General features: G+C 41.4%; 1 protein-coding gene across 4 annotated transcripts; it reads right to left on the bottom strand.

Annotated features, from left to right (window-relative positions):
• Nucleotides 1–321: 321 nt before the first annotated feature.
• Tfpi (tissue factor pathway inhibitor) lies at nucleotides 322–43,993 on the bottom strand. Of its 4 annotated transcripts, none has more exons than XM_057755719.1 (9): nucleotides 43,898–43,993; nucleotides 40,818–40,963; nucleotides 27,031–27,153; nucleotides 23,322–23,519; nucleotides 21,146–21,184; nucleotides 13,174–13,350; nucleotides 11,681–11,773; nucleotides 1,789–1,968; nucleotides 322–913 (listed from the first exon to the last, which is right to left on the bottom strand). In XM_057755719.1, exons 3-9 carry the CDS (start codon nucleotides 27,149–27,151, stop codon nucleotides 822–824), a joined length of 900 nt encoding a protein of 299 aa, XP_057611702.1. In that variant the 5' UTR covers nucleotides 27,152–27,153; nucleotides 40,818–40,963; nucleotides 43,898–43,993; the 3' UTR covers nucleotides 322–821. The 4 variants fall into 4 exon arrangements, with proteins under 4 accessions (XP_057611702.1, XP_057611701.1, XP_057611703.1 ...); XM_057755718.1 differs by having other exon boundaries at nucleotides 43,948–43,969; XM_057755720.1 differs by lacking the exon at nucleotides 40,818–40,963 and having other exon boundaries at nucleotides 43,898–43,918.
• Nucleotides 43,994–60,948: the final 16,955 nt, after the last annotated feature.

The raw sequence follows: 60,948 nt of genomic DNA, 5'->3' as shown, positions 1-60,948 counted from the left end.
GGAGGTGCAGATGTTTGTTAGTTACCCCAGGTAAGGACATCAGAGCATATGGGGCTAGAGGAGAACACTTGGGGCTGGAGGTGCAGGCGGCTGTTAGTCATCCCTCCAACAGAAGTGCTGGGAAGTGAGTTCATGTCTTGTAGGAGAGCGGTACCTACTCCTAGCTACTCATTCATCTTTTCTGCCCTCCCATGGATCCTTGAGGCATTGTGTGCTATCTTCTTTGACAAATAAGAAATCATGATGTGTGCGTGCACTTTAATAACGGAAAGAGATTGTCGAGTTCTAAAGAAGAGAGCACTGCAGAGTGAAGCAGGGACAATGATTTTTATTTGGTTTTACAGCTCTGTATCTCAGAAGTTCTTTAGTAAACACCAGTGTGTAACAGTCAGGTTTACTGCTCAGGGTATAGTGCTTTACTTCTTACATTGCTAAAATTGAAATCATTTGGGAAGGCTTAGACTATCAAGGGTCCATAATGTTCATGATCATAACAAATGAAAGTATCTCTTCCAGTAGATGGTCGCGACGGAAAAGAGAAAACTGGTTCCTGTGCTGAGCAGTAGGAAACCTTGTAATTGAACAGGAAGTGGTTTGAAAGGGAGCAAGATGAAATTCACAGTAGCCGGTTGATAAGTTGCTGCTTTACAAAAGTACAGTGGCTAAGGAAAACACATCCTTAACAGACACAGTGGCCTGGGAAATTAACTTTTATATATTCATCAAAATTATTGTAGTAGAAGAATAGACATCATAGCACAAATACCTTGTGGAAATATTTAGTATAATCAGAGTAACAATAGTGAGTTTATATCTCAGCACTAGTCAATGGCTGCATACACTATCTTCACTGTAGGCTCCTTTCCTTTTTGGGTGTTAATTTTTCCTCCTTTTGATACTCTTTTGATGAAACCTGTAATAAGAACAGTAAATGATAATAACAGTGAAAAGAGAACACATATGAACTTATCTCAAATTTCCTCAAAGTCTTTCATTTGTCTCCGTATTTTTGAGAAATAATCTAATTATAAGAAAGTCATTTTGCATGTGAGAGTCACCAAAACTGGGTAAGTATGCTACAATTCGTTTGAAAATACATGCTTATTTTTATTAAAAGGTAGATATGTGGTAAATATATGGTTATTAGACTAACACGTTATTTTATTTAATTTCTATGTTTTTTTTATAAATTCTTTGTGTTCTTTGTATTGTACCATTATATTCAAGGGAAAAGTTATCAAAGTATTAAAAGAGATCTTGCAAGAATTTTAACATATTTCTTAAAAAATAAATTCTTAGCTCTTAAATATTTACAAAAGAAAATCGGGCTGAGAAGTGGCTCCGACACTAAGAGTGTGCCCTGTTCTTGCATGGGACTGGCTTCAATTCCCAACACTACTTTAAACACCCACACCTTTAGTTCTCAGAATCCGACGTCCTATTTAGACTCTGCAAACACCTGCACACACAGTAGCATTCCCATATCCAGATGCACACACACACACACACACACACATATAAATAAAAATCTTTTAAAAATAAAAACTTAAAATTTTCAATCTATTTGAAATTGATAATTGACCTGTAATACATATGGAGAATAATTATAGCTACCATACCTATTAGGATTATCTAAGTTTAGTTGGTAGGAAAGCAAATATTGGCTAAGAAATTATATTATTCCTTATAAGGAAATATTTGTTATTTTGTAAGACAAAGCATTTCATAATTTCAGCATAATTATCATTCCAAATATTAGCCATTTAATGGGAAGAATGTCTTTCATACCTTTTTTACAGGCCCTCACACAGTCTTTCTTGGTAGTAAAATTATTGTTATTTCCCCCGCATCCGGTGTACTTAAATGGGCGACATTTCCCAAGGACTGAATTGTAGTAGAATCTCTTCTCACTGTCTTTACACAATCCACTGTCTGCTGGACTAAGACACCATGAAGGGCCGTGGTATTCTAGAAATAAACAGATGGATAGGAGGATAGATAAATAAGTGAATGGAGGAATGAATAAACAATTGAAAGTTTAATTTTAAATTTAAATCTTAAAATTGAAATTTTAAGAATCAAGAAAATTTGGTAAGCTCTCTGCATTGTGAATCTGGGCCTTCTTATTAAGTAACCCTTGCAGATCAGTTTTACGGCATGTCTTCTGAATAAAGCAGGATTCGACAAAGATGAATGCAAAGCAAAACCCAAGAGTTTCAATGACAGGAATATGCGTAAACAAATTGAGATGTCCATAATACCATGGTCTTTCTCCAATGAACAAAACAGAGCGCATTTGAAAAAATGAAGGCTTACGGTTAGTGTTTATATGAACAAATTACTTATACCCAATCAAAACAAGTTCTACTCAACGATTTACCTTCTGAAACCTTAGCTATATATTTACAAATGCATCTAAATTAGTATACATCAAATAACTTTTCCATATTTACATAGTAAAGTAAGTCACTGGTTTGGAGTAGATACTTATCATCTGTCAATAGGACCAGCAAACATTCAAAAACCAAGAACAGGCAACTAGAGTAAAAATGACAATAAGAGTGATAATAATAACTCTAATGTGAAAAATAATTGGAGCCTAGTAACATTTTTAAAATTCCTTTGGTGATTTCTTTCAAGCAGGGCAAGCTGGTACTTTTCAACTGTCCAGCCATGTCTGGCGGTCGTAAGCGAAGGCTGCAAGCGAGGTGTTGGACGGTGATGGGCTGTGGAGGAGAACTTGAGTGACTTCGGCAGATGGTGGGTGTCATACAGCACATACAGAGGAAGACTTGATCAATGTTTGTGGGCAGAAGCATCCAGAGGCCGACAGAGGCAAGCGGGTTGTGCGGAAAGCAAGCAGCAATCTTTTGGCACACAAACCCTGGATGGAAAGTTCAGGGAAGAAGACAGCTGAAATGAAGCAACCCATCAGAAACAGCTTCATTCGAGAAACACATTTTTATCATCTCCTGCCTTCTAGACATGAGTGGAAATCAGAATGTCTGGACATCACTGGCATACCGAGTAAGAACCTGGGAAATCAGAGAGGCACTGGGGATGATAGAATAATATATAAGGAAGAATTTACAAAGGTAACGTGCAAAATGTGAGATTTACACTCACATAAAGAATATTTAGTTTCATTTAGGTCTTTGGCTAAACATATAAACGCTGCTTTTGAAAAAACCCTTAGCATCTTTAAAGTAGCGTTCATAGTGTCTAGACTATTATCTTATATGTTATATCTGCATCTTTGAACATGAGTGTGCCCCATGATAAACCTGGGCTAAGATCATGTGCCAAGAATGGGTTGTAAAGTTTCCATCGCACGCTAGCACTTTCTGTTGAAGACGGTAATTCTAAAGGTGGGAGAGACATGTTGCAGGGGGTCCTCCTATCGTCCAGTACCTCCAGTGGGTCTCCTGTGTTGTTTCATCACTCCCAGGTTTAGATGTGAATAGTCAGCAACCTCACCTCCTTTGTCTCCTTGACTTCCAAAGCCACCAACCAGGCTCAGAAACAGTGGCAGACTGGAAGCAATTGAATGAAACTGAGAAACAGGAATTTGCTACTTGTTTTATGGTTTTTCCCAGGAGGCACCACATATTTTTATAACAAATTATATAGAGAGGATATGTAAAGCATAAATTACTTTCACTTTGGTGTGTTCTCTACAAGACATGTCAGTCCACAGTAAGTTGCAATAATGCCTGTTAATGTACCCATATCTATAACTGTACCTTTCTTTACAAATGTTAATTACTGTGTTTTAATAGCAATGCCCACTCTAAGGCTCCTTATGTCAGGACAGAGAGAAATTTTCATTCTCTGAGAGTAACTCCTCTTCCACTTAGTGTATGGTCTAATGAAAGTTTAGCTTCATAATCAAAATCAAACATATTTCAAGGTGAAGAAAAGCTAATTTGACTATTGCCCCTAGACTGGAGGTAAGAAGGAAGAATGTTACCAGAAATCAAAAGCCCTACGTCCCAGGTGAAAACTAGAACCAGAACAGGCATTTCTAGAGTAACACAAATCATAGTGTATTTAACACAGGTATAATGGTATAATGGGCACATGGGCTCTAGCCTCTCTCTGCCTTTGAACATCTAACAATGCAGAAATATTTACTAATGGCCAATGAACTCAGAAACCAGTGGAAACAGGTTTAATACAGCAGAAGGCAAGGGTCGTACGAAAGCAGACAGTTAGGAGCGCGGGTGCATCAGAAAAAGCATCATTGCCGGTTTAACCATGCAAGACTTCACATTTCTGCTGCCTGTGCACAGTGACGTCTGCATCAGTGTCTAGCACAGCTCTGGGAGCAGAGGTCAGCATGCAGACGCACACCACACGCCTCTTCTATCACACACTCGCTCCCCTCGAAGGCATCTGCCCAAGAACGAACAGTGGCCGCTATTTACTTATCTCATTTTATTAGTCCTGATACCAGACCCTGTCTAGACAGATCGAATACAATCGACCTTTGACCACAACAGCAAGCATGTTCCTGATCCTAAAAGCATGCTATTTTCAGGCAGGAGTACAATTTGAAATTCATCTCCGAGTACTTTGTACTATGCATAGTGAAGTATTAAAATAATCAAAACACTTCATTTTGGGAGGCTTTTTTTTTTTAATAAGGTGCTTGTTTTCCCAGAACATAAGTTGCAGACAATACTGAAGTGTTTTTAAGATTATGTTAATGCTGACTACCATTTGCTTTATCATAAATCACAGGTAAAATAAAGCAGACAGTTTCTGCAGAATGTTTAGAGTCCTTGACTGGCATCTCCATTTCCAGAAGTGAGAAAAATGGAATAGTTTTGTACCTCATGAAAAAATAAGTTTGCCTATGCTCAATTAACAAACATATTCTAGACAATAGGTAGACACTCATCTATTTTAATTCCAGACACTGAGATCTACAATAAAAGAAGATACATTTTGAAGTAGTTGCACAATGTGATTTCTTTTGTCTAGACTGTGATTGGAGACAGAAATTTACGATAGGATAAAAAGACACTGACCTGGCTGGTTTCCGCTCGTGTTCCAAAGGGACATTAGTAGCAAGATGCGTTCGTTCTGTCTTGATCCCGCCATCAATAGCAAGTCGAGTGGATTTCATCTCAAGGACTTTCTGAAAGGTTTGACAGTATACCCACCCCCCTTTTCTCTCTCATTATTACCAGTGGGACTGCCAAAGTACAAGGTGGCAGCACAGGGTCCGTTTCTCAAGGAAAATGTTTTATGTAAATTTACTTTGAAATTCATAGAGCGAACTTTGAACTTAATGCATGGAAATGTTATTGAAATGTCTTATTCCCACAATACTTTCCTGTGTAGGTTCTCATTGTATTAATCAAACTAGTATTTATGAACTACTTCATGGCCTATGAACTTGTTTTCTTCTGAGATTTGGGGGGGGGGTTAAATAATAAGTCATTCCTTTGTTCCCTATAAGTCGTAGTAAAGAGAAACAATTTCATTACAATGTTTATTAAAATTTAAATAATACCAAAACATAAAAAATATGAAACAAAGCATCTGCATAATGCCCTCCCCCAATTAAATTACTACCAATGATTTGGTAAATGCTTTTTCTAAAACCAGTTGTATATACATATATTCACATACTACTCTACATATTATTACTATTCTGAGTAACATGTGAATTCACAATTATATTTTATACCATTATATATCCTTTTAAATATATGCATAATAGTTCATCTATTCTACTAAACATCACTTGCATAGGATCTACTGTCTTTGACTTTCACATGCACTATTTTATGTACTACTGATACGGAAAACCTGACTCTATTATTGTTTACTACTGGTGATAGGCTTCCTCATAATTACAATCATGTTAAGATGTTGAAAAAATTGTAACTTAAATTGAGTAAAATATGCTAATTTGTATTACATGACAAGATCCCAAATTCATGCACACATACATACATATAGAACCATGTAAGTAAAAATAAAAATTACATATATTATTTATCAGGCAAAGTACTAAGTTATGTTCTAAACACATAAACTAAAGTTATGCAATAAGTGATTACATAAATAGCTTTATGGGGATGTAAGCTCAGAAGTTTGCTAAGCTAAAGTTCTACAGAGAGAAGTTTGTGTTGAGGTTATTATATATGTCTGGACTCCTCCAGCAGATACTTACAGTCATTTAGTCATTTGCTCCATGATGAATTTTTTTTACAAGTTAAATAATATTTATTGACAAACTGACGTGGATTTTTTTCCTGTATGATATGATTATGGCCAACTTTTGTTGTTGCTCTGTTTTCAGTGTTTAATATTCCTAAATTGTAATGCTCACGTTACACAATAAAAATAGTTGACTAGAGTTCATTCACTTCCCTCAGCAGGTAAATAAAATTCTGCAGACTGGAACATGCTCTGGCTGGTGATGGACAGAACGGCCACCATCTCCTCTGCCTTGGAGAAAGCACACAGCCCTTCACCAGACGGGCAGTCACTGACCCAGCAGAAACTGATACTTCCTTCAGCATTGGAAAACAGGCAAGGGCTGCCGAGAAATTCCCTTGAGGATTATTTTTCTTTCCCTGTGTGCACAGGCCACTTAGTAGAGAGTGAAATGTAGAGGTTGTGCAGCCAGGAAACTTGACACTGAAAGGTCATAGAAACAAACTGTAAGAAATCTTTCCTGGACAGGAAAGCCTATGCAGATTAAAAAAGAAAGAGAGAAACTAAGTAGGTATTTGTTTGCTTTCATCCAGAGGTTGGCTAATCCATACTCAAAATTCATTAAGGTATCTATACTCAAGAACTTTTCTTAGCAATCCAGAAAGCAAAAAGGCTTTAGACAATGGCAATTATGAAATTTTCAGGAACATTTTTTTAATTAAGTATTTTATTAAGGAATGTATGTTTGGAAAAAATGTACTTACAATTAGTACCACCATACAAGGATGAGTATTTTCATCTTCAAATAGTGTGCAGAGAGGCTGCAGAGATGGCTCAACAGTTAAGAGTACCTGCAGCTCTTACAGAGGACTCACTGGGCCATTTATCTGCACTTCCAGTCCAGGAACTGATACTGGCTGCCTCAGGCAATGCACACACGAGATACAAAGACATGCATGCACACATTCAAAACTCCCATACACACACAACAAGAATAAATTTTAAAATATTACATTGAGATCCCTGTATAGGAAAAGATATAGATCATGATTGCTGACCCAAAACGTGTGTCATAGACCTTTGTCTGTGCAGCTGACGGTTTATTAACCTCTATTTTTTTAATATGCTGGCTAGCTTTAATAGAAGAATGGGATTTTAACAATCAGAGAAACAGTAGAATATGGGTGAGAGCACACAAATCAGAATATTTCTAGTCTATCTGGAAGAGTCTGGAATAACTAAAGAACAGAACACAACAAACAGGATGGTAGAGAGTAAAATTGGAAAAGCAGATTTAGGATATGCACAGAGAACTACAGGCAACTGAAGAAGTCTGCAAGGGAGAAAGGCGGTCTTCCCCAGGGAGGTCTCGGCAGCAAGCATGTTTACCCTGTGAAACATGTCACCGTATCCACGTTTTACATTTCAGCCTCTCCTGCCATACCCCGTAAGATCTCATCACTGAAGCCTTCTCCTACCTGCCAGTTACATCTCCAAAGAACAAAACCACCATCATGTTTTCATTCTTCCGTTTCCAGGTTCTATTACAATTCCCATCAGCCAGGCAGTCGAATTTATAAATTTCACTTAAATTAGAAAACGCGTAACTCTGTATCTTGGGTCATAAATGTGGACAGACAGGTAGGTATTTAATGCCTCCAGTGATCGCAAATCAAATCCAGAGACACAAAAGATGAAATTTTGTTTAGTTAAGTATGCTTTGATTTTATAAGTACTGTGTATTAACTATAATGAGTTAAAATTCTTCAGTTCAAGGTTACAAGCTTAGTTGTACTAAAACTATAATAAAAGGTTCACTAGCCGGTATCTTTGAGCTCCTTCTTTTATGTCTATATATCTTAGGTGAATCTGGATCAGCACTGTCATCACCAAGATAGTCTTTAAAAAAAAATCAATATTCTGCCAGGCGATGGTGGCGCACGCCTTTAATACCAGCACTCCTGGGAGGCAGAGGCAGGCGGATCTCTGGGAGTTCAAGGCCAGCCTGGACTACAAGAGCTAGTTCTGGGATGGGTACCAAAGTTACAGAGAAACCCTGTCTCGAAAAACGAAAAAAAAAAAATCAATATTCTTAGCCAGGCAGTGGTGGCGCAGGCCTTTAACCCCAGTACTCGAGAGGCAGAGGCAGGCGGATCTCTGTGAGTTCGAGGCCAGGCACCAAAGCTACAGAGAAATCTTGTCTCAGAAAAAAAACAAAAACAAAGAAAAGACAAAAAAAGTCAACATTATTGTTAATGACAACACAGGATGAAGAGTTTTACAAATACTGCAGGATTTTAAATACTTTATGACTTGCTGCATTCCACACGTAGCTAAGAAAGAACTAGAGGCTTCGAGAAGCTGCCTGCTTTTTTTTTTCTTCCAAGGATACAAAACAAGTCGGGAAATTACAGAACTTAAATTAAGTTCAAATTCCACTCATAAAGTACGTGTCCTTGCCCACCCCGAGACAGCACTCTAAAGCTAAGTAGAAAATACTTCTAGACTAACTGAGCAAATATTTCAGTAATGTGATCAGATAAAGTTGGTGAAGCTTCATTATTTCTAACCCCCAAATCCCTTCTTCCCATCAATTGCCAAAGAGACCCAAATGTGTCCGTGCATCGTCACGTGTGTGAATTGGTGTTCATCAAGTCTGAACAGGGAAAGGTGCCGAACTGAAACAGAAAATCCTAATAAGGCGGCTGGAAACTGGCCCTGGGCAGCAGTGCTGAGCCAAATAGCTCTCCAACACCTGAAGGCAGGAATCATTAGGTTGGCATATTCCACCTGGCCTCTTTCTGGAAATCACAGACCACAGCCAGGCCTTTATGTCTCCGTGATCAGATGCATACCAGTGACTGAAAACTGGGAGCGCAGCCCTGTGGTGTTGCGAAAGGTAGACATGGGGCTCTTTAATGATGCTTCTGGCTTCATCTCTGCAGAGATCATCCAGGCTTGACAGAGAAAGGCGACACTCGGAGAATTAAGACAAAGTAGCGCAGATATTTCTAAACTAATTCTTAATCCTCGTCTATCTTTTTGGCTGTCAATACAAAATTCGTATTCCAATATGGATTTTCCTACTGTTTTAAAGACAAGAAATCTTGACAAATTAGTAGTGCTGGTTAGTAGTCTGGTCGGCATTAATATGCAACTAAGTTTTGGGTGTAACCTTACGATTGTCACAAACTTAAATTTCTATGATTTATTTAGTACAAATGTCATTTAAACTAATTTGGTTGACCCAGTAAAGCTGTCCGTTTCGTCTCTAGTAAGAGTCTCTGTTGGCATTTGAGAAACACCTCTCTGGAGGGCTGTGCTGTCTGGGACAGCGTGGTCTTTGCTTAGACTCAGAATTGTCTGTGAAGAGATCTGCCAGGTAGGCAGGGTGACAGCTGCGACTCTGGCAGAGGAAGCGCCACATTCTTGCTCCGTGCCAGCGCTCCTGCCAGGAAGTAGAAGGCCCGGTGTGAGCTCTGCTAACGCTGTCTATTTCTGGAAAGCCAGCTCGCCGGGGTGTCCGCACAAGCCACCAGATTTTACTATGCAGGAATACGTAGGATGAGATATAGTCTAGGCTTCTCGGTGAGCGTACATTTGAAGGCCACCACACTTGCTTCAAATTGTGTGTGCTTGTTGATGAAATGAAGCTTACAGTACTGTCCACAGAGCTCATGATGTATGCATTCATGGGGTATGCATTTAAATGTGTAATTCTCTAGTTGGTAGGGGGATGTTTTCCCAGAAATTTTAGATGACTGCAATATTCCTCTGCGTGTGATCAGTATCTTCCAAGAGAACATAAAAGTGATTTGCGGATCTCTAACATAAACACGTCAGCAGTGACACTTTGATTATCGAATAGCTTCTCTGTCAACATTATTCCTCCTCCAGAAGGCCAATGACAATGATATATATACATATGTATGTGCATGTATAAATATAATTATATATGTATTTATTTCTTTTCCACCATTTTCTATGTATGTGGAGCTTGACCCCAGGTCATATGCTAAATAGAGTCAGGAGAGAGTTTCAAGTGGCCACAGGGTCTTCTTTCTTACATCTAGTCATTCTCCCTTGACCTGGAGGCTGGCATGAAGCAGTATAGCCCTGGATCAGTACTTAGGTGCTTGCTTTCTCATTCAGAGACCAAGTGCTGGAGATTGATTAGCAGTAGGCTTTTGAAGTCTACCCAAAGATGAGTTTTTTCAAAATATCATAAAGGTGATGGAGTCCCAAGGCCACTGTTAAGAGATGATGTACAGAGGCAAAGTGGGCTGTGAGAATTTGGAAAGTAATTTATTTTTTTCCAAGAACAGCCACGTCTACCCCCAAAGACCCAGAACCAATATGATTAGTCTTTCCTAGTTAGAAGTTTAAAGCTAGACATAGTAAAAAGACTATGTTGTGAATGCTAATATCAAAACTTTATTAATTATGAGTATAAAAACATCAAGTATACTATCTAAATATTAAGCAAACCCAAAGGTGATGCATAATAGGATATACATAAAATGCTATCTAACCCTAAAACTAAGAAATGTGAGTACATGAAGGCAGAAGGTGTTCAGAAAGACCCGGTAAGTACAATCAGCGCTCTTCCAACCACCATTGGTTCCTTCTTTTGTAACTGTGGATCACAAGATTAATAAATAAAACATGTAAGTCGCCTATCATATGCTTACCATTGAGGCAAATGCTGGAACAGAGGCAGGCGATAAATGACCGTACTCAAAACCTTGTGGCACAGTAACTTGAGCAGAGCGAGCGCATCAAGTGATAGACACACTGAATGGATCAGACTGGGTAGCCAGAGTCAAAGCAGAGAAGGGAGGCTTCTATCCAGGAGTGAGTCCATAGACAAGAAGATGAGCAGGCCAATGAATATTGGTTGGGGAAAAAATGCATAGACTATTCCGTGGAATGAATATAGATAACTTGTGATTGTAATTGCAATGGGCAGAAAGTCTTGTATTTAAAAGCCAGTTTGTTAAAAATCTAGGATAGGCAAAAAGTTAACAGAAAACGTTGACAAATTCAAACGAAGCAATGAGGCCAAATTAAAACAAGCAAAGAATGTATCATATACACATTTTTACATGTTAATACACAGAAGCCTAACTTCAAAGCACATTTTAAAAGAGATTAAGGAAATGATTACCTTTACGAAATTAAGTGACTTAAATTCATCAGATATCTGTATTTTAACATACTCTCAAATAATAAAATCATTATTGTTTAAAAGATAATGCTAACATGCATCCACTTCTATTGTTACCATAATATACTTATAAAATAATAATAAAAACAGGGCAGTGGTGGCACACACCTTTAATCCCAGCACTCAGAAGGCAGAGGGAGGTGAATCTTAGTGAGTTCAAGGCCAGCCTGGTCTACAAAGTGAATTCTAGGATAGTCAGGACTGTTACACAGAGAAACCCTGTCTCGAAAAACCAAAAATAATAACAATAGTAATTATAATAATAATAAAGATTCTTACCCCAACCGACGGGCGATTTGGTAGATTGGGTAATCAAAGTCTTATTTACAGTATTTCGCTCGGGTACATAGTTGCCCATCGGTAACTCATTCACTGGGAAAAAAACAACACAAGAAATTACAATCTGAAAATAGAATTTCGTATCTTTATGTACAAGCAAATGCAACTGTTGGCTTAAGAACAGCAGACTTCTATTGCTTAGGGTCTTAGCTGGGATCATCCTTATGGATTTCTGGGAATTTCTCTAGTACCAGGAGAAGGTGCCCAAAATGGCCTTGCCCTGTAGTCAGATTGCTGAATATCTTAAATGTCACCATAGAACCTTCATCCAGCAACTGATGGAAACAGAGGCAGAGACCCGCAGCTGAGCACTGGGCTGAGCTCCCAAAGTCCAGCTGAAGAGTGGGAAGAGTAAGAATATGAGCAAAGAGGACAAGACCATGATGGGGTCACCCACTGAAACAGTCTACCTGAGTTAGTGGGAGCTCACCAACTCCAGCCAGACAGAGAAGGAACTAGAATATGAACAAACTAGATCCTCTGAATGTGGGTGACAGTTGTATGGCTGGGGCAGACTGGGGGGCTACTGGCAGTGGCACCAGGATTTATCCCTACTGCTTGTATTGGCTTTTTGGGAGCCCATTCTCTAGATGGATACCTTGCTCAGCCTGGATATAGTAGGGAGGGCCTTGGACCTTCCCCAAAGCAATGTGCCTTATTCTCTCTGAAGAGTGGATGAGGGGTGAGGAGGGGCAAGTGGAGGGAATGGCAGGAGGGGAGGGAGTGGGAACTGGGATTGGTATGTAAAATGAAAAAAGATGGTTTGTTTTCTTTTTAAAAAAAACAATAAAATAAAAAGAACAGCAGACTTGTTGCAATTTGGTCCCCCTGCGGTTCTAAATTAGCAAACGAGGAATTTTAAACACATACACAAGTTGAGATTTCCTCTAGTATGGTGGCGCACGCCTTTAATCCCAGCACTTGGGAGGCAGAGGCAGGCGGATCTTTGTGAGTTCGAGACCAGCCTGGTCTACAAGAGCTAGTTCCAGGACAGGCTCCAAAACCACAGAGAAACCCTGTCTCAAAAAACCAAAAAAAAAAAAAAAAAAGATTTCCTCTAGTAAATATGTAGCTAGTGACCAAAATCCTGCAACAGTCCATGTACAAGGTTTCCCTTTATTATTGTATGAGTAATTATTAACCTCATATTTCATAAGAATAAGAGATCTCAGTAGTCTTGCCGTTGTGCTGCGTGCAGACCGCAGTCCTCTGCGGAGAGACAGTGAGCCACCATACCTGAGAACGTTATGGGGTTTAGGGGAACTGTAGAGATGCCTTAATTATCTATATTTATTTTTTAACACTGTTGGGAATCTCTTTTAGAGCTAGTTTCTGTTCACGCAGCTTAGCCAGAATTCAGGTACATGCTCACGGAGTCCGCATCTCTGATGAACCCTGTAGGCGGCCCCAACCGAGACGAGAAGCGAGCTCACCTGTGTCCTCACAGGTGCTCCGGCATGCGTCCAAGGTCTCGAAGTTGTTCTGGTTGCCCAGGCACCCACCGTACTTGAATCGTTCGCACTGCTTTGACTGGTTGTTGTAAAAATACCTAGTAATGAGGCCTCGGCAGATTCCAGGATCCTCTTCCAGGAAACAGAAATCCGGCTTCCCTAGAAACGACAAAATACGTCAGGAAGAAATATCCTTCTTTTGTTATTATCATTTAGCTATTTTAAAAAAATTTATAATCAACATATTTAGAAGATAAATTTAAAACCAATTTTAAAAGGTTAAAGGTTAAACCAGAAGGTAATGGTTATCTTATTAAAAATAAGTAAAATGACTTAATTTAAAACTGAACCATTATCTAACCCTTTGGGTACTTGGAATAAGGAAGATGAAACTATTTTTTATATTTTTTGTCTGGTATTTCAGTTCTAAATTTCTTTTATGAGATTACAGGGCATTATTATCAACATTTTCATGAACCAATAAAATAAAGGATGGTGGGTTGATACATGCTGACCTTGCTTTAGAAGTACAAAATATTATGGTAAGTTTTGCTTTAATAATTTCTATTAAGTTTGATGCACTGATATTAAAGAAAAGTCGATGGAAGTATTGGGAATCTCTGAGGATGGAGTACTGTGTTAGTTCTTTAAGACTGCTATAGAGGCTTTAAACATTAGAAAGGATCTTAGGGCTACAGAAGTTGACCTGGCTATTCTTAGAAGTTCCTGAATTCTTATGCTGGAATTAATATCTGTGCTCAGTATGTCAGCCTCCACTGTTGGGTCTCTCCCTCCCTCCCCACCCTCTCTTTTCTTCTTCTTCCAAGCATTGGGCTGGACCAACAATGTAGAGGCAGAAAGGAAATACATGTTCAGGGATTAGAAGGACTTTTGCAAAGTCTGACAGCCTTCCTTTGATCATGCTCCAAAACAGGCTAGACACAGCTGTCACAAAAGCTGCAATATTGTGACCTACATTACAATCTCTGTCTACATGCATACTGTGAAGAGAATCGAGTTCATTTTCAAATGTATTATGCTCAAAAGTCATACTGCACTTGAATATATTGGACAAAGTTCCAGTTCCTCCAATTTCTCCTATAAATATATTTCTGGTAATAAAATGAACTATGATACCCTTCCATGTCTTTTTTTATATCAGGAAGTCGGTGTTCACAAGTGCTCTACTATCTAAAGAGTGTGTATTCCATGTACTTCAGGCACAGAGCCCAGAGTCCCCTAAGCTGGAAGTGGCCTGAAAGTCTCCTCCCTGAGGGCTAGTTCAAGCTTCAAGGGAGAGAGGTGACCAACAGTTCTACCGAGCTATAACAACTATAAACAAAAATGACCGGAATGACACAGTGACCCTAAGAGTACAGTAGAGGCACACATATCTTGACAGTGACCAATAGCTCTATAACTTTAAGATACTCCAGAGCCCACTAAAGAAAGAGAAACCATGCCTGATTCCAGAGACCTAGCCAGCTACCCAGGGATAGTGAAGTCATGGGTTTAGAGAACCTATAACCACCACCACTGTACTAAGTCAGCATAATCCCGAACTACATTCTCAGTATTCCCAGATAAGTGTCATCCTCACCCTGGGTCAAAGAAACTTCTCTTTGCAGCAGGAGATCATTACAGAAAACCACACCTAATCCAAATGCATACTTATGAAGATCAATCTCTACTGACACATCCACAACACAATTCCTACACCTAAGGCTAAGGGATCACTCTGGAAGGGTGGACAGAATGGATGTAAGACCCAAGGAAGTAGAGGGTTTGCTATAAGATTGTGTCTCCTAGGAAAGCCACACCGATAAACTCTCACCAACATGAGCTAAATAGTACAATCACAACAGTCGTGCTAAATATGATCTGGGGGAGGGCCATGAGTGCTCATCCCTACACAAAGAACTGTAGGCAACTGAAAGTGTGAGAAGCAGACTCTAGGAAAGAGCACACCGATTAGTTATCCGGTGCCAAACGGCAGGCCCTGGAAACATATGCGTGTATATATGTATATATGTACATACATATGTGTGTTACATTATACAAATTGATTAGATTGTACTTATGCATTTATGAATATATATTATGTATTTGGAAACATATATTATATATTTAGGAACACAGACACACACACACATACACACACACATACACACAATCATATATATATATCATTGCTAGAGTTTGCTATGAGATTGTGCCTCATAGGAAAGACAGAAGGCTATACTCAAAGTCTCACCAACATGACTGATATATGTATATATCAGCAATTAATGAAAATAACAGCCATGAATTTGAGGCAGACCAAGGAAGGCTATATGGGAAGGTTTGGAAGGAGGTAAAGGTGTGGTTATACTATAATCTCAATAAATAGAAGAAATGAAACAAGAGCATGCACTCATTAATGTCAGCGAGAGCCACAGCAGTGGAGAGCTGAAGAAGAATCCCCAATTTAAAAGTTCTTATTAGGGCTGGAGAGATGGCTCAGTGGTTAAGAGCATTGCCTGCTCTTCCAAAGGTCCTGAGTTCAATTCCCAGCAACCACATGGTGGCTCACAACCATCTAAAAATGAGATCTGATGCCCTCTTCTGGCCTGCAGGCAAACACACAGAATATTGTATACATAATAAATAAATAAAATATAAAAAATAAAAGTTCTTATTAAAATATCATTTTAGTAAAGAATAAAAATCTGTTTTCTATAACTTCTCAACATGTAAATTAGAAGTTAACTTGGTTTCTTGTTGTCTCTTAAAGTAAATGTTGGTGAAATTCTTATGTTGTATGAAACCAACCACACTGAACCTCATAGAAGAGAAAGTGAGAAGTACACTTGAACACACTGGCACAGGAGACCGCTTCCTAAATATAACCCCAGCAGTACAGACACTGAGAGAATTAATAAATGGGACTTCCTGAAACTGAGAAGTTTCTGTAAAGCAAAGGACACGGTCAACAAGACAAAACGACAGCCTATAGATTGGGAAAAGATCTTCACCAACCCCACATCAGACAGAGGTCTGATCTCCAAAATATACAAAGAATTCAAGAAACTTGACAACAAAAGAACAAATAATCCAATAAAAGGGGTCGGATCTCAAATGGCTGAAAGACACTTAAGGAAATGGTCAACATCCTCAGCTATCAAATACAAATCAAAACAACTCTGAAATTCCATCTTACACATGTAAGAATGGCCAAGATCAAAAACACTGATGATAGTTTATGCTGAAGAAAATGAGGGGTAAATGGAACACTCCTACATTGCTGGTGGGAGTGCAAACTTGTGCAGCCGCTTTGGATATCAGTATGTAATTCCTCAGAAAATTAGGAAACAATCCACCTCAAAACCCAGCAATACCACTTTTGGGTATATACCCAAAGGATGTTCAATCATACCACAAGGATATGGGCTCAACTATGTTCATAGCAGCATTATTTGTCATAGCTAGAACCTGGAAACAATCTAGATGTCCCTCAACCAAACAATGGATAAGAAAATGTGGTACATTTATACAACAAAGTACTACTCAGCAGCAAAAAAAAAAATAATAATAACATCTTGAAATTTCCAGGCAAATGAATGGATCTAGAAAAAAACATATTGAGTGAGGTAGTCCAGATCCAGAAAGACAAATATCATATGTACTCACTCATAAGTGGCTTTTAGATATAAAGCAAAGAAAACCAGTGTAAACAGAGACTGATTGTTCATTTTCTGCAGAAACTATATTAATACAACACTGGATGACAGCTTAGGCGTGTTCCTACCTAGCTCTTATATCTTAAATTAACCCATTTCTGTTGTTTTACATTTTACTATGAGACTCGTGATCTGTTACCTCTTGCTTCTTGGGCAACTACATGGCATCTGCCTCCTTTGGCAGCTACATGGCATCTCCTTAACTTTGCCTACTCTCTCTCTCTCTCTCTCTCTCTCTCTCTCTATATATATATATATATATATATATATATATATATATATATATCTGTTAGGATTTCCCTCCTGACTTTACTCTGCTAAGCCATTGGCCAAACAGCTTTATTCATTATCCAACAAAAACAACACATATAGAGGACATCCCACATCAAACCAACCTACAGTCCTCAACCCCAGAGAACCTAGACAACAAAGAGGACACTAAGAGAAACATACATGGATGTACTTAGGAAGGAGAAAAAAGGCAAGATCTCCTAAGTAAATTGGGAGTGGGGGGGGGTCACAGAAGAGGGCAGAAGGGGAGAGGGGAGAAAGGGAGGGGAGCAAAGAAAAATGTATAGCTCAATATAAACAATAAAAAAAGAAATTTTTATGTTGTTTCCTTTTTCAAATTTAAGTGAATCTTTTGTGTACAAAAATGATAGCTTCAAGCATATACATTATGGAGTGATTAAATCTGGATAATTAATGGATCACTCCACATGGCCGTAACATGTTTAGACTGAGAACACAAGGAACATGCACTCACTCAGCTGTCACAAGAGTTAAATAGATGACTTTTAACTGTAGTCCACGCTATACGGTAGATCCTTTAGATGTTCCCTCCCAACTATAGTCCACGCTATACGGTAGATCCTTTAGATGTTCCCTCCCAACTATAGTCCACGCTATACGGTAGATCCTTTAGATGTTCCCTCCCAATTGTAGTCCACGCTGTACGGTAGATCGTTTAGATGTTCCCTCCCAATTGTAGTCCACGCTGTACGGTAGATCGTTTAGATGTTCCCTCCCATGCAGTGACTGTGTGGTCACCTCTCCCACACACAGTCTTGGCAACAACAACACCACGTCTACTCTTAGATCACCCTTCCAAGGCTCCATACTGTGTATTGGATTCAGCATGATGCTCACCAAATCCAGCCATATTGTTGCAAGTTACAAGATTTCCTTCTTTAATTCCACACCGTGTGGAATATGACACTCCCTTCATCTGCAGACTGAACCTTCAGTTCATTCCATATAATTCTCGCAGAATATGACTTCAGTGAATGGGAGGTGCAACCTATGAGTGCCTTCTCCTCAATACGAACTGAGTGGTGGTGCTGATCGCTAGACGAAACAGTATCTCTATTCCTAACTTAAAATTGTGATGAGGAGCATCCGTGCTGTTTTCTCTGGTCGCTGTTTGGATTTAACAGTAATGAAATGACATTGAGTCTGGATTTGTTTCTTCGATGGTTAGTGTTGTGTAATCATTTCCTGTCATATTCCTGTCCTCACTGTGATATGTAATTGTGTCATGTATACAAAACAGGAAAAACGGCTTTTGTAAATTTTAATGTTTTAAGGGGAAAAACACATATATTCAATTTTCATTTTGATTATTTTAGGATATAACTTTTTGTGAAATTTTAAGTAATCTTAAGTATACAAATTTTATGTATAAAATGAATTAATAAGATACGTTGCATATTAAAAGCAAAAATTATAATATAATTTAACCTAATGATCATTATTAATAAATTCTATCTGGAAACTTTTTTTCTGAGACCCCCATCAAACTACATGAATTTATTTTAGGAGAAAGTTGAGAATGTACACATATAAAATAATTCCTAGGTCTACAAATCAAAATTAAAAATAAAACAGGATTATAAATAAGGTAATTCTCCATATTCCTGGAACTGCATGCACTCTGTGGTAAACGGTACTCAGTTATGGCTGAGTAAGAATATTGGCGCAAGCCATGCAGCATCTTTCCTTGCCGCAGAAATATAATGCCAATGTCTCTGCACGCCCACACACCATGGATTGCTTGAGACTGAGCTTTCCTCCTAGGGACGGGCCTAAATCTTCATTACCTTTTGATTTGCTTTTGATATCTTCTAATAGTGTCATTATCATTGAACCTGGGAATTGATTTGTCCTGCTTCAATGCTAGGAAGCATATCAACTTCAATTTGATGGGACTTTTACTAGAGAGTATCTGTAGCAATGAAACACTTCTAACATTCGTATGTTCACAGCGCTAATCTTTTTCATATTTAATACTTAAAATGTTTCTTGAATTCCAAAATCTATTTTTACATTCTACTCATACAGTAAACATTTCCTGACATTTAATTTTTCTCTAATTCTAGGTTTTAAAAGAAATCTTAGTATTTCAACGTTGTTACTTCTGCTCACAAATATATATATATACATATATATATGTATATATATATGTATATATATATATATCTTCAAACAGATATCTCCTCGATAGAGGGAACCATTATGGGGTTAGGGAGAAACTTGGTGCTAGGGAAATTCCTGGGAATCCATACAGATGACCCCAGCTAAAACTCCTAGCAATAGTAGAGAGGGTGCCTGGGCTGGCCTTCCCCTGTAATCAGATTAGTGACTGCCCTAATTGTCATCATAGAACCTACATCCAGTAACTGATGGAAGCAGATGCAGAGACCCGCAGCCAAGCACTGGGCTGAGCTTCTGGAGTCCAGTTGAAGGGAGGGAGGAAGGATCATATGAACAAGGGGCTCAAGACCATGGTGGGGAAAACCACAGAGACAGCTGACCTGAGCTAGTGGGAGCTCACAGACTCTAGACTGACAGCTGGGGAACCTGCATGGGACTAAACTAGGCCCTCTGAACGTGGGTGACAGTTGTGTGGCTTGATCTTGTGGGGGCAGGGCTGGCAGTGGAGTCAGCACTTTTCCCAGGTATATGAACTGGCTTTTTTGGAGCCCATTCCCTATGGTGGGATACTTTGCTTAGCCTTGATATAGGGGGTAGAGGCTTGGTGCTGCCTCAACTTGGTATACCAGACTTTGTTGACTCCCCAAGGGAGGCCTTACCCAGTCTGAGGAGTGGATTGGGGTAGGGAGATGAGGGGGAGGTGGGAAAAGAGGAGGGAAGGAAAACTGGGGTTGGTATGTAAAATATAAAAAAATTAAAAAATTAAATCTTCTTTCACTTGTAGACAAACTCATTTTATAAATATACTGTTTTCTTAAGTGTTAAAAATAACTACGACCGGGCTGGAGAGATGGCTCAGAGGTTAAAAGCATTGCCTGCTCTTCCAAAGGTCCTGAGTTCAATTCCCAGCAACCACATGGTGGCTCACAACCATCTGGAATGAGATCTGGTGCCCTCCTCTGACCTGCAGGCATACACACAGACAGAATATTGTATACAAAATAAATAAATAAACATTTAAAAAAAAATAACTACGACCTTACTTAACTGGACTACTGAACATTGTTACCAATATCAATTCAATATTTGAAGGGATATGTTTTTAAATTATAAATAATCACTTTTATTTGTTATACAAATTGTGATTGAGTTTATTTCATTTGTTTGCTTGTTTTGTTCTTTCAAGGCAGGCGGATCTCTGTGAGTTCGAGGCCAGCCTGGTCTACAGAGTGAGTTCCAGGACAGGCTCCAAAGCTACACAGAGAAACCCTGTCTCAAAAAAAAAAATCCCCAGTGGACTGGAGAACTAAAATGAGACAATCAAGAGCTAACTCGCTGTCTGCATGTTGTTAAAACAGCCTGTGTGGCTCTAGACCAGTGGTTCTCAATCTTCCTGCTGCGACCCTTTAATACAGCTCCGCCTGTTGTGGTGACCCCAACCGTAAAATTATCTTGTTGTTACGTCATAACTGCAATTTTGCTATTGTTACGAATTGTAATGCAGACATCTGATGCGCAGGATCACCCCTGTGCAAGGGTTGTTCGACCTCCCACAAGGGAGTCCCCACCCATTGGGTTGAGAACAAAGGGTCTAGAGAGCCTGTGATGCCAAACTCACAGCCCATGGAGCCTCCCTACTGAACAGTGTCTGCAATGTCTAAGTTTTCACTGTATCCACCAGAGGAAACATTGTCTCTGATGCCGCACAGATTCAAAGTCAACACACAACAGTGGTCTATAAAAACGGAATATCCAGCTGTCTTAGATAAATGCTACTAATTTTTACATAAGGAAAAATGTACCTCCCGCGGATATTGTCTTCACTGGCGTCTTTTCATAACCTGTAAAGAAAGTATGTCAATTAGAGGCCATCACTTAGAATACGATATTATGAACTTGACCTTAAACGAGAACAATTACATAATACAATTATTAATCCCATTAATATTATCCTCACACAGAATGTCTTAATGACTCGTTTATTTTTATTTATAGATGATTATAGTCATTTTTCCCTCACCTCTGCTTTCTCCTTTTCCTCCTCCTCACCATAACCAAAGTCTTTGGGGAACTGATGTCCAGAGGCGTCTCTTTGGCCCCACACTGTAGGAACAGCCCGGACAGGACAGGACAGGACAGGCCTCCCCCGCCACCACTGCTGCCTACAGTCAGTCATTTTTGTTTGCTTTAGTACTGTTGTTATTTCTTGTTGTAGTGTCTATCAAACGCAGCATTTTAAAAATGCTATGCAAAACTCCACCACTGGATTGAACCTCCCTCCAGCTCGCACTTCCTCTTTCGGATATGATTTTAACTGATAGATAAAAATGTAGACCTATACACAGTGATGGGTGTTATGTCACATTTCAATACCTGGATATGTTAAGTAATGTTGAGGTGAGGCTAAATATGTCTATCCCCTCAAATATATATCAGTTCTTCTTATTGAGACCTTTTAAACTCCTCCATGCAGCTTTTGGAAGGTTTAATATCTTGCTGCCTGTAGCTCCCCTGCTATGCATCAGGATCAGGCAAAACTACCAATGATAAAATGTGTGAACACTGTTAAAATGTTATGAAATTATGATGCAACTACAAAGTAAAAATCTCCAGTTTGATAATACATTATCATGTGTTTTATAGTCCTACATCAGTAAAATCAACACCAAAGCTAGGTTTGGTAAAGTTTGCACAGCATACATGAAATTTGGATTTTTTTTGTAGTATTGAAATTCCAATAAGAATAACACCATTTGAGCCAGGCAGTGGTGGTGCACGCCTTTAATCCCAGCACTCTGGAGCAGAAGCAGGCGGGTCTCTGTGAGTTCAAGGCCAGCCTGGTCTACAGAGCTAGTTTCCAGGACAGACTCCAAAGCTACAGAGAAACTCTGTCTTGAAAAACCAAAAAAGAAAAAAAAAAAAAAGGAAGAAGAATGAGATGTTTCTAGGTCAGTCTCAGACTTAGAAGTGCTAAGCTGACTCACATGGCAGAAATTTGTACGTGTTAATATATTTATCTTCAGAGCCTAACAGTCAATTCTCTGATTACCTTCCAAGAAGAGTGCTTGCCGAGTGTCCTGTTTATAAAACAGGTGCAGCCAAGTTTGTATGAAAAACAACGCTTTTCCTGCCAACCCGGCTCCCAGGTAAGTTAGCTGCACTCATGTCAATGAACCTATGAAATTCTCTGTGAACTTCAGGGTCCCTTCCCTTTCCACCGTGGAGTAGACTCCTAGATGTTAAATGAGGTTTCATAATTTTATGATAACTGACAAGAAAAAACTCAAAAACAACAGCTGACTGGGAAATCTAGAAATGTAAACTGTAGCAGAATATTTGTCTAACTATGCAAAGATGTTCTGCATTTGTCTATGTGAAGATGTATTGCATTTGTCTAACTATGCAAAGATGTTCTGCATTTGTCTAACTATGTGAAGATGTTCTGCATTTGTCTAACTATGTGAAGATGTGTCGCTGTCTTACCTTGCCTATCTAAGGCACCTGATTGTTCTAATCAAAAGCTGAATAGCCAATAGCAAGGGTATTGGCAGGTAGAGGCAGGACTTCTGGGTAGAGAGAGTAAGTTGGAGGAGGAATTTAGGCTCCGGAAAGAAAGAAAAAGAGACCACAGAGAGACACCAGGGGCCAGCCAACAATATACAGAGGAAGCAGGAAGTAGGTCATACTGAATGAAAGAAAAGGCAAAAGGCCCAGAGGCAAAACATAGATGACTAGAAACAGGTTACAACTGGTTAAACGAGCTAGTGGGACAGGCCTAAGCTAAAGCCAAGGATTCGTAATTAAAAATAAGTCTCTGTGTCTCTATTTTGGAGCTGGTTAGTGGTCCGAAGAAAATTCCAACTACAGAAAACAATGGGGTTTCTTGGGAAACAGTACTGGTTTTCTAGCACTGCTAAATTTTCATTTAGGCCTGGTATCCATGCAGGCTTCTGTGTCAAAGGCTTCCTGGAAACCTACCTGGTAGGCATGTTGCCTTACACTCTTCCAGGGTCTCAAATCGATTCTCGTTTCCTCTGCATCCCCCATATATAAATTCTTCACATTGTTGAGTAAGAATGTTGAAGAAATAACTCCTTATCATTGCCTTGCACGGCCCATCCTCGACCTTCATTGCACAAATGGTTTGCTTCGGTTTTATTGGCAGCAGCGCAGAATCTACAAGGTAGAATAACAACATCACGCTTAATTCTCTGTCAACACCACGACAGTGTCCTTGTTGTCGCCTTGTCAAATACATAATTTTCACTCTCAATTTTTAAATAAAAAAGTTAGAACAGAAAAATAAAATTATTATGAGTTCCGTGACAGTTGCAAGCCGAGTGTGCATATATGTACCACGCCTTTCATAATTTGTCCACAATCCTTAAAGGAGCTTGAAGCTTTAAATGACATGAGCTCATTAGTCCTCTAGAGGGCAGCTGTGCTCTGCTAGAGTAAAATCCATCCGCACAACTACCCAACTATAAATTTAAAATATTAAAACATGAGTGGACATCACTTCAATGTTTTCATATAAAAATATTTTAAAGCAAAGCATAAATTTGTATACTGATGCTACTCTAGTAATAAATCCATTTTTTTTAATTCCTTGCAACTTTAAAACAAACTTTTGGAAAATATTCATATAAATTTGATTTAGGTTACTTTCAAGTATCTTCCTCTATTTGAATTTTATTATCATAGTTATATACATTAAACTAATATTTTCTAGCCATATTTTAATAATATTAAGATTCTAACAAATTGGTATGTTCTCCTTTATCTGTTTATTTGTTTACTTATTTATGTGTGCGTACATGTGAAGAGGCACACATGCACCCTGACTGTCTTTCTTCAACTACTCTCTATCTCTCACTAACCAGGAACTCAAAAGGTAGCGAGGCTGGCTGGCTTGCTCTCTGACAGTGGTCTCCAGGAATCTGCCTTTCTCGGCTTCCCACCACCGTGCTTACACACGTGCACCATCAAGGTGCAGCATTTTCTACATAGATTCTAGAATAAAACTCAGGTCCTGGTCTTGCGAGACAAACACATTATAATCTCCCCAGCCCAGACACTTATATGATTAATAAAATTACACTTAGACTGCAGTAGTTGGAGTTCATTGTCAACTTGTAGAATCAAGAGTCTCCTAGAGAAAGCTTCTGAGCAGGTCTGGGGTATGAGTGGGGTGATACTGATTAGAGCAACTGACTGGGAGGACCCTGTACTTGGCTCCCACTCTCTGGGCTGGGACTAGACCGTGGAAGGGAAGGGAAAGGTGAACTGGGCACAGACTTTGTCTTTCTTCTCCTTTACTGATTTACATAAGCTCTTGTTTATAAGCTCAAGTGTGTGTGTGTGTGTGTCTGTTCAGGAAAACACAGAGCCCAAGTGCGGCCCATTATTTAATAGTTCAGCCACAAGAGGGTGAGAGTGTACCACAAAAGAGTTTCTTTGTTGTTTCAAAGTTGTTTATGTAGTTATAGTAATACCGGGATTTTTTTCTGAGTAATTAATTTCCCAGAACTTTGTTATAAAATTAGCTAATGATCACCATTTTGTAGTGTGAGTGTTATCTTCATCTTACAACCAAAAAAATTACAGAAATTAACTAAGTTGTTCTTATTTATACCAGAAAATGATAGAACTGACCATCACATGTTGTTATAACAGGTATACTACACAATCTTAATAAGAATAATATTGTCACAAACCTGTATGACCAAAATGCCCCCTCTGGCATTTGGGTTAAACAATTAGATTTAATAATGTGATTTCCACTCAATAGCATTCTAAGACTTTGGTTTATAAAGTTGCAAATCATTTTCCTATGAAAATCTGGTACTGAATCTTAGTTCCCTTTCCTGTGTCTTTGGATGTCAAAAAAAAAAAAAGTCTCCATAGATTATGGGGCACTCCAGGTTATGGGACGCCCTGATGCTAGGATTTTACTTTCCTGGAGATTGTTTGTGAATTTAGAGCCTGTAGGTTGCTTACTGTCTAAGGGTCTATATGCTCATGCCTCTGGGTATTGCAAAAATAATAAAAAACCAAATGAAAACAAAACAAACCTAGAGAAGACTGTGCAACTCATTGATCAAGAGAGCTTCAAGTTGAAGTATGGTTAATAAAAACAATTATTGAGGTTCAACCTGAAGACCAGAAAAGCAAAGCAGCCAGCCACTGGCTCTTACCTCAGCCTCAGTCTGAAAATTGTGATCCTGCCTCCAGGAAACCTCAGAATGAGACAGTGACTGAGAGCTGTCTCCTCCCATTTTATAATCCTGTCTAGTTCTGGGATTAAGGGTGTGTACCACCACCGCCTGGTTTCTATGACAAGCTAGTATAGCCACTAGGATTGAAGGTGTGTGTCATTGTTGCCTGGTCTATAAGGCTGGCCAATGTGGCTGTTTTACTTTTCTGGTCCTTAGGTGAGCTTTATTTATTAAAATACAAATGAAATGCCACTACGTCACATCTACAATAAAGTCAAGCTATTGCTAGGTGCGGGACCCCTGCCTGCAATCCTAACCCTGTGAGGATAAGCAAAAGCTCGTAAGTGTAAGGTCAACCTGAACTATGCAGTGAGAACACTCTACAAAACAGAATTTAAGGCTTTTCCCACCACTATTCCTCCCATCAACTACAGTTTCAGGTCAGAAAATGTACTTACTCAACCTTTGTTAAGGGGAATACATGAAACCAGTTCACTAGAGATGAGAATGTATATATGGAACTATATATATATATATATATATATATATATATATATAGTCGGAAATAAGATAAATTTGGAGACTATCACGTTGTTAATATTTTCCATTACCAGTAACCTGAGCTCCATCAATAATTTTATACCAAATGTTACTTTGGGAGAAATATATAAATTTCTATGACACCTGTTCATGTTTTTTCCTTTTTAATTATTAATGTTTATATTTTTGACACAGTTTATGGAGTTGAACCTCACTTCCACACTAGTTCTTTTGATGTGCAGCTCAACTTGACTCCAATGTGAGTTTCATCTCAGACATTCTTATTTTGAAAATACCGGTAAGAAGGAGAGGATGGTTGAAGCTTGCGGACACAGTTCTTTTTCATATCAGTAAGAATCTCCTTCACACGCCTGTGATCCCAGCACTCAGGAGGCAGAGGCAGGTAGATCTCCGTGAGTTCGAGGCCAGCCTAATCTACAGAGTGAGTTCCAGGACAGCCAGAGCTACAGGGAGAAACCCTGCCTCCAAAAAACAAACAAAAGTCTCTCTTGCTGAAGTGACTTGGTTTTGTATAGTCTAAAACGTAACCCACTTAATAATACAAGAATTATCTTAAGGAAAATACTACTTTGTTTTACAAAAAGATCCTAAGGGAGCTGGAATGTTGGCTCAGCAGTTAAGAGCACTTGCTGCTCTTCCAGAAGATGGGGGTTCAATTCCCAGCACACCCATGGTGGCTTACAACTGTCTATAACTCCATTTCCAAGAGACTGGGTTTTTGAGAACACTGCACACACATGGTACACATACACACAAATAGGCAAAACACACATACACATAAAATAGTAAAATAAAAATTAAGAGATTAAAATTTCCAACATGATGAAAAATATGAACTTTATACGAAATTGAGAGTTTTTGCAAACAAACAAACAAAAAAACCAGCAGATCGGCTTTGCAGCATTTACCTGTGGTCTCTGAATGTTCATCAACTTCCTCAGGCAGAGCATTGAGAAGCTCAGGGGTGATGCTAAGCAACAGACACACAGATGCCCAGAAGGCACATTCTTTCTTCATCATATAAGTCATTTCTGAAATACAGAACACAAACATGCTTACTAAGGAACCCGTGTGGATGTGTCTGTGGGCCGGGGGGACTCTTGCACACTGCTCCGAGGGAGCTGAATACACATTCTGAGGTTTACCTTTGAAACACATCCTTGAACTATTTAGAGATACAGTCACATCTGTGTAGGGTGCATTTACTAATATTTGACAGGGAGCCATCTTTTAGCCTTGAAAATACAAGCTAAAGGGGAAACGAGGGGATACGTTCAAGTGTGCGTTAATGTGGATTGGTGTCGTCTCTCATGTGTGTAATCGAGACTTACATACAGGTCAGGGAGGACATGGCAGAATAATGGGCGGTGTTTTAAACGCAGCCTAAGATGAATTAATAAAAACATGGGCCGGGCAGTGGGGCGCACGCCTTTAATCCCAGCACTCGGGAGGCAGAGGCAGGCGGATCTCTGTGAGTTCGAGTCCAGCCTGGTCTAGAAGAGCTAGTTCCAGGACAGGAACCAAAAAGCTACGGAGAAACCCTGTCTCAAAAATTAAAAAAAAAAAAAAAAAAAAAAAAAAAACATGGTTTCAGTCTAAACAGGTCGCACTTTCCTCGCCACTCAGCTGCTTTTCTTTCTTTGGGAGGACTAATTGTGTGTTAATTCTTCCAGCATTTTCTTTGGTTAACACTCCTCAGAAAACTTCCCATTTTTTATTACCCTTCCCGTCTGCTTTGGTCCTCCTTTGGGAAAGGAAGCATTTTCAGAGTTCTCCCTCTTGGTTCCTGTGGTTTATGTTTTATAGCCCACGTCTTAACCAGGTTTTCTGTGAGGTAAGCAGGCAGCAACAGACGTGCCCTTCATCCCAGCCACTCCCTTCTTCAACCCCTCGGTTCACCTTTCCAGTTTATGGAGAAGCCAGGAGCCTATACTTTTGCACCCTGAGGGAAATGGATTCCTGCAGGAAGTGAGACATTTCCTGTTTCAAACTGATTTAAAGATCTAGATCTAAAAAGGAAAAGAAGTTGAAAAACACGTAGCTTAAAAAAAAAAAATGACTTCCCCTTTGCCCTCAAAGGTGAAAGGAAACAACGACCACGGGGTGTTGATGCTTTAGAGTCAGGAGCAAACGTGCGATCTGCAGATACACCTTCATCACGGTTTTTATTGTATACGAAATTGCTTTTGTCAACTTTTACAGTTATAGAAGGATGCCTAAGACGGCATAATTCTTAAGGTCTAGAGATTTCTCTCATAATTCTGGAGTTTGGAAAGTGCCAAATCGGGATATTGTTGAGTAGAAAAAAATAAATACAATTACATGAATGGCCTTGGGATACGTTAGTAGTAAAGTAATAAGCGCCATTTTACTTTCTGCATCATTAAAATCACTGACAAACTACAGTCTTGTTCCTCGCGACACACTGGAAACACTAAAGCACATCTGAATGTCAGTCAGCAGCAATGTTAGATATTTGTAGCTCATACAACAGACCGCATGTCGTTATGACATTCTGATACGCATGTGTGATTACAGAGAGCATTTCTGCTAAACTTCTAGGTTTTCGTTTACTTTTCAAACACTTTCAGAGGCTTCTTTTTTTGGTTTTTCAAGATGGGGTTTCTCTATATAACAGCCAGGCTGGCCTGGAACTCTCTGCCTCCAGAGTGCCAGGACCAAATAAAGGCGTGCGCCACCACCACCAGGGTCCTTTCAGAGACGCTTAAATTCCATCTGATTCCATGAAAAGTCAAGGCAGCTGTATTTTGAATGTAACATGAAGCAGGTCTTTTGTCTAGGAGGTTCAGAGTACAGGCTTGTGTTGGATGCCTGCTAAACACTCAAGAATAGATACTCTCAATCTACCACGTTGTCTTATTTCAAAGCTGTAGCTTAAAATATTCCTTATATCTAGTCATTTAGTCTTGGTTTGGTTGCAAGTAGCCAAAGCTAGGAGCTTAGACGAATTAGGTCAAAATGTCATTAGCCACATTCCAGAAAATGTAGAACTACCTAAGCCTAAAAGGGCCAATTTATGTTCATCTCAGAGACAACTCGATCCAGAGAACTGAGCACCATCAGGAGTCTCTAATTGCTTTATTCTCTGTCTCAGTCCAGCTCCCCTCAGTCCCTGCCTCATCCGCAGCATGGAATGTGGTCCTCACCATTCCTGGATGCTGAGCCATAACGTTTCTTTACACACCAGGTCCAAACAGCTAGTAAATAACCCTGACAATTCCAGTTTGTGAAAGTGAAACCTTTCAGAGTAGGACCTTTAAGGTGGAGCATTCGGGAAACCCAAATGGATTAAAAATTTCCCAAACTTGATTCAAAAGATTTGAAAGCTAGAAGCGATCTGGAGTGAGCAAGGCAATATACAGCATGGCTGATCTATTTTATGTGTACATACGCATCTATATGTCTGTAGTGCACATGTGTATCTATATGTCTGTAGTGCACATATGCATCCATGTCTGTAGTGCACATATGCATCTATATGTCTGTAGTGCACATGTGAATCTATATGTCTGTAGTGCACACATGTATCTATGTCTGTAGTGCACATATGCATCTATATGTCTGTAGTGCACACATGCATCTATGTCTGTAGTGCACATATGCATCTATATGTCTGTAGTGCACACATGCATCTATATGTCTTAGTGCACATATGCATCTATATGTCTGTAGTGCACACATGCATCTATATGTCTGTAGTGCGCATATGCATCCATGTCTGTAGTGCACATATGTATCTATGTCTGTAGTGCACACATGCATCTATGTCTGTAGTGCACACATGTATCTAAATGTCTGTAGTGCACACATGCATCTATATGCCTGTAGTGCACATACACATCTATATGTCTGTAGTGCACATATGAATCTATATGTCTGTAGTGCACACATGCATCTATATGTCTGTAGTGCACACATGCATCCATGTCTGTAGTGGCAAGGAAGAGACAGGGTGGCAGAAGAGGTGTTGGATCTCCTGGAGCTGAGTTACAGGAAGGTGTCAGCAGCCTGATATGGGTGCTGGGACCAAACTCTGATCCTCTGAAAGAACATCAATGGCTCTTAACAGCTGAGTCATCTCTACAGCCCAAAACATGGTTTCAACTCTATACAAAGTACTACCGGCGACTAAGGAATGCTGAAAGCCAGAGAGACAGTCTTCTCAAAGGACAAGCGCACCAACTGGTTATCCACTACCAAATGGTCAGCCCTGAAAACGTATGTACAAGTAACATTATGCAAACTGAGTAGGTTGGATTGAGGGTTATATATGTATATACATGAGGAGGGAGACCAGCAGGTATCTTACTTATTATGCAGGGGTGTATATTTAATCTAGTAAAAATATATAGAAATTTAAGACCTAAATTGGTAAAAATATACCCATCTTTCCCAGAAGGAAAGATTTACTATTAATATTTACTGTTAATATTGTCATCACAATATTACTCGATGTAATCTATATATCTCCTGTAACTTCTGGGCACTCCTCATCAGGATTTTCTTTTGTCAACATTGACAGGGAAATCCTAAAATCCATGTGGAGACTCTGGCTGTTACCATAGCTAAAGCTATCACATGAAAGAGCAAGGCTGGAGGACTCACACTTTGTGGTATAGGTGGGTGCCTTTGCCATTTGAGCAGATAAAGAGTGTGACGCATGCATAATGGAGCCGCAAGAGTGTGTCCACAAAGAAGGACGAAATCAAGTTAGTCCCAAAAAAGTGGGTACAAACGAAAACCGTCATGTTAAGACCACAGAGCCAAATGAATGAAGAGACAATAACAACGCAGTCTGAAAGCAGAAGGATTAACAAAGGTGAATTTGGATAGTGAATTGTGACACGTGTATATGAAAATGACACAGAAAATTCCACTCATTTGTGTACTTAGTGTGAATCCATCATATGCAAAAACTGAAAACAACTCAAAGCTACAGTAATCAATATATTTTGGCAGCCATATGGATTCACGGAGAACTGAGAATCATTAAACAGATCAATGTCTACAATCAACTGACAATGTCAAGGATTTTAAGAGCATTCAGTAGGGAAATATTTATCTTTTCACCTGAAGATGCTGGCATGTATGGATAGCCGTGTTTCAAAACAATGAGATTAGACCCTTCCCTTGCATCATAAACAAAATTACACCAAAAATAGGCCAATGACCTAAGTGGAAGAACTGAACCTTGTTATGCTTGGCAATATGATGAAAACTTTGGGATCTTAGATTGGGCAAAAATTTCTTAGAAATGACATCAAAATCAAAAAGAACAAATGAGAAGAAAGTAAATTCATTCAGTTAACACAGGAAGCATCTCCTACAAAATAGTCAGGGAAGGAAAATGCAAAGCCTACAGAGTAATAGAAAATACTTGCAAAGCATTTATTAGACACAGGACTTACAACTAGCCAATGGAATTTTCACATGCCCTTTGCCCATTCATGATGGGGTTTTGGCTGGCTTACAAGACATAGTATTTTTTGCCTGGTACTGTTAGCTGAGCCCAAAACTCCAGCAAGGTCATAGGCCTTGGAGGTGAAGCTAATACTGGCTAAATGGATATAATATTAAACCAACTCCTAATGGTTTCTCGCTGTATGCAGGGATCTGAGCATCTCTCAGTCCTCATTAGAGAAGCTTCTTTTTTCAGAAGATGATGATTGATACAGGCACCCATAACTGGTATGGAGAATAAGAATAGCTCTAAATGAGATAGCTGTATTGTGACCCATAAGACTAAGGAAGTGGGAGGGGAGATTTGAAGAATGCTAGCTTTCTAATATGTTATTCATGGGAAGGCATGCTACAACCAGTAGACATTCATGGGTCTAGTCCAGCCTTTCTGCAGTGCACACATTATTTTGTAATGTGTAAATAAATTATCCAAGAAACTCATGTATTAATTTTGCACATGAGCCAGGCACAGTAGCACATGTCTTTAACCCCAGCACCCAGGAGGCAGAGGCAGGCAAAAGCAGGGGGATCTATGTGAGTTTGAGACCAGCCTGATCTACAAAGTGAGTTCCAGGACATCCAGGACTATTACACAGAAAAACCCTGTCTCAAAAAAAAAAAAAATTGCACATGTATTACAGTTTGCTGCTAATAACTTTGAGCTTCCTGGTGCAGATTTTCTTTACTTTTCTCCTTTTGTTGATCTTTTAAGAAGTTTTATGGGGTAGACAGACATGGTGGCGCACGCCTTTAATCCTAGCACTCAAGAGGTAGAGGCAGGCAGATCTCTATAGCCAGCCTAGTCTACATAGTGAGTTCCAGGACAGCCAGATTACACAGTAAGAGCCTGTTCAAACAAACAAACAAAAAAAGGTTTATGATGAATATATAATCTAGTGAACACTTTCCTATGTCTAAAGGAACAGAAATTTTACTCCGGCTGATTCTTCATTTATGGTCCACCAATGAAGGAATGAGGGATAAACTTGACAGCTAGGAAGGCAGAAACATCCTGAAGAAACGCCGTCCGCCTTCATGTAAGGTTCTCTTAGCAGCACAGCTAATGCTGTTTCCTCTCTGTGTTCCTTACATCATCTGCACAACTCGGCTGAGCCCAGGGTCATGCCCGCTAAACCACAGCAGGCTACTCTCTCAAGCCATGTGCCTTTTTATTTTCAGTATCTCGATTTGGGTGAGTTAGCAGCACCCTAAGGCCACGGAAAATAAAGACAGGAAAAAACAGTCTAAAACTACACCATGTGGAGAGAAACAAGTTATAAAGCCATTCTCATAACTGGTTCGTTTTTTTTTTTCTATATTTTCAGGATTTGGGGGTTTTGGTTTTGTCTTCTGTTGTTGCTGCTGCTGTGGTTGGAGACAGGATAGCTTGGCCAGTCTTTTCCGTGTTTTGAATTTAACTGTATGTAAGCAGTATTCTCAAGCGGAAATTCTAACACATCTATAATAACTAGGTGCTGAAAATAAATTGTTGTTTAAAGCATTTTTTATGAGACTATCAAGTCACATTCTCTAGTGGAGGAGGAATGGCTCGGTCTCAGGAAGAAGTCTGTGAACCAGATTTGCCATCTCAGGAAGAGTATTTTCTGAAAACATACATTGTGGGAATGCAAATGTTTGGGTGAATCTCCAGGGGAAAGCATGGCTGAGAAGCCACGCGGTTACAGCATACCACAGACTGGTGCGTCCACACAGCCCTCGCTTATCTCCTTGCTAACTTCCCTGGGATCCACATTTCTCGTGCACAGGGGCATACCTGTAAGCAAGATGTGAGCACTGGGCTCCTTTATGACTAAAATTTAAATGAAGCTAGAACAGGACTCTGGATATAAGATATGGGTAAACGTTAATTTCAAAAATGGTATTAGAAGCACAAAGACATGTAACTATAAAAGATTGTACATTTTTGTAATGATTTAATGTTTTCAGAGAGATTTCCTACCTGCCAGGTTTTTGTATCTTGACGATAACGCTGTGGAACCACCTGGGCAGGCTTACTGAAATTATGTTTGCTAAGCACCATTTCCTTTCTAATATCTAACGCCTAGATGACTAGGAAGTGACAGAAGCAGAGGGTGTCCTGGACCACATTTGCCGCCCCATTTGCCTGCAACATTCTTAAAAGAACTAACATGGGGCTGGAGAGAAGGCTCAGAGGTTAAGAGCACTGCTGCTCCTCCGGAGGTCCTGAGTTCAATTCCCAGTAACAACATGGTGGCTCACAACCATCTGTAATGAGATCTGGTGCCCTCTTCTGGCCTGCAGGCAGACATGGAAGCTGAACACTGTGTACATAATAAATAAATAAATCTTTTTTTTTAAATAAATAAATCTTAAAAAAAAAAAAGAACTAACATGTATGGAATAGGCATCAAATTTTAACAGAAAATTAGAAAACTAACAAACGCATTATTTACGTCTCTATTTACTTCTATTGAAGCATTATCTTAACTGCCTCTTGTGAAAGAGACTTAGGCAGTCTCTGCTACAACAGGATAAAACCAGCTTTTACGCTATGCTAATCCTATAAGTAAAATTTATTAAATTACATAAATTATATGGCGGTTATTGTTATCATTTGTAATACTGAATATTGCTCAAATGTTTTATTCTTCTCATTTATACTCTATTTTATTAGCAATTATATTTGTTAATGAAAAGTATTTCCCATCACTCTATCCACATATAAAAGAAGTTCAAGTTTCAGCCCAGTTCTAAACTAACCATATTAATAAAAAAAAAGAAAGAAATCTGAAATCTGCATCTTCCACACAGAAATGTTGTAGAAGTTTGCCCAATGATAAAACCTGAATAAACAGATGAGACTAAGCCAGATAAAAAGAATGTCTTTGAAAGTGTGCCACGTATCCTATTTCCCTTGTTCCCTAAACTTCGGGGGGAACAGAAACCGTAAATTCACACATTAAAGAATCAGCTAAAGAGAAGAAAAATGGAAAGAGCAAATCCTAACATGTCTGAGCCTCTTTTAAGCCCCTCCCCGTTACCAGCTTTTGCTTTGTCTGGTTGTGCTGAGCTCGTTCTGATGGAAGCTGGAGATGCGGTAGCCACCGCTTGTCAATTAAATCAGAACAGTGGTGAGGCAAAGAGCAGCTCCTGCTATGAGCATTTAGCATCCCCTTGACTCTCATTTGTATCCTGCACTCTTGGTAAGGAAAAAGAAAATCATCTCATCATTGTTTTATAAAGGAAACAAATCCTGGTTCAAAATAAGGGAATGGATTGTCAAATTTTTTTCTTGAATCTAACAGTGTAGGAGATTTTAAATATTCTTGTAGGTATGTTTGCAAATTATTGGATTTGTTTTAGTGAAAGTGTGAAATAAAAATCTAAGAAGTAAAGTCAATTAATTTGCGGGCTGGTAGTCCCAACGAGGAGGTACAACTGCAGGTAGGCAACTTGGATGGTTTAGTCTGGGAAGAACGGGAACTGGACCAGTTGAGGGTGGCTTTCCTTTGCTGTCGTTCCGACCAGATGACATAGCTTGAAACTCATCTTCACAGGTAACAACAAAGGGGTTCTATGGCTGAAGCCACAGATGCTGTCCAGTACTCTAGGCTGTCATAACAGTCCCACACAGAGAGCAGCTTACACAGCAGGGACGTTTCCCACTGTAGACTGCTGTGTCCTGGACTAATGCCTGTCAGTCTGGTTCATGAAGAGGGCTCTCTCTGGTTTGCAAAGGGCTGCTCTCTTACGTCTTCATTTGGAGTCTTCTCTGTGTGTGCACCTTCATCTTACCACACGGCCATCAATCCCAGCGGATGAGAAACACAACCTGCCTTCTATTGAACTATAATTATCTCCTAAAACACATCTCCTCAAATATCCTCACACTTGAGGCCAGGCTCCAGCATGCAACTCTGGGGAGAGCAAAGGTCAGTCTATAGCAGGGATCTGTGTCAGAAGCAAGGGCCCCTGACCTACGGTGGCCTGGAGCCACGGATGCATCACCAGACACAAAGTCTATTTTTCTCAAACAAGTTCTTTTTCCACAGCTACAAATCTCCAAGTTCTGATTATTCCTGCACTATGAAACCAAAGTTTATTACATGACTACTAAGATGTAGAAATCACAGGTATAAATGGTATAATCCCTCTCTAGTTTGCCCATATTATCATCCCATTTCATCTCCCTGTTCCTTCTCTTTCTTTTTAGTAGATACCTATATATTTCCTAAAGAGATATTTGCAACTAAAATAAAAAAGAGCCGGGCGGTGGTGGCGCACGCCTTTAATCCCAGCACTCGGGAGGCAGAGGCAGGCAGATCTCTGTGAGTTTGAGACGAGCCTGGTCTACAAAAGCTAGTTCCAGGACAGGCTCCAAAACCACAGAGAAACCCTGTCTCGAAAAACCAAAATAAAATAAAAAAGAACTTTTGATCAATTTCCCCTGCCAGGGTCTTATGACCTCAGCATTCCTGGAATCCAGTTCCGACTTAATCTCAAGAGCACAGTAGAGATAGAGCTTCATGGCCAAATTCCTCTTCAAACGTTGCCTTCTGAGAGTAGTTTGAACACAGAAGACAAATGGCTCCACGTGTATATCTATATGTTTTTCATGCATGTGTGTATATGTGTGTGTGTTCATATGTGTGAGTTCCCACGTGGGGGGTTACAAGGCCATGTGTGAAGAAGCCTGAGGTTAACGTTGGATGTTTCCTCAACCACTCTCCACCTTTGAGGTCCAGGAAGGGTCTTCACTGCACCCAGAACTCACCAACTTGCTGATTCCCTGATCTGCCTCCTACAATATTTTATTACAGGCAGAACTCCATGACCACCTAGCTTTTAGAAGAGTATAGGAGATTCGAACTTCTTTTTACTTATGTAGCAAGTGCTCTACCTGCTGAACTAGCTCTTCTGTCCTTCCGCAGGCTGCTGAAGGAGAAAAGTCACCAGCAGCCTCACCCAGCTGCTTTGTGAGACGCAACAGTGACCAGCTGGGCAATGTGTGCCTATTTGTGCAACAGAGGCACGAGTTACGGGGGTGACCAACAGCTTTCTAATTGGATCTTTTAAGGCTCACTCCACAAGAAGAAACTCAGGCCTGGTACTATAATTCTTTCCCAGAACACATGGCTGAGGAGGTCATAGGCTCTGGGGAGAACCCACTACTATTGTTTTGCTAAGTATCAAACCACGTTTTAATACCTATTCTTACAAACATAGATTATTCATGCAGCTTTCACCCCCAAACCCAACAGAGCAGCTTCTTTGTGCTGCTATTAGAAGAGCCCCAACTGGTAAAGTACAGAAAATAATTGACTATGGAGTATTCATTTTTAGATGAGATGTCTATATCATAACGTTCCCCCATGTTCAGACAGAACTAAAGAAGGTGGGGTAGAAAGATAGTAAAACCAGAGGAAGAGTGCTGGAAAATACTGTCTTCTGGACTTGACTCTCAAAACTGCGAGTCACTGTGACTGCGCGCACAAGACCTATACAAGATCAAACAAGTGGACATTCTGGCCTGGGTAAGAACAGGACTCAGGAGGTCCCACTTGAAAGGTTTTGATAATTGACAGTTGCTGGAGATGGGAAAATCTCTTTTGTTGAGAATGGCTCATGGTAGCGTGATGGTGACCTCTATGTTTAGAGGATAAATTTCCTGTGCTCAGCTTGTAAGCAAAAATCGTTTTTAGCTTGTATAAGCCATAAGGAAGTTGCTTTCACCATCAGCTGGCCCAAGATGGATCGCTTCCTGTTGTAGTTGGGCTATTCTTTAAAAATTGATGATTATTGCAAAATATCTCACTGCCTCAGCTGTTCCTACAAGGTGATGGGTCACATGATGAGACAGGCTAACTGCTACGTTCTAGTTTTGTTTGAAACCCTTGTTTATTCGAATGACTGAGGTACCTGTTTGACTTGCCTGCACCAGGCAGGATATGAGTTAATTTAGCTCCCCAAAATTATAACTTTGTGGGTTTTGCCTTTATAAACCTTACAATCCTTGGGGCCTTACCTAGAGAACTCTCTTTGGTTTGGTCTTAACCAGTATCATTTTACAAAAAAAAAAAAAAAAACCTTGAGTCAGACTGTGATAGACCCACAGTAGGGAACACACTGGCAACCCTAACTAGACTCAATGATTTATGGAAAGGTTTGTAGAAGAGAGGGGGAATTGATTTGATAAAAGAGAGAGACAGAGAGAAAAGAAAAGGAAAGGAAAGGAAAGGAAAGGAAAGGAAAGGAAAGGAAAGGAAAGGAAAAAAACACTATATAATTGTGTGAAACTACAAAAAATTGTGCTACCATTTTATCTCTAGAAAAGAAAGAGGAGGGGCTGGAGAGATGGCTCAGAGGTTAAGAGCACTGCTTGCTTTTCCAATGGTCCTGAGTTCAATTCCCAGCAACCACATGGTGGCTCACAACCATCTGTAATGGGGTCTCGTGCCCTCTTCTGGCCTGCAGGCATACACACAGACAGAATATTGTAAACTTAATAAATAAATATTTAAGAAAGAAAGAAAGAAAGAAAGAAAGAAAGAAAGAAAGAAAGAAAGAAAGAAAGAAAGAGGAAGGGTGGGGGAGATGAGAGTTGACTTTTCAAACTGGCAAGTAAGTAGTCCTGAAGTTTTAAAACTATGAAGGTCTGGTGTTTTCTCTTCTCAAGATGAGGCTTTAACAACTCCTCTTTAAATGGTTTCTGGGCTGTTGTGAACCCAACCAATCAATTCATGGTAATGTTCGCCTTTAAATTTCAGTCATCCTTCCCATTAGCCACTTGAATTAGACTCACAGCTGAATTTTATCAACTGAATAGCGACTCAAGACAAAAGAGGCAGGCCTTCGGGAAGTGTTGGGTAGGAGAAAACACATAGATGGTTTACGACGTAATCACTAAGTCATACGTTATCCTACACATGAAGGTTTGTTGTTCAGAAATACCTACAACTCTTCAAAAATACCAAAATTATACAAAAAACTAAATGTTACAAAAACGTCTAAATATACATTCATGTAATTAAGCCATATTGATTTTCAAGATTGTAACCATTACTAAATACAGTGACCTCTTTTACTCACTAAATGCTACATCCTATGAAGATCACCCAACAGAGGCTAGCTTATGTCTACTGAAAGAACAAATTCTTACTCTGTGCTCATCATGGTGATCTGCGATGGATTTAGATGTCAGCCCACGATACTCTCTGTCTAGGGCGGGGCTCCTCAACCTACCTGACGCTGTCACCCTTTAATACAGCTCCTCCTGCTTTGGTGACCCCCAACCAGAAAACTATTTCATTGCTACTTCATAACTGTAATTTTGTTTCTGTTATAAATCGTAATGTAAAAATCTGATCTGCGACCCCCAAGGGGTCTTGACCCACACAGGCTGAGAACCCCTGTTTGGGGGTGGGATCTATGAGTATGTGTTTTATCTTATAGGGTTGAAGATTTGCTGCTTTTTAAAATTACCCTTCCTCTAAGTGCCCTGTCCGGGAAGGTCCAGCCAAAGCCACCTTTGCCTGGTTCCACAGATGACGCACATGTGACTCCACAGCTGTCCTAAGATATGAAGATGGCTCCCCCTATACTGGTTCGCTGTAAATGGTGGGAATGCTCGGGAAGGAGCCTGAATTCACACTGAGGTGGCCGCTCTTGAAATACCCACCTCTGTGCTTGAGGCGCTAAGTAAGGGCTAATCGCTAGCCTCATGGACTTAAGCTTATGTCTAGTGCGGTTGTTTTCCTTTGGGGAACACAATATAACCTGGCAACTGCTGCTTGTGTGTCATGAACGAGCTATTGCAGTCGGAAGATATTAAGGTGAGGCGACAATTAATACCATATAGTTCACAAAGCCCAGAGAGCATCCTATTTTCTTTTGCGGTGTTCGAGCCAGGGATATGGCACAGAAGATAAGGGCACTTGTTGCACAGACACTGCAATCTAGTCATATCTCTGCACTTATGCAAAGCGGGGAAGAGAGACTAACGCCATAAGTCGATCATATTTTTAAAGATCCCCCAGACCAAAACTTAAATACGGGGAGTAATGAAACAAACCATTTTGGACCTGAAAAGTGAATATTAGAACATGGAGTGTTTTAACACAAACAGAAATGAAAACTCACAAATACACACACACAACCCTCCCAAGGTAGTTCCTGGCTCTGAGTAATCAATTTACTGAAAGATTGACCAATCCAATAGGGCAACTCCTTTTGGATTTGACTCTAGTTACAGGGAGCTGTAATTTTCCCAGAAATTGTTCAATATAAAACTTCCTGATGATGTAATAGATCCATTTCACTGACATTTAAAGTAGTTGACACAAATGGTTTCATAAAACAAAAATCTCTCTTGAAATAAAGATGCTAAAATCTTTAGACTGTATGACTCTAACTTCTTATTCATAATATAAAAAGCAAAAATGACCCGGTCGGTGGTGATGCACACCTTTAATCCCGGCACTCAACAGGCAGAGGCAGGCGGATCTCTGAGTTTGTGGCCAGCCTAGTCTACAGAGTTGAGTTCCAGGACATTCAGGGCTATACAGAGAAACCCTGTTTCAACCCCTGCCCCAAAATAAGGAAAACTAGAAATAATCTCATGGGAAAGGAATAACAATTAGCAGGCAGAAAAAGAATATTCTAATGTTATGACAAAATAACATGGACAAACGAAGATCATTAAGATTAAATACTTCAATGAAGGTAAGGTTATTCAATACGTGCTGCTAGAGATGAAAGAACTCATAAGTTATCTGAAATAGTCGGCATATTTTATAAGTAAATGAAAACTTAGAAACCAATGGCACGGGGCAGCTATCTGAGCGACAGCATCACTTCACAACAGTTGGCTGGGCTCACTATATATTAGGCTGTTATTACCTGGCAGCAATCTTCCGATCTGTTTCTCGAGGGCTAGAATTAGGTGTACCCCTGCGTCTGGCCTATCTTCTCTCTCTGCGGTTGCGCTGAGAACACGGGCTGGTAAGTAACCAGTGAGGCTGGGCCGGTAAATCGGCTGTTCTGAGAACGTGCTTGCTAGAGGCCAGGAATGCCAATGCAGAGGACCGGTTCCTGTTTCCGTAGTCTCTAAAACCAGCGAGCGTTGCCTAGGGGCGTTAGAGACCGCGACACGGAGACTGCGAAAGGCACCTGAACACTTTGTGCGTGGGCCAGCCAGACTGACCAGCACGCATCCCCCTCCTGGATTCCTTACCTTGGTGAGTCGATGGTCCTCAAAAGAGATCCAGGAATGAGGTTTCAAAATTATACCGTCTTCAGAAGAAATTCGGAGGCCAGTCACCAAAATGACACAATCTAGAAATAATACGGCTTAGGAGGTCTTGATTGGGTTCAGTTTTCCTGCCAGTTAAAGAAATAAAAGGCAGAAAAAAAATCTGAAATGCAACAGATTTTTTTTTTTTGACAGACTCCGCCGTTGAAGGAAGGCGTCTGTGAGGGTGAGGAAACACGCACGCAGCAGCCACGCCGAGAATAAGACCCTCTGCTAAGCAGAGAGAGTACTCCGGCAGCCGGAAACCCGGTCTCCTCTGAAGGCCTGGGGTTTTAAAGGCTCAGAAGAGCCTTCCTCCCCCACTTCAGGGCTGCTCAGTTTGAAGCAGATAGGATGGCTGATGGGTCTGAAAAGATGTGTGACCTGTCCTCCTCAGGCCTTGAACTTGTTGGGCCAGTTCCTCAGGGGGGATTCGCAGCTTGAGGCTTGAGGCTCAAGCTAGGAGGCTGAGAAAGAAACTGGCCACCTTTCTTATCTGGCGGCCTACCGGGAAGTTAATTCCTGATTGCTCACCCTGACAGACAAAAGTACCAGTTCTGGTAAAAAAAAAAAAAAAAAAAAAAAAAAGCGGAGAAAGGCAGCAACACCCTACACCTAGAGCTTGCTGCTGCGAGTGTAGCAAAGACTTGTCCCCATGCCTCCCCTGCCGCCAAGGCCCTGCGGAAACTATGGCAGCTGTTGGGTTGACTGCCCTCTCTGCCTCACCAAGGTAATTTTTCTAAGTCCCTCCTCCACGGGAAAATCTCTTTGACCTTCTGGGTCTGGTGGCTGAAGGCTGCTGTGACATTTCCCTGGGTGGCAACTGAAGACTTAACACTACCCTGTGTAGCTGCCAAGCACTGGCAACCAGCAAAGCCAGTGACGTTACCATACTGTCCTGGTGGCAGGTAACTCTCTCTCTCTCATCCCTAAACTGATGTAGAGGCCAATTGGTTTATACTTCCTGTTGAAATTTATCCTCCTCAGATCTCGGTGTGTTGATGGATGCCCAAACCCTAGCTTTATCAGTTGGGGAGCAGCAAGCTGACCCGAGCCAGCTCCTCCCTCAAGACCATTTCCTACTTAAAATTAGGCCTTGCCTTTTCTAGAGTTCGGTTCTCCGGCTGAGAAGGGGAGCTCACGCAGAGCTTTACCCCGCTGACAGGTTTCGTGCTGAGAAAGATAAACTCACAAAACAGACTTCAGTGGAAAAAAGGCAAACTCAAGCTATCCTGTTGCTCTTACTAAAAATTTGATTGTTACCGTCCCTTATTTGAAAAGAACTGGCTTTTGGGTGACTTTTCTCAGTAAGCAAGTACCTGTGTCTCATGGTAAATGATTAGATCTTTCCAGATAAAAAGAAAAGGTGTTAGGTCTACAGAGGGAGTCCCAGGACAGCCAGGGCTACACAGAGAAACCCTGTCTCAAAAAAAAAAAAAAAAGAAAGGAATGAAGAAAGATAAAAAGGAAAGAAGAAAAGAAGAAAATATTTAAAGCTTATGCACGTTGTGAAGGTCTGAGGAAGGAATTGAAGGCGTGTGAGATGAATCTTAAAGACGACACATGGTGTTAAGATGTCACAGATCACTCAGTGGAGTCCTGATACATTAACCCAGCCTTGGTAAAACACTGGCTACCAAACCTTTTTTTTAACCATCATAGTCACAGGCTCAAAATTTTAAATTTCCTGTGGTTGTTTCCTAAATATAGACTTAAAAGTGCTTCTCATTCCCTGCCAAGAAATATGCAAGAAATATCTGTCTTATTACAGATAAATAAATGTTCATGCTTTTATTATGCCGGTCACTTTTCAAGTTTGCTTTGCTGTGGTCCAGAGATGTGCATCTACTCCCACCACTCCGTCTGTTAACTGCTTTCCCTACAGTGAGTACTTCAGCGTAGATTACAGAGAGTGGTCCTGCTAATACCTAAAGCTCTTATCTCTTTTTGTAAACTTAAAACAATTCGCATAACCATCAGAGGGTCATCTGTGATAGGTCACCGTACTCTGGGATCCCTTGCCATTCATTGTTAAACCAATGTGATTGCTCCCTGTGTCTCTCTCTTCAGGTTCCCTCAGCTAAACCAGATCCTGCCACCACCCCCACCCCGACCCCATCCTGGCCTGTGACTCAAATTCCGGCCTTCCTGAACTGCCACGGCAACCCTCCCCAGCTAAGAAGCAGCTTCAGAAGAGAGACACTACATCACTCCTTATCATCAACAAAAGGCTGGACCATGAGTTCTCACAGCTGTCCAAATAGACAGAAATGAGCTCAAGCTGGACCAGAGGAGGCTTTCTGGAGACTAGATAAAAGACAGCATTCCTCAGGAACTTTGGAAACCATTTCCCGTCTTCCAAAGTTGTCTTTTCTCTTACCTCTGGCGGAAGAGACATATGGCTCCATTGAGCCATACGTGGCTGCATATCAAAGCCATACCAGCCTCCGGGCTTTCTCAATCTCTACTCATAAGTACTTGTTATACATTTCAAAGGCCCCACACCAGTCTCCTGGCCTCGCTTCCCAGCTACCCACCCTCCTTACAGCGTCAGGACTGACTATTCTCTTTCTGGTTATCGCTGACTAGCTCTTATTCCTATACCCCCACTATGTTCTCATTCTCTCTCTCTCTCTCTCTCTCTCTCTCTCTCTCTCTCTCTCTCTCTCTCTCTCTCTCTCTCTCCCTGTTCTTCTCTCCTCCTCTCCCAATTCCCTGGCCCTGGCCACGTCCAGTCTGCTGGCCATGGTCTGTCTACATCTTTTTCTGTGCTCTGAACTCCTCCAGATGTCTCTGGCTGTTCTCACTCTCATTGTCTACGACAAAAAGCTTAACCGTATTATGGAGCCATCACACCAGCAGTTTCCCTACTGCATCTCCTCGTTTACAAGAATTAAAGCCATGAATCTTTGAAAGCAGGCTCAGAACTCAATGATCAAAGCGCATGCAAGCTGTCAGATGGTGTTAGATTGTGTAAGGCAGCTGTAGAGAGACAGGCGGAGGAGAGAGAGGCTCAGTCTGACCTTAGGTGGGACCATGTTTATTCACCACGAGGAAGCTCTTTATCACTTACGTGTGCAGATGACCAAAATGACCAGAAAAAGATGGGATGCGGGCCCCTTACAGGGGCGGAAATGACTTCCGTAGTCCACAAGGGAAGCTGGGAAGTGTAGTCTTTGATCAGGAAACTATCATTCCTAACTCTGAGAGTATATTTAAAAATGTAGGGCAGGGGTGTCATAACGGTTTTTTGCTGTTGGAGTGTGTGGTTCCAGGCCCATTGAAAAGGGGGGTCTTCTGGTCACACGGCAAGGGGAGAGGTTTAATTTGACCATGAAATTGTCATCCTGCATTACTGAAGAGACTTGAAGAAGTATTGTTAATTATTATTAGAAGGTTGTAAACAAATTATTTGTTTACAGAGTAGAACCGAGGGGTTTTCTGGGAACGTTGAGGAAGGAGGAGCAGAGGGAGGAGAAAGAGAGTGGGCCAGTGAGAGAAGTGGACAGACAGTTGACTCAGGGTGACAGGGACTGGTCCTATTGCTGTTGCACCCAAATGAGCCAGCAGAACTAGCAGGGAGCTACAGAGCATCCAAGGAGGAGAAGAGGAGAAAATAGAAGACTGATGTAAAGATTTGTATCTGACATGGGAAGGAAGGGATAGCCAGAGTTTCTCCACAGCATCTACAGGGTCTCTTAGCAGATGTATCAGGAATAAATGAAACTGTTCTGTTACAGGGTGAGGGTACTGGGAGAGCTTAGATGGGACATTCTGTTTGGGTAAAGGGTGAAGTTCCGTAAGCAAAACATTGTAAAGGCAGAGTAAAAACATAAGTGGGAGGATAATAAAGAGGAAAGCAGTTATCCAGGGGAGAGCCAGAGCGGAGCGAACCGGAAGCCACACACAGAAGGCTTGTGGTTGAATTTTTTCTGGTCCCTGTCTCTAAGCTCCATCTCCAACCACTGAGGATGTGTTATCCTGGAAGCAACCTATTCACAGAGAGCATAAATCCATCCCAGCGGTCAGATCAGGTCCTTTGTAATTGTGGAGTACAGCAGCAGTCAAGGAGCTGAGCTGGTCCTGATGGATGCTAACCAAATCTGAGACAGGGATTAACTGATGGATGCAAAGGAGGCTTCAGTTCAGCTGCTTTGTTCTGAGTCCCCAAAGCAATGTTCAGTGTGACAAGAAGAGAGATGAGTTGGACGGCCCGTGGCCCCTTAGTCCCCTTTGAGAGGTCACCCAAACTGCTTTTAGGGTTTGGGGGCATCTCAATAACTGCTTCTAGGCTGACAGAAGGGGGAAGAGGGGCACAGCAGTTATTATGCCTCAGAAGAGGGTCCATCCAAGCAGCTGTGTTAAAACTTAACAGTTAGCAAAGATCCAGAACATGGCAGGAGGTAACAACGGTGCAAGTTTATGGGGAACATTTAGACAAAGTTAGTTACACGAGGACAACTTTAATCAAGATTAACACGAACTGATGCAAGGTTAAAAACAAAGTTAACATCAGGTTAAATACAATGGTACAAGTGCATGAACCATGCACCAGATCCTTGGAAGGGTAAGGTAACCGTAATCAGTCATGTTACATCAGACTCTTGCACAGGGAGCAAGCACCTGGGAGCCCTGTAAAAGAAGTCAGCTAATGTAACTAACACCTGAAATAGAGCAAGTTATTAGTTTATTAAGCAATGCTGCTGCTAAAACAGTAACATGTAGAACTAACCCCTAACTTCCTTATCAGTGACTCGGCCTTTCTTTCTCCCCATCACCCACTGGGATTACATATCAACAGTACAGAAATTTATGGATGCCTTAATTCTCCACATTCATCTGTAACTCCTTGTTTATAAGAAACTGATAATGATGGAAAGGACACATCTTAAATAACTTGCTGTTAAAGAGCCTATAGAAATTATTGTGCTGTTAAATAAGATGCAGGTTTATTATTTATTCCACACTGATAATAATTGGCAGGCCACATGAGCATGTTACTCGGGACCTATAGATAATCATTATCCCAAAGATTACTTTTGAAGCTTCCCCATGCACATTACCTGGAATTACACATCTAAAAACTCCATAGACAATGCTTATTAGTGTTTTACAAATTGTTCTTCAAAGGACTGGGAGCATATGTCTTATATACAAATGCTACATCAGCCACAAAAAAGATTGTACCCACGCCCGGTTTCCACGCAACGGTCTGAATTCCCCATGATCAATCAGCGCTTATCAGATGTCTCTCAGCCACTGAATATTTTAACTGACTCTGCAAGTTGTGCTCAAACTGCTTCCCTTTTAGAAACTGCAAGACTTAAACCCCCACTACTAACATTATCTCACAGCGAGTCCCCTCCCTTGAGACGTCTATCCGACAATGAGCCTGAACTTTCTGTATATCCCATATTGTGCTCATTCCAAACAGCCAGTGTTCAAGCCGAAGAGATGAGCTGGCCTCCTCCGTGCTCCTCATGCTTTCTTTGGGGACTGCTCAGAGATCTCAACACCCTTCACCAGCGAGCTCTTCTTTTACGCCACTGCCACCTGCTGGTGGAATTCCTTAATTGATCCTCGAGAGTTAAAGGCTATTGCCATTTGGCAAACAGGTATCACTCAGAATTTGGCAGTTCAAATATATCCATGTAACAGTTGATGCTTTCTCTGACACTTTGTTGCTCTGTTCCCAGGGGTGAATCAACCTCGGATGCCATTAATCATTTATCATGCACCTTCTTCTTTCTAGGACGCTCATTACAACTAAAATCTGATAGGGGTCCTGCATAGACTAGCAAACGCTTTAAGGAATTTTACAACTCAGGAAATATTAATCATGTTACGGGGATCCCTTACAATCTACAGGGCCGCGCTATCGTGGAACAACACCATCAAACACTTAAATGGCAATTTTTTAAATAAAAAGGGGGTACACACACCTACCTAAAATCCCCACGTACTGTGCTATTTAGTTATGCTAACCTTAAGCTTCCTCCCTCTGAAAGATGATGCCCTAAAGGAGTCACAGCCTAAAGTATATGTTGAATGGAAAAATCTAAAAATTAATCAATGGAAAGTACCAGATGTTTTTCTCAAGGTTATGCTGTGTCTTCCCAGAACATGAACAAAGTCCCAGATGGCTCCCACTCTGATAGATCTGCCTAGGGAAATGTCCTGGAGACCATTGGTCAAATGTAACATCTGAAGATATGTCTTCTTGAAGCCAATCAAGAAGAGATATCCAAGGAAGAATTGGTCAGTGACTTGAGGAGGCAACAAGGTCCTAGCACAACTGACCCAAAACGATGCTATTTCTTACTGACTGCACTACATGTTAATCCTCGGCTCGCTAATGCGGAATCCAAATGCGTCTGGTGGGACGTGGAGCAGGTATACAAGGCACACCTGGAGTAGGAGACATCGCCATAAAGACAACCCTTGCCGGGCTGAGGATTGTTTTTATACTTTCTTACCAGTCCCAGGAATAATTACCGAACTACAAAGAGAGGTCTCAAAAATGACTCCTCTGTTTACTAAAACTACTAATATTCTAGCAAAAACACTAGCAGAAATTAATCAAGAGATGGTCAGGTGAGAACCACAGTTTATTTTACAAAATAGAGCTACTGTGGACTATTTGTTGATCAAGTATAATCTTAGTTGTCAACAATTTCCTGGACTGTGTTGCAGCGCACAACGCCTGTCTGTGCTCTATGCGCTATATCATACAGTTCTCAAGCTTCAGGCAAGGGGCTGGAGGTTGAAACATACAGAGACAGACAGAGAGACAGGGACACAGACCTCTAGTCACTGGTAAGAAGCCCCCTTATTCAAAAGCACCACCGAGGCTCATATACCCAACAGTCAGGTGGGCCAACAGGTGAAAACCTTATCCTCTGATTCTCAAGGCAAGGCAACACGTGCTCGTGAAGCAGAGCTGGTAAACAACTTTGACACAGCTTTTAGTAACTCAAATCAGAAGGAAAGTAAGGATCTCTAGCAGGGAAGAGCAGCTGGAAGCCAGGACTCCAAATGGTCCCAACACCGTGTTGCTTTAATGCGTGCCTCCAACCTTCCTTTCATATAAATTGCATTTGTACTCAGCATGACTGATGATTAACTTATATATCTTAGTTATCTTTAACAGTTATCTTCAACAGCCAACATGGCAGCAAGCCACATAGTTGCTAGATCATCAGCCAAGGTGGCCACAAGCCAGGTGGTTATTTACCCCAAGGTGAGCCTAGGTCATCAGCCAAAGTGGAGGGCATTTTGGCCTTGAGTGTGATTGTAAGCCAGGGCCTGAGAAAGCTTACATAGAACTGTGTGTTATACTGGGGAGAGGCCTTGAACCATAATAGCATTCTGTCTTGTAGAAGTATTTAAATCGTTTCAGGTATTAGAAATCGAAAAACTCTGGGCCAGCAATGGCCATTTATCCCGTGTAAATTGAAACCAAGTTTGGAATAAGAGTTGAAGAAATGAACTAGGTACGAGGTCTATCTCACGGAGCTTTGTAGATTAGCCTGTAGCAAGACTGAGGGTGTGTGTACCTTGGAATGGAGATTTTGGAACCCATAGCAGGGTCCAGGATCAAGGTGAAACGGGAGTCAATGTACAGCTGCTTAGACATCCTCTAAATCTTGAATAGACAAAATGCACCCGGAAAGTAAGGGAGCGTCCCCAGCCTCTGCAATTCCGGGACTAAGAAACCAGAGGAAGGTTCTCGGGGCTTTCGGCTGATCAAGTGGTAGGCTAATAGAGAATTCACAGAATTAGAATTCTCAGTCAAACTTTCTCACCACCAGTGGAAAAACTACAGCCTTCAACGCTGCAGACCTTGGACCCTCTGAGTAGGGGCACGGTTACCTTGTCCTGAAACTTTGCTATGTTGCACGCATGTTCCGTCGCTGCCTGGTCTCCTGCCTAGATCTGACCACATCAGGGTGGGACAGTACGATGAGAGAGAAAGGACAGAAATAGAGAGTAAAAATAAAAGGTCGCCTGAGACAACGGGTGGTCCTGAGAGAAACAAGAGAGCTATATGAGAGGCAGGGAGGTCTGTCCACGGGTGAGTGTGAGCCTCTAGTGGGCTCAGAGTTTCCCATTCATCCATGTTTTGGTATCATTATTGTTAAATCATCCAAGGCAGTTGTGGAAAGATGGAAGAGAAGAAAGAGAGAAAGAGAGAAAGAAAGAAAGAAAGAAAGAAAGAAAGAAAGAAAGAAAGAAAGAAAGAAAGAAAGAAAGAAAAGATTAATCTGACCTTAGGTGGAACCATGAGCATTGCTTGGGTCCTTATCCTGAGCTTTGTCTCTCAGCAACTAGATAGAACTCATCACTATGAAAGAGGGCCCATGTATTTTCATGTTCCATCAATAGAGCCCTAAATTTATTACAAATCCTTCTTCCCTTGACCCTTACCCTGAGCAGTTTATCAATCAATAGAGTTCTTTTTTTATTTTATTTTTACTTTTTGGTTTTTCAAGACAGGGTTTCTCTATGTAGCCCTAAGTGTCCTAGGACTAGCTCTGTAGACCAGGCAGGTCTCGAACTCACGGAGATCTGCCTGCCTCTACCTCCCAAATGCTGAGAGTTAAAGACATGCGCCACCACAGCCAGAAATAGAGCTCATTCTTTTTGTAAAGTCGTAGGTGCTTTGCTATAAAAATGTGCTTTGCAAGGGAGTTCTGGTGTAGCCATCCCCGGAGCTTCATTGTCATAACTGTCACATGGAGGTTTTTCTAAAGTTTGACTGTTTAAATGTGTAAGAGAAATAAATCACGAAGTCAGACTCTGGAAGTTTTTTATGGAGCACCTGCTAAGTAATACTAACCTGGGTTTTAATCATACAGTTTTCCTGCCAGTCATGATGTTTGCAGGAACCCCAGGAGGAAGTGATTTCTGCAGTCCACAGGTGAAATCGGTAAGGGTAGTCTCGCAGGAAACTATCACAAGCCAGAGCACCCAATTTTGCTGTTGTAACTGTAGAGGCTTCTAGAAACCAAGACTTTGATTGTGCTTTAATGTCTGCAAGGGGAGGGAGGAAGGCAGAACCAGGAAGAACTTCTTCAGCAAAGCAGTGACTGGAATGTCTGAGGAAGGCAAGCCAAAGTGGAAGGAGAGAGCCAGCTCCCACAAGCTGTTCCCTGCCCTCCACGTTCACTGTCTGTCACACACACACACACACGAGCTCAAATGCAAACAATATTTTTTTAAATGTTATGAAAATTTTTTTAAAAAAAAATATAACGATAAGTCTCAGATACACATCCTCCTGTTAAATGCAGACCTTAGTGAACTCTGCCTCAGCATCTAGCATGGTGTTCGCCTGGAATGAGTCTTCACAGAATGTGGATCAGGAAAGCTACCACTCTGTTCCGTCTACGCTTCAAGTCTAACTGTGAGAGAGGAGAAGCAGCAGTTTTCAGGAGCTGTTCTGAGCCACCGTGGGATTGCAGAGACACACGGAGGGGCCTGCTTCAGTGGCCGCTTAGACTGCTCTAAAGGTTCCCATCAGAGCTGCTACTCACACATGTTAATCCATGAGAATGTTTTCTAGTCCCCACTATGTGCCCGGTGAGTCTGTAAAACACAAAGTGTGGATTCGCTTTGAATCTTAAAACAGTATTAAACCCTTCAGAAAGTGTGAGTTGACAACTTTTCACGCGGTCACAACTCCAGAAAGCAGTAGAGAGAGGGCAGCAAAGAGCTTTGGGGCGAAAGGGACCCTAGAGATCATGGAAAAGTCTTCATTCTTTAGAAAGCTGAATGGGGACATCTAAAACCAAGTCAGGATCAGTGTCCCTAGGAGACCATCCCAGTCCTCCTACCTGTTTGCTTTGTGACCTAGTCTGTGGCCCCCAGGCTCCAGAATGAGGATGGTCAAACCTAGCTTGCAAGGCTGTTGTAAAGATTTTTTTTTTTATTTCCAATTAGAAGAATTGCTGAGTTCTGCAGCAAGGTCACCTAAGGGCAGAAGTATAAACCAAATAAACCCTTACTCCGAAGCAGGAAGACAGGGGAGATGACTGGGGAGTTACATAAATAAGATTGGTTTAAATAATAAACCATCTCTTAGGACCACAATGAGGATATGGTTTTGTGATGGTGTATTCTCTTGACTTCAAACAGTGCAACCTGAAACATTAGTCCAAGCCCAGGCATTTGTTCGCTAGATCCTGTTCATCTTCCTGCTTCTTTGTACAGGGAGGACGAACTCTCAGAGTGTGAGAGACAGAGGTCTCGTCCAGCCTGAAACACTGAAAACGATCCCTAGGCCAATGGCTCTCCATCTGGGAGCCATATAACCCCTTGGGGTCTTCTGTCAGACACCCTGCATGTCAGGTGTTTACACTACAATTCCTAACAGTAGCAGAATTACAGTTATGAAGTAGCAATAAAGTAATGTGGTTGGGGTCACCACAGCATGAGGAACTGTGTTAATGGGTTGACCAGTAGGAAGGTTGAGAACCACCTAGGGCCTAGGTGATCCTTCAGCTTCCACCCTTGTCCTCTACAGAACATTTGTTAGTCCAAGTTCCTCCATGGGTGCATGAATAAGAAGAAATAGAACTTTGCTGTATGAAGAGAGAACAAAGGTCTCTGTGTTATTACAGCACAGCAGAAACTGTCTCAATACAGCAACAGGAAGGAAATGAGAAAGAAAGCCCTTTTGATGATGCTAATCTAATGTGATAGGATTTATAGCCCAAAAAGGATATTAAATTTCACAGTATCATTTTATGTTCACTAAAGGTCCACTCGGTCAAAAATGAGGCATCCTGACATCTTATGAATTTAAACGTATGAATTCAAAATTTCATAAAGAAAATCTGTTAAAGAAATAAGAGAGATGACTCAGTCAGCAAAAAGCTAGCTATATCAGCATGCAGAGCTGAGTTCAATGCCGGGAAACCATGTTTTAAAAAAAAAGAAAGAAAGAAATCAAACATGGTAGCCCCGGCTTGTAATCCCAGTACTGCAGAAGCAAAGCAGGAAGCTCCCTGGGACTCGCAGCTCAGAGTACTTGGTAAGCCCCAGGTAAGAGAGAGATCCTGTCTCAAAAAACAAATTTTTTAAAGATCCATGACATCTGACAAATACCACCAAAGGTTGAGCTTGGCTTCCACATGCTTGCTTGCACATCCATCCATCAGCCCGTGCACACACATGCACATACACACACAAGAAAAGATAAGGAAAAAGCTACAACCACACGGGAAGTCAAAGAGTTTGAGCAGGAAAAAAAAATGAAAACATATAAATTTCTTTTATATTTTTATTTACTCTTTGAAAGTTTCATTCATCTATATAGTATTTTTTTCACTTCCATTACCCTCTCTCACACCCCCTCCCTCTTCAGCTGGAGCCCTTCCTCACAAGAAGCCCCCTTTAACCTTTATGTCTTTTAATGTATGTGTGACCCACTGGATTTCATGATATCTGTCTACACCAGCATGGCGGGATGATATTTCCTGGAACCGGGCTACTTTCAGTGGGTACACCACTAAGAAAATGTCACCCATTTCTTCCTGTCAACCACGGGACTAGCTTCCTCTGGAATAGACAGGGCCTCATGCGCTCCTCCCCAACCATGCTGAAATATTGACAAGCCCAGCTACGGACAGATCTTATGCACGGTTGCACAGCCGTGGGGGTTCTGACGGCCATCAGTTCGAGAGGGGAGGAGGCAGAAGGGGCAACAGGAAGATTTGTAGGCAGCCCATGAGCACAGACAGAGACAGTCCTCTGGGAGTCAGATTTCAGTGGACCAACTCAATTTTATTCCAGAGTATAAGGAATATATAGAATTGGGGAGCCTGAGGACAAACCCTATTTTCAATTAGGTGGGGCACTCCTATCACAAGGCTTCTAGTACAAGTCAGTTACCGTATGGGCAGCAAGGGAGTCTTCTAGCAGGAATCTGTGTCGGGGTTCAAGCTAAAGATAAGTCAGGCATCTGGTTTAGAGGCAGCTTTCAGATAAGATCAGTCCTCCAGGCCCAGGGACATCCTCCAGATGAGGCCAGGGAGAGAGCAGGAAGCCTGACTGGGAGGTAGGGAGTTTCCGTATTGCCAAGCTTAGAGAACCCTGCCAGGCTATGGAAGACTACGGCTTCTAGCCAGCCAGCAATGTACTCCAGTGCGCAGCCGCAGTGAATTCTTGCTCGCAATAGCCATTCGTGCCCAGGAGACAGCACCATTTCCTCTGGCTCCTGCATTGTTCCCATCCCTCTTTGTCCGTGTTCCTGGAGCCTGGGTGAGGGCAACGTAGACATCCCATTTAGAGTCAATCATGGCACCATACTTATTCTTGGCACTTTGACCGGTTATGAGCCTCTGCACCGGCCTCCACCTGTAGCTCTAGGAATCTCCTCTGATGATGGTTAGGAGAGACCACTAATCTATTGTTGCGAACACAAATATTAGAAGGGCTGTCTAACATGTTCGTGTAACAAAGACTAGTAGTAAGGTCCCGTCTAGGGCACATGACCTCCCCAGCCTTAACCGGGCTGGCAGCACCAGGCTGTTAACCAGGTTGGCAGTAGCAAGCGTAGATTCCCTCTGAGAGAGGATCGGAAAGCCGTTCGTTACCCTCATAACCAGCATTGCCGTTCGCGGCTCTAGGAAAGGTCTCCAATCAGTTACAGCTTGCTTTTTCTGTGCTGTGTGCACAGTGTGCGACTGACGTCTTTGCGACAGGGTCCTACCATCCCAGAGTACAGACGACAGAGCTTCTTAACTGACTACGGAATGTGAGGGTCCAGAAAGAAGAGAGATGAGAAAAATATCTAAATTTGACCTGAACCATTAAGAGGATAGAATAGCCAGACACTCATATGAGAAAAGTCTCCAGAAGAGCTGTTTTGCCAGGCAAAGCAACAGTTTAATTATAGACTAAAATTTCCTTTGGGACACATCTAAGTAGAAGATCAAGATCCATGGACCTGAAGTTCTCAGAAAACTCTAAAATGAAGAGAGAAGTTTGGATTTCATCAGTTTATTGATTATATTTAAGGCTGTAAGATGATCTGTGGGTGCCTGGGATGAGAAATCAGACAGAAGAGCAATCCTGGCCAGGAACTGCCCTCTGAACGCTTCTGCCTTGAGATGAGAGATCAGAAGAAGTTCACAAGGGAGACAGAAGGGGCAGTGAATTTAAGTGGAAAAGGAGGAAAATGTGCTCTTTGGGTGCCCAGTGAAAAACCTGATTTAGAAAATCCAGTTCAGCTCTGCCAAATGCTGCCAGTGCATTGACTAAGATTATAAGATAATAATAATAACCTAAGAAAACTGAATTATGACTAGGAAAGATTTTAGAAAGATATTGGTTTTGTAGGGTGGTAGGACCAGAAGCTTATTGGAGTAGGTTCAGAGAGACTGGAAGGGAAAGAACCAGGGACAGAGAGCGCACACAGCCCCAGAGAGATGTGACTACAAGTTAATGTGAATGGCTCTGTCGCAAGCGCGAGGATTTGAGTTCGATCCTCAGAACCCGCATTAAAAGGGTAATGAAATAGCTGAGGGCTTCTGGGGTGAGGTTTTCTTCAATGGCGTGGCCCCTGCAGCCACAGATGGCACCACACCCAGGAACATATGGGCAGCATAAAATGGACTCTGGATTGTTTAGAAAGAGAGAGAACATAAAGTTGGTAGGCTGGGTTTGTAGAGGTGGATCTGGTAGGAGAGGAATTAGCAGGGAATAAGATCAAAGCACACATGAAATCATCCAACAATTCTTAAAATATTATATTAAAATAATAACAGAAAAGGATAAGCAAGGAGATAGACAGAGTCAAGTGCATCCTCAGAGTTCCCTGGCCAGCAACTCCAGGCTAGAGAGAGATGCTGCCTCAAAGAACAAAGTGAATGGGGCCAGAAGGATGGTCCATTGGGTGAAGAGGCTTGCTGCTAAGACAACCTAAGTCCAATAGCTAGGACCCACATAGTGGAAGAACAGTTGCATACCATGGGGCTTGTGTATGTGTGTGTATGTGATTCTACACATACACACACACACACACACACACACAGCATAAATAGAATATAAAAAGGTGTACAGCACCTGAATAATGATACTAAGTTTGTCCTCTGATCTCCTTGCGTACACACAATGGTTTTTTTTATCTTTTTTTTTCATTTCAGCCATTTGTGTGTGTGTGTGTGTGTGTGTGTGTGCACGAGCATGCCTGTGTGGGCTCATGTGTGTGTGTTTCCAGTGAGAGAAATAGCCCAATATGTTTGCAGTATCTGCATATTTGTTTACACCCAAATGAGCAAGGAGAGACTCTTGGTTCCCAGACCTTCTGTTCCGTCATAAAGAACATGATAAGCTTGTGACTACTTCAAAGACCGAACCGCAAAGGATGCCTGCAGCCTCTGAGCCGTTCCCTGTGAACACCATACCATGAGACCCACTGATCACCACCTCATTACCATACTGGTTTATATTTAGCTCATTTTTATTGTCAAAGACTTCATTATGCAGTTTGAAGAGCTGAGCAGCGCCATGAGGCTTAAAACAAGAAGCCTCTCCAGATCACCTCTCCCTCAGAAGCTGTTTCCTCAGTCACTTTCAGATCCGCCATTGGTTTCTCCTCTTGTTTGCTTGTCGTATTTCTAGGTCATATGCTCACAGGTTTTCTAAGCAGTTTCTCAGGATTTTAACTCTTGACTTCAGAAGAACAAAGATTCGCTGTATTAATCTGTATTAATTCACAAACCAGACCCTTATCAATGGATCCCTCTCTAGCCTCTCAACAAAGTCATAGCCAAAATATTGGTTAATATTTAATTTGTATTGGTAGCTATAAAAATGTGATTTACAGCACAGTACGTTATAATCATATATCTATTTTGAATTTTTTTTCTCAATTGCCTTGGTTCACATTTGCTTAGCTCTGTATGTACCTGCAATTAGTGCATAAACTATCTCCAAACAGAATTAAAAATTCCCTCTTTTCCCAGTGGTGGTGGCGCATACCTTTAAGCCAAGCATTCAGGAGGCAGAGACAGGCGGATCTCTGTGAGTTTGAGAACAGCCTGGTCTACAAAGCGAGTTCCAGGACAGTCAGAGCTGTTACACAGAGAAACCCTGTCTCAAACAAACAAACAAACAAAACAGGAACAACAATCTTCACACAAATGGCCCCCTCACTCAGCATTATCTGTCAGCTGCACACCCACTAGGCTCGCTACTCTTCTCCCTCGGGACTGGGCTCTCCCTGGCTCTCAGCAGGAGAATTCCTTTTCCTTCCTCCACTTTGAATCCTTGCTGTTATAGCTAAGATCTTTCTCTTTCATACTTTACTTCTTGACTTTTTCCACTTTCTCTGCAGTGTTCTGAGACAGGATGTCCAAAAGGTACCAAGAACTTTCGAAACATTCTCCTTTAAATATCATATTTTTATTAATTTTTGAGAAGTTCATGCATGCATGCAGTATATTTCACTTATACTCAGTCTCCAACTCCCAATTTCTCTCAGATCTACCCCTACTCACATACTAACTTAATATCCAGAGAAAGAGAGAGCGAGAGAGAGAGCAAGAGAGAGAGACCTACAGGGTCTAATTTGTGTTTACTACAGACCATAGCATGGAGCCATCCACCAGAGCAAGAAAGACCTACCAGGGGCCACACCCTTAAAGACATCTGATTCTGCTCCCCCAGAAACCATCAATTGCAGCTAGCACCTCAGCGAAGGGTGGGGCTCACACACCTCCCCATGTTCCATGCTGGAATTTTGACTGACTTAATCCGGTGCAGGTTCATGGGTGCAGCGGCCTTGTCCGGACAGGTGGCATCGTTCCTCTCAACCATTATATTTAAGCCACATGAGCTTCATAATTCTGCTGTGCATAGAGAGCGCCCTCTATTGCAGGCTCACTGCCAGTGCTAACAGTGAGAAGTACAAGGTCATTCACAGTCATCTTGTGGTTTCGTCTCCCCTACGGCTGTTCTACCAGTTATTATCCCTTGTCATCTGAAACATTACCACCAAGTGCCTTGTGATAATTCTGTGGTCACTTGTATCTCCAGTCAGTGTGTTAGGACCGCCCACATTCCAGAACTAGGTGCTCCCCATTCCCGCAGCCCGCCTTCCAGTCCTCTACAGGCCAGTGTGGACCAGTTTCCACTGTCACCACTCTGAGCATGCTCCAAACCCCCTCTCTCTCTCTCTCTCTCTCTCTCTCTCTCTCTCTCTCTCTCTCTCTCTCCCTCCCTCCCTCCCTCCCTCCCTCTCTCTCTCTCTCTCTCTCTCTCTCGTGTGTTGTACATGTGTATATGGGTACATGCCCATGTTCATGCACACGTGTGCACACATGCATTCAGAGGCTAGTGACCAATGTCACTTGTCTTAGTTCACCTTTTTTCTTGAGACCAGGATTCTCACTGAACATACCACTCCCCTCTCTGATTCAGCTAGACTACCTGGCCAGCAAACTGGTATTATTATTTCCATTTTATAGTCTCAGAGAGCAAGATTTGAGAAGACCTGGGTTCAATTCCCAGTATCCACATGGTCGCTCACAACTGTTTGTATCTACTAAGGAATTAGGCACCCTCACACAGACATATATCCAGGTAAGACACCAATGCACATAAAATAAAAACAAATCATTAAAAAAATTAATTAAAGTAGAGCAAATATATAATATATTGTATAAGGCTGCAATAGAGCTGCATGATTAGAGGTTTAACTCCCTATTTGTGGGACCCTCAGTCTGATCCCCAGCACAGAAATATGGAGAAGGAAGAGGGGCGGGATGGGAAGCGGGGAGGTCATAGATGTTAAATGGATCTAAAGGGCATTATTAGATGAATATATTAATGACAATATTTCAAAGTTAAATTTCTTGGGACTGATTATATAGTTATGGCAACATAAAAGAATGTCTTATTTCTCGGTATTCTAAAAATAAGGCACCCTAACGCTTCAGCTTACTTTGGAACTAAATATAAACACAAAGACTCACACGTATCTACAGATAAGTAGATTTCAAAATTTGATATATCAACTTTCCAGACAAAATGTGTTCACTGGTACAACAATGGCATGATTATTATGAGATAACCAACCACTTTACAGATGGGTTTGAAGTGAGACCTGCTCCACAGTGGAGAGTTCATGCCTGGTATTGTAAGCCTAGTATTAAAGTCTATGCCTGAGGAGATCAGAGCCCTAGGGGGACTTTATTACTATTGCTTTGTCAAGTGGTCATGTTGACAAACTGCCTTTTTTAAAATTGTATTTATACAATTTGGTACTACTCTCAACCTTTGTCCAAGGATCTTCCTTTTGCAATAGATAGCAGTTAGCACAGGGTCACAACGGTTCTAAATGCTGAGAATAAGTGACTGACTAGGAATTCTCGCTCATAAATGAAGCATGTATATCAAATGCCCACCTCCATCCCCAAGGCTCAGGGATCATGGGAGAACAAAAGAAAGAGTGTAAGAGCCGGAGGATGGGTAGAATGCCATGAGATAACATCTTACACACATGGCACGGTCGTTACACTCATTAACACACCAGCTGTGGTTACCTGCATAAGATCAAGCCCCTGAAAACTCCCGCAGGAACAGGCGAGCACCTCAGGAGGCCCTACCCTCGCTAAGGACCATCAGTAGTTGGTGGTGCTGAAGGAGGGTGAGTCATTCTTTGGAGTGTGGCCTCTGGTAGGTTCCCAGTGCGTGGGCATAGAGGTGCGCTAATTAGACTCTGGGTGAACTAAAAAGGAAAAGAATGGGCTATGACATAAGGAGGAAGACATGTGGGGGCGGTTTGGGGAAAGTTGGAGGGGGGAAGCAGTGGGTGGATGTGATCAAACCAATTGACGTCACATCAGTTGGCAGCAACACTACACCAACTGTGGAAGGCGGGCCTCTCTGATCAAAGAGGGTACAGTGATGTAACTGAAGGTGGAAGAGAACACTGTGAAGTAGTTTTTCTAGCAGAGAGAGAGAGAGAAGGAGGAGGAGAAGGAGGAAGGGAGGGAGGGAGGGAGGGAGGGAGGGAGGGAGGGAGGGAGGGAGGGAGGGAGGGAGAGAGGGAGGGAGAGACAGAAGCAGGAGAGAAGATGGGGGAAGAGAAAAGTTAGGAAAGTAAATGAACACTTCTCTCCCGAACACACACACACAGAGAGAGAGAGAGAAAGAGAGAGAGATAAAAGGAGAGACAGAAGCAGGAGAGAAGATGGGGAAGAGAAGAAAAGAAAGTTAGGAAAGGAAATGAACACTTCTCTCCAGAACACACACCACACACACACACAAAATAAGAACAAAATACAAACAAACCTTAAAAAGGTACAAAGTCTCTTATTTATTTATTTATTTATTTGCTTATTTATTTATTTATTTGGTTTTTTGAGACAAGGTTTCTATGTATAGCCTTCTCATTCAGTCCAGGAACTCACTCTATAGACCAGGCTGGTCTCAAACTCACAGGGATCCTCCTGCCTCTGTCTCCCAAGTGCTAGGATCAAAGGTGTGTGCCACCACTGCCTTGCAGGTCCAAAAATTTTTTTAAGAAGTTATATAATTCCAACAAATAATGGCACAGAGTAAGCATTCTTACCCTAAAATAGGAAAAACAAAGAACAAAACAACCACACCAAAGAAAACCAAACTCCAACAACTCTGTGTCCAGCATTGGGGTTTATAAAGTAGTCAACCACTCTCCGGAGGGCTTGGGTAGCCTGCCTCCAGCTTTACCATCTGTGGCCTATGCAACTTCTCTCTGCGGGTTAGACTTGCTCCATTTCATATCTGAAGCTCTCCTTGGGGCATGCTCCAATGTCCTGGAGTCCCCACTACAACTTCACGGCTTCACCAGCGGTCCTCTCTGGAGCTTGACACACAGTACCTAGTCTCAGCTGATCTCCATGGCCCACTTAGTCAGTACCACGTGAACAATGCTGACAACACTCATCCCTCCTGCTGGCTGCAAGTGTAGTTGAACCCTACCGGACAGCAGCTGTACCAGCTGTGTGTTGACCCTGCAGAAACACTCTCCTCTTGTCTCGCACTGCAGGAAGCTCCTCTACCATGATGCTCTCTGCCCATTCCAGCTGCTGCTTCAGCACCAGCCTGAATGTCCTCCCCTCCCAAAATGTCCCAGGCCAAACGAATCAGTCCATTATCCTCCAATTTAAGTTCACTAAGGATCTCAAGACATGCCCAGAATGAATCCAGACACCTTACAGAAATAGTTCAGACCCTGGTAGAGTCTGGTAGAGTGCCATGTTTCCCTCCGAAATTGCATAAGCTGCCTCCACTGTTCAGACTCTGATAGAGCGCCATGTTTCCCTCCAAAATCTCCACCCCTAACTACCTGCATTTCTCTGTGCAGTTTTCTCTTCCAAGTTCACACCAGCATAACCCATTACGCTTGACTTCCGGAATCCAAGGGTCCCTAACTCAGAGTTTCCAACCCTTCCGCCTTCCAGTCAAAAAGCTGTGCCACCCCTTTAAAAAGCCATGAGGTTTAAAGCTACAAGTTTGTCACAGCAAAGGAATTCAGTACCAATTCCTGTCATGATTTCTGTCTTAGTTACTTTTCTATTGCCCTACAGAGCACCACAACCAAGGCAACTAACTCACAGAAGAAAGAGTTCATTGGGGCTTACAATGGACTTACCTGGACTCAGAGGGTGTGTCCATGACCAGAATGGTGGGGAGTATGGCAGCAGATAGGCATGGCACTGGAGAAGCAGCTGAGAGCTTACATCCTTATCTCTAAGGAAAGAGGGAGAGAGAGACAGAGAGACAGAGACAGGGAGACAGAGAAACAAAGAGCACTTCCTGGGAAAGCACAGGCTTCTGAACCGTCGAAGCCCACTCTCGGTGACACACCTTCTCTAAGAAGGCCTTCTCTCTTAATCCTTCCCAAACAGTTCCACCACTGAGGACCAAGTGTTCAAATGCAGAGCCTCTGGGAACTATTCTCATTCAAACCACCACAGTCTCGCTTCCCGTTGCCATGATGAAACACCCTGCCAAAGGCAACTTAGGGAGCGAAAAGTTTGTTCTACTTCAGGATTCTAAATTACAATCTTTATAGAAAGTC

This window comes from Chionomys nivalis, chromosome 22 (genome assembly GCF_950005125.1).
Source record: "Chionomys nivalis chromosome 22, mChiNiv1.1, whole genome shotgun sequence".
Classification (NCBI taxonomy): Eukaryota; Metazoa; Chordata; class Mammalia; order Rodentia; family Cricetidae; genus Chionomys; species Chionomys nivalis.
The sequence above is the reverse complement of the archived record's forward strand: the minus strand, read 5'-3'. Positions and strand labels throughout refer to the sequence as shown.

Bases quoted from the DNA above. Each gene is read 5' to 3' on its own strand.
- Tfpi (XM_057755719.1), bottom strand. From the start codon at position 27,151: ATGACTTATATGATGAAGAAAGAATGTGCCTTCTGGGCATCTGTGTGT. The intron at 11,774-13,173 runs GTGAGCTCGCTT...TTTTTTTCCCAG, and splicing joins GAGCACCTGTGAGGACACAG to TGAATGAGTTACCGATGGGC. The intron at 1,969-11,680 runs GTAAGAATCTTT...GTTTATTTCTAG, and splicing joins CAAATCGCCCGTCGGTTGGG to AATACCACGGCCCTTCATGG.